Source organism: Quercus robur, chromosome 1 (genome assembly GCF_932294415.1).
Source record: "Quercus robur chromosome 1, dhQueRobu3.1, whole genome shotgun sequence".
Classification (NCBI taxonomy): domain Eukaryota; kingdom Viridiplantae; phylum Streptophyta; class Magnoliopsida; order Fagales; family Fagaceae; genus Quercus; species Quercus robur.
The window spans coordinates 19,354,040-19,414,987 of record NC_065534.1 but is presented as its reverse complement, the minus strand read 5'-3'; the positions used below and the strand labels follow the sequence as shown (position 1 = coordinate 19,414,987).

Here is a 60,948-nt window from a genome sequence, read left to right as displayed (position 1 = left end):
TCGAGTTATAGATTCTCAATAGTAAATACTCTTACTATTTCAACACTATGAAAATTTTACATCATGTTTAGGACTGTTGTTTGACATAGAATATGTGCTACGTACTGAGGAGGTGGTATACATGCATTGGGTGCATTTATCCTCCCTTTCACACGGAAGGGATACATGCACCTGACGCGTGGTAGATTTTCTCGCAACATAGACCTCAATTTGAAATGTCATTTTGTAAAAATGAGAATAATAATTTTGTCTATTTTTATTACAATTTTGATCACTTTATCAGTGCTTGTGTTTTTCTTTTTAAAAAAAGTGCTTGTGATTTCAAACATTGTGGATCCATGTTGTAATCAAGATTTAGTCATGAACTAAATGCTTTGCCTTTGTTATCACACCATGAGTCCATGACACAAAAAAAACAATCATAAGAAACCATTTTATTTGATAGTAATTATCTTTGTGGTGTTACAGTGAGGGAAACCAAACAAACTTTATTCAAACAATTTAGTGGTTCACCATCCCAATTTACACATATTTTTCCTATTAGTGGTTTGACTAGAATTGTTTATGAAGATATTCAACTACATTCTTGTCTAACTGGAAGGCCTTGGTGAGAACATCAGGATTAATTGGAGGATTAGATCCAAAGACAGCATTTGCTATGGTGATCACTCCAGGATTTTGGCTACTGAGACCAGCAAAGGCAACAGCATTAGTCTGCCCTATGTTGAATTGGAAGTGAATGAGACCAATTGGGAATACAAAGACATCGCCCACATTAAGAACTTTGGTGAAGAGTTTGTTTGGGTTGGAGGTGACAAATCCAACTAAGAGAGTACCCTCTATGACAACCAAAAGCTCAGTGCCGCGAGGGTGAGTGTGAGGAGGATTCAAGCCATATGGAGCAAAGTCAAGGCGAGCCAAAGATATGCCTAGAGTGTTGAGACCTGGTAATTTATCGACGTTCACAAGAGTGACATTTGATCCGACTTTATTTGCAGCTGTGTTTCCAGGAATATTGAGTCCAGAGAAGAAAAAATCATTGGCTGTGACAAGCGTTGGGTCCTTGCAAAATTTTCCATTCACAAAAACTGCACAAAGAAAAGTTTGTTATTGACAGAAATAAGACACTTCTGTAACAATGGACAAGAACATGTCTTGCAGAAGAAATAAAATAAATCTAAGGTAGGTGGTATAAGTGTTGGGCATAATTCAAAGGAATGTGTCAAACTTATAATGATTTCAAAAGAACGTTATGATAATTTTACTAATAAGAATGAGAGTATGTACATACCAGCAGAATCGGTGTTGTTAGTTGCTACACAAAAGTCTTGCAAAGGACTAGGGTCATAAGCTGAAACAAGGGTCGTTGCCAAAGCCAAAATGGCCACAATTACAACTTTCATCATATTTGAGGTTCTTTCTCTTGCTGTGTAGTATTTTGCGTATTCTTGCTTTGGGTGAGGGATGGGAAACAATGCATATGGGAATGTCTATTTATTGAGAGGAGTCACAGAAGCGGTCTATGTTTTTGCACAAACAGAGAGCATATAAGACTTGGTAATTCTTTAACGGTTATCGCATTTTTTTATTTAATGAATGAACCATTCTTTAACTACTATTTGTTGCACATTGTTAAAAACCAATCAAATGGGACCTCTTCAATGCCATTGTACATTTTTAATGTTGCTTTGGTCCAATCCTATCTTATCAAAAATAATGTTTCTTTGTCCTATACCCACAAATAAACCTTATGTAGATTCATTGTGTATTAAAAATTGAAATAAGCTTCCATGAATGTTGACTCTGTCCGAATCATTAATTAGTGAAAGTTTTTCCGTTGTAGGCTGCGTGCAATATAACAATACTTGGCTTAAATTCTCCAAGTCCAGTGGTTTAAAATTATCACGTTGACCTTATCTTAATTGGTGGGTACTAAATACTTTTTAATAGTTTTCCAGAACCAACAACTAGTAGTTGTCATTGTCATTTGTCAACCACCATGGCATCTGGGATATTCTTGCCGCTTCCCCTGTTTTGATTTCTCATCATGTTATGCTGTATTTGGTTTAGAGTTGAAAGATTTTTTTACTGTTTAGACATGAAGTCATACTGTTTACACCTAACCAAATATTTCTTAGAAAACAAAATTATCAGACAACTACGTGTGTGAATTCCAATAGACAATATATATATATATATATATATTCCATTCCTAAAAACAATATATATATATATATATATATATATATATATTCTATTTCCTTTTACGACAAAATTAAATTTATCAAGGACTAGTGAGTTGCAGTTGCAAGCGGAGGAGAACTCACTAGTTTTGCCTTAACCCATTTTACATCGATCTAACACATTCTCAACATAACTTTCCTCATAGAGTATCTGTTTTGCAAGTTCTAAGCCCGTTACACTCAATAATTTAATCTACTCCTTCATCAACTTGTCAATTTTACGAGTGTGTCAAGACCAACAACCATCACTTTTTTTTTTTTTTTGGGAGTAAAATGTAGAAACCGACATCCATCATGTGTTCAACAAATAGAATAATAAAATCACCATCAGAAATTTCTTAACAAACACACAATAATCATACGTAGTCTTGTTATACCCATGCTCAACCATACATGAATAAAATTTCTTTGCATTACCTTGGTGCTGGCTAGAGATACAAATTCTTTATCAACCATCAAAGCAAATCCGCTTTAAATTTAACCCTGAAGGGCCTGAAACCTTTTGATTAATCTATATAAACTTCTTCATTTATGTCGCCAAAGATTAAATTACTCTTCACATCAAGCTGTTCGATCTCCAAATTTGTGTTTGCAACCAAACCGAAAATAACTCTAATAGAGGACCTTTTTTTTATTTGTATGTGAGGAGAATTCTTTAAAATCAATCACAGTATCGCACCTTGTTCCTTGGCCATGAGCTATTTGGTTTAAAGTTCAATATGAAAAACTACTTATTCTTGAATGCTTTCATGCACTAGGCAATTTCACTAACTCATAGGAGTGGTTCTTATACAAAGATTTCATTTCTTTCAATAAAGCTTTCAACCTTTTTCTTTTCTTTGGCTCATGCAACATCATTTCATGGTAAATATATTATGCTCCCTTGTAAAGTTGAATTTATTCAACTAAGTGTTGGCTTTATTCCGGGACAAATTTACTTGTAATTCAGCATTTAGAAACCCTGTATTTTGGTGGGAATAATGTAAGGGTCATGTGTGAGAGAGTGTGAGGATTTGATCAAGAGTGTGCAACAAGAAGGTGACTCGAGATTGGACTCGCGACTAATTCGCGAGTGGTGACTCGCCAAAATGAAGCACAAGTGTGAAGCATGTAGGAAGATGAAGAGTTAGGCCAGCTGGATCACTACAGGACAAAAAGTACAGTTTAGCCTAGTCTGGTAACTCATGACTCATCCCAGTCGCAAGTGACTCACCAGTGCACCTTGTTTTGCTGAAAGTGTCTTTTCACATTCCATCTCATACCCTACTATAAATACCTTCATACCCACGAAATGTAGAGTGCTTCCAGAGAGAATTTGAGAACCCTAGAGAAAAACAAGATTGATTCATCCACAATCTTATACACTTGATTCTCCAAATTCCTCTACTCTCACCCTCTCCATCATCATACCCATGAGAGGATCATAAATCAAATCCTTATCTCACCAAATTCAGAGTAGTGTGAAGGTTCTTAGTGTTTGGGAAGTAGTTCAAGAGAGAATCAATTCATATTAGTTGGAATTTTCGCGACTGTTTCATAGGTAAGGCCAACCTATGAAGGACCCACAAAAGTCTCTGTTTGGCAAAAAGTTATATTTTGCTTTACCACGTCTTTACCCACACTATATATACCCTCATTACCCACAAAGTGTAAGGAGTTATTTTTAGAGAGAAAACCCTAGAAAATGCACTTGAGAGTTAGAGATTGTTATACCCACAATTATCTACACATTTCCTTGTGATTTTCCTCAACTCCTACCTCTCAATCTCTAGATCTTTGAGAGGTCGATAGCTCAAACACTTACCACACCCATACTGAGTGTAAAGTGAGATTTTGGTGAGAGTTAGAGATTGTTATACCCATAATCATCTACACATTTCCTTGTGATTTTCCTCAACTCCTACCTCTCAATCTCTAGATCTTTGAGAGGTTGATAGCTCAAACACTTACCACACCCATACTGAATGTAAAGTGAGATTTTGGTGCTGCTGAGAAGCATTGGAATAAGCCATTCATTAGCGGATGCAATTGGGATGAATTGTGGGATCTGGAAAGCTGGAGAAGACAAGGCTCTGAGAAGTTAGTTGGTAGCTGGAGCTTGGAGGGCTCAAGTACATGGGGTAGACTAGGCTTAGAGGGTCTTTTTTTATTCATGTACTCCAACTTTATTCTCTAGTGGATCGATTTTGACTTGGAGGGTCGCGGAGAGGTTTTTCGCCGAGTTTTTCGGTTTCCTTTTTGATACTACATCTCGGTGTTATCTTGTGTTTGCATTTCTCTTCCCTACTCTCAAAGCTTTCATTTAATTGTTGATGATGGATGAATATGGCTTAGGGTAGTGTTATCGGTTCAATGCACTTATTTACTCTTGTTCCGCACTTAGTCTAAGTTAGAGTAAAAGCAATCTAGCCATAATTTTTTATTGGGGGTTTGAACAATTTCTTGTGTTTTAGCACAAATCCGAGCTTTCAAACAAGATATTCATTGATAGATTCTAGCTTTTTATTTGTAACTATTTCCAAATCTTCAATGGTTAGATCTTCAAAGATAATAGTTTTTCTAATTTTGACAATTTTCTTTAATTGTTGGATCCCATTATAGGTGTCAAGTCTCTTCATGTTCATAACTTTGATAGATACACTATTTACACTTCCTATCAAGCTTATACCTTTCATCTTTTGGAAAATTACCATTCAAAGGAATTGACAGAGAAAGATTGATCAAACTAAAAACTATTATCAATGCCTCAACCCAAAACAATTAGGCAATTTTGCATAAGATCAAAGATATCTAATTGCTTCACAAATTGTACTGCTTATCCTCTCTGCAACAGCATTCCGATATAGGGTCTTCAAAATACAATTCTCATGCCTAATACAAAAAGTTCTACAACCATCAATTGATACGAAAACTTCAACGGAGCTTGAATTGAGTAGCAACTAGTTTAGTTGCGTGGATAGCATGCCGCAATGTGAAAAGCTTTATCTTTTACTATCATCGTACTCATGCTGAGGTACAAAGAGTTTTGTATATTTTTCCCATCAAATAACTAATATTTTACAATATAAAAATAATTATATTTAACTAGTTGAGTATGAAGTTTCACTACTTTTTATAATCCATTTTTCTTGGTATAAATACACTTGGTTGTAGAATTTCCATTCTCATGCTATTTCAACACTTAAGAATGTTCCTCCAATGTTACCTAACTTACCTTTAGGAATGTATATAGAATAGGTTCTGTTGGCCCCACAATTTAGGCTGCCATTCGTAAAAATCAAAATCAAAATCCTGTCTATTCTGGATTCGTATTGATCGGTTTATATTTAATAGTTAGGTACTTGTGATTTCAAACGTCCTAGATCCAAGGTGTAATCAAGATTTAGAGGTGCACTATTGCATTGACTTTGCTATGACACCATAACACATAAAAAAAACCATCATAAGAAACCATTTTATTTGAAACCAAGCAAACTTTATTCAAACTATTTAGTGCTTCATCATTCTTGTTACATTTTTTTTTTTTTTTTTTTTTTCTGAATTGTAGAATGACTAGAATTGTTTCTGAAGATAATCAACTACATTCTTGTCCAACTGGAAGGCCTTAGCAAGAATATCAACAGTGATAGGAGGATTAGATCCAAAGACAGCGTTTGCTATGGTGATCAACCCAGGATTTTGATTGCTAAAACTAGCAAAGGCAACAGCCTTGGTCTGCCCAATGTTGAATTAGAAGTGAATGAGACCAATTGGGAAGACAAAGACATCTCCCTTATTTAGAACTTTGGTGAAGAGTTTGTTTGGGTTGGATGTGACAAATCCAACTAAGAGAGTGCCCTCTATAACTACCAAAAGCTCAGTGCCGCGAGGGTGAGTGTGATGAGGATTCAGGCCATATGGCGCAAAGTCAAGGCGAGCCAAAGATATGCCTAGACTGTTGAGACCTGGTAATTTGTCAACGTTCACAAGATTGACACTTGATCCAAGTTTATTTGCAATTGTGTTTCCAGGAATATTGAGTCCAGAGAAGAAAAAATCATTGGCCGTGACAGTTGCTGGGTCCTTGCAAAATTTTCCATTCACAAATACTACACAAAGAAAAGTTTGTTATTGTGACAAATAAGACAGTTCTATAACAATAGACAATAGCATGTCATGTCATGTAGGGGGAAAAAAAATCTAATGCAGATGAAATTCCGGCATAATTTCTTTAATGTGTAGAACTTCATTATAATGATCTCGTATTCGAAAGAACGTAGATGATGATAATACTACTACTACATATCGCTAATAATAAGGAGAGTGCATGCATATCTACAAAAAAGATTGCTATTTGCGACGAAACTTTTTCGATGACTACAAAAAGTTGTTGGAAAAACTAGCTTTTACGACGGCAAGTCTATTTCGTTGACAATTACTCATCGAACATTAAAATATTTGTGACGGCAAAATGAGTTCGTCGAAAATGCCTATTATTTTTGTCGAAAATATGATTTATTTTGGAGGGAAATGTTCCCACCTTACTTTTTACGACGGCATAAAAATGTTCATCGCTAATAAAGTATTATTTACGATGACTAAATAAAAACCGTCAGAATTACTAACACTTGTGACGGCTTTTGTGCATCAAAAATACAAAAAATATTTTTTTTTTATGGTGTTATTATTAGCGACAAACATTCTTCCATCGTAAATATGAAAGAGGGTATTATTTACAACAACTGAAGAAAAACCGTCAGAACTATTAACACTTATGACGGCTTTTATGCTTCAAAAATACAAAAAAAAAAAATTTTATGGTGTTATCATTTGTGACAAACATTCTTCCATCGTAAATATAAAAGAGGGTATTAGCGATAGCCATGAAGCCATCAAAAATGGTAAAATATTTTGGAGGGAGAATTCCCTCCTTACTTTTCACATTTGTGACGACATTTATCCATCGCAATTATTTTTTTTTATTTTTCTAATTGGGTTTGTATTTACGACGAACATGCTGACCATCATAAATAGTTAATTTGCTTGAAAAGAAAGAATGTATTAGTGATGAAACTAGATCCCTCAGAATAAATAATATTTGCAATGGACCTAAGCCGTCGACAATGGGAATTTTTTTAAACGGGGGGAATTCATGCCCATATTTTTCATGTGTTTGACGGTTGTTTTCCATCACTATATATTGCATTCTTATTTACGACGGACATTTTGGTCGTTCTTAATAATTAAAATTTTCTTAAGAAAAGAAGGTATTAACGACAGTAAAGTAAATCTGTCACAATAAAGGTGATTTCAAACATACATATGGCCGTAAAAAAATATTATTTTCTTTGAATGGTAAATTTTCCTCAATTTTGTCTTAAAACTCTAGAATTTTTTATTTTTTAATTTTAAAAATTGCAAAAAAAAAAAAAACATGTTTCAAGACCATCCAAGTACTTAAGGGCCATTTTGGTCATTTTAGAAGTAAAAGGTATTTTGATCATTTTGAAGCTTTTAGGGACACTTTCGTCACTTTAGAAGTTTAAGGGTATTTTGGTCATTTCCTTGCTTTAATGGTGTATTTTAACCATTTTGGGTGGTCGGATTGTGTCAACAGGGTTAAACAAAGTTTCCTAGTGGGTGGGTACAACAACATACATCCATCATGCAACCAGATGGAGAACCAAAATCTGATCGTTGGATTGGTAGAATGTGATGAAATATTTGTCTGTAAATTATAGTAACAATCAGATGGTCAGATTGTGAGAACAGAGCAGTCAAATCCTGTGAAACTTCGTTAAAGTCTATTAAATTTGGTCAATCTTTGGTCAAATTCTTCAAAGTTGGTTCCAGGACCACTAGATTTTATCAATTAGGTTGATTAGAGAGGTTTTAAGTGGGTTTTGGGTATTGGTCAGTATTTTGAGGTTTTTTTTGGTTTTCATGCTTTTATCAGTTTCTAGTTTTAAAATGGCAAAGTCAAAGGTCATATGTAAATCCATTAGGGTCATTTTTTAGGCTTTTGGTTGTATTTTGTAAGTAATTTTCTCGATTCTTAGTAATATTTATATAGCGTATAACTCTCTTAGAAGAGTATTGGATATTTTTAGTGATTGAAGTTTCATGATAGTTAGATGCAATAACATGCATCCATTTTGTGCCAAAGTTAGATTTAAAGTTTGACCATAGGATTAAAATTGTGGGATAAAATATTGGTTTTGATGAATTTTGAACTCAATCAAACGGTTGGATTAGTAGAACATGACCCATCAAAATTTCTTGGTGTGGTGGTACAACACATATCCATAATGCTTTAGACTTAAATCCAAAATTCGACCGTTGTATTTGAAGAATGTGATGAGATATTGGTGTTGGCGAAGTATGACAATAATTAGACGGTCAGATTGTGAGAAATGAATAGTCAAAGTTTGCAAAACTTGGTTAATATTTGGTCAAACATGGTCAACCATTGAAGTTGGGTCTATGACCACTTGATAGGATCAAATTAGGTTGAATAGGGAGGTTTTGAGTGGGTTTTGGGTATTGGTTTGTATTTTAGGGTTTTCTCCACTTTTATGCTTTTCTATAAAATTTTCTTTGCTAAAGTTTAACAATGAATAGTACATACAATACTGAAAATTTTAGAATAATAATGCAAAGTTTATCAAGCACCAAAATACTTGCAACGACAATTCTCTCTGCAACTCGTTGAAAATTTTTTAAAAAAAAATGGAATACTGAATATTTTAAAATACTCTTTAATTAAAAATTGAAATCAATGAATTTTAATTATGAAATAAGATAATTTTGGAAATTTGTGAGTTGTTAAATACACAACATTTTTAATATTAATTTAACAAAATTTGATTAATGGGATGTCAAGTGGAAAATGTTTTTTCCCTTCAAATGGGGTGGTTTCGCCAAATAAAATAAACAAAGTTTTTTTTTTTTTTTTTTTTATAAAAATATTGAGGATTTCCATAAAAGAAATCCACCTACACAATATTGAGGTTATATTTCCCTGACTTTTTTAAAAGAACACTTGCTATACAAAAATTTCAAGAAGTGAGATTTCATAGTGTTTCTATCTTTTTTTTTTTTTTTTTTTTGAGAAAATAGTGTTTCTATCTTTTATTATTAATAATAATTAAAAAAAAAGTGATATTTCAAAGTGACCCCAAAAAAAGAAAAAGAGAGAACGTTGTTGTCATAAACAAAATACATAATTTTATAAGAAAAAAAATAAAAAATAAAAAAAGACATGTTGCTGTAAAGTCCTTGTTTAAAAACACACACACACACACAATATCATTTTAACACTAAAAAAAAGAAAAAAAAGAAAAAGAAAAGTCAAAACCCTACCTCCTAGACCCTAGTTCCCTCCCTCTCCCTCTCACTAAAAACAAACGCCCCCCCCCCCCCCCCCCTCCCCCCTTTTCTTATTTTGATCCCAGGCCTCCCTTTCCCTCTCACTAAAATACTAACATGCTATTTCACTAAAGAAAAGAAAGAAGAAAAAAAAAGCTCTCACCTCTATACTCTATAGCCCACGTATTTTTCAATATCCCTCCACCGTTCACTCTTTCTTTCTCTTTTTGCCAATCACAATCAAATCCAAAAGGTCAGTTTTCTTACATCTTTATATTTTGATTTATTTTGTTAATGTAGTGGATTAGTAAATGGATTTGTTGGTTTATTTCCTTCATCTAAATTTTGGGATTGGCTTAGATATATCTCTTTCATAATATATAATCTCATATTGTAGCCAAAGTTCTTGACAGTTTGGTACTAGTAAATAGTGTAATGTTTGCATGTATTGGTGGCCCCAACCAATCTATTGATTAGTCTTAATTATATTCAAGCACCTACTACACGTGTTTTTTTTTTTTTTTTTTTTTAGTATAATCAACATTAAAATTTTTTTTCCTATTTGATTGAGGTTTTTGAAATAAGTGAAAAATTTGCTCATTATAGTTTTCAATTAATTGCTATTCTTGGTGCACATATAATTTTATGTGACTTGTTGTGGTGATGGATATATTGTTAAGAGTGATGGGGATGTACTATTAATGTGGTTATTGGTGGTAGATGTATTCTTGGAAGTTCTTATTCACAAGAGAACTACAAGGTTCTTATTAGTAGTAAGGATTTATGATAAATGCAATGTTTATGTCGGTAGTAAGGATTTATTTTTGATGTTTTGTCATTTATCGTGGTGATTGTGTTAATGTTTTTAAGTGAATATATTTTAGTTAATTCTTTATTATTTACTATAAATATAAATTTTGCGTAGTTATAATTTTTGTATATTTATTCAGTTTAATTTGAAATATTGCAGAACAATGTTAGGGAGGAGATCATAGTGTGAATAATGACAAAAGATGACTTTAAGGAAGAAGGTGACTCTCAAATTGAGGAAACTGACTCAGACGATGACTAATCTTCCAATACTTATGCTTTCAAGTTTCGTGAAGGATATAATTAATATAGCTTTCATGTATTATTGAACACCACGCTATTTTGTAGACCTTCTGATATTTTCGTTTTTATTACATTATTCACTTATTAGTTTTGAACAATTATGGATTTGTACTTGTTAATTGAATGGAGAATTTTTTATGAGATGTATGTTTGTAATTTATATATTATTTATTTACTTTCATGTAATTCATGTGTTTCTAATGGTTTTTAGACCCCTTAAAAACAATTGATTTAACCTAGGTAATTAGCCAAGTTGTTACTTAGTCCAATTTAACAAGTCTAGGTTATCACAATAACAAAGATCAAATCATGCAAAGCAGCGGAAAATAAATAACACAAGATATGATCACCTAGGAAACCAAATCGGTAAAAACATGGGGAGGATTTGACCTAGCTATCCTCAAGGTAAACTTGAATCCACTATCTTGAAAGAATCGAAGTTCATACAATAAGACTTACAAGCCCCCACACTCGACTTCTTATTGCTACCAACCAGTAGAACTTACTGACACGACCACGTGCAAGCTCCGAATCCACGGACTCCTTCTTTCTTGGATTCACCATCAGATACAAGCATACCCGGTTGTGTTTTCTTTAAGCTTCAATGGCAGCAATTGAGTTGATCATCAAGGTGTAGATAAATCTTCTCCTTGAAAACCCTAAGTTTATGTAAAGGAAAGCTCCTCTAGATCTCACAAGAGATTTACACAAACCGCAATATAAGCAACATTAAAACGTGGCTAGGGTTTGCCTTTTATACTTAGGACAAATAAGAAACCCTAAAAACGTTTTAAAACAACTAGGGCTGAGTTGAAAAATTCTGCAGAAAAACATTCTACCCGAGCTTCGATCGATCGAGCCTAAGCTTCGATCGATCAACCAGGCCGAAATGCATTAATCTTTTCTGTATTAAGCTCGATTCCAACTTTACATAAATGCACAACTTTGAGCAAGACTAAAACACTTTTAAACACATTGTTTTGATCATAGTTTGCCAACAATACAAATTAGAGTTCTAAATACATAAAATCCTAAATCTTTAGAACCTAACAAACTCCCCCTTTGGCAATCTGTGACAAAACACAACTAGAAGCTCAAAGTTTACAAAATAAAAGCCCTTTACAAAAATAATGCTCATAAAACAAATTCAATCCTAACTACTATCCATCAGTTGCAAGTGTAGACAGTAGCTCAATTGAATCAACCTGTATATTTCTTGAAACACTAAACAAAATGCATAACCGCATGTGTGGAAACAATACAAGTAAACAAATTAAATTCTTGATTTCAAACAACACACAATAAAGACATATATCAATGAATAACTCATAAATATAAATCAATAAACAGTTTGAAACAAGAAACATATAAAGTACCAACAAAAAATACTCCCCCTAACATGAATATCCCATCAAAAACATGGCAAGAGCTAAAAAAGTAAAATACAATGTGAAGCACCTAAATACAATCTAAACTCCACAAGCTCCAACCAAAGAAATACTCTCCCCCTGAAAACAAAAACTCTACAAAATACTCCCCCTTTTTGCGACGGAATGCCAAAGGGTAAACAAACTCCATCATCAAAAGGGAGGTAGTCTAAACTGCGCCAACTCCGCATGCAAGGCACGGATCTCATCGAGCACGTCCACCAAAATCTGACCATGAGCCGCCTGAACGGTTAAGACATGATCCAACATACGTCGAATGTCTAAATCATCCGAAGTAGTCGGTGGTGGAACATCAGCATCAGCAGCAGCACCCGATGTCTCTGCAGCATTAGCACTTGTAGAAGAGGAAGGAGGGGGAACAGCACTAGATGACGCACCTTTAGGACGCGAAGGAGCAACTCTCAAGTGAGCAGCCCTCTGTCTAAGAAAGGTGGCACCTATGGGAGCAACGACATGCACAGGCTCACCAGACGGGAAACCATCTAGACCTAAAAAGAGCAAAATCCTATGAATGAAAATAGGATGAATAAGCGCATGACCTATGGCAGAACTCCTATGAACCTCGTTCAAAGAACGAAGGAATAGATGTGGAAAACTGATAGACGCTCCAGAAACAAAGGCATATAAAAACACACATCGCCCTAGAGGGATGGTGTGGAAGTGAGAAATAGGCTGTAAGGTTGAATTTAATCAACCATTTTATTGGCTTTATTCCGTGCCAAATTTGCTTGTATTTTAGCATTTAGTAACCCTGTATTTAGGTGGGATTGTTGTAAGGGTAGTGAGTGAGATAGAGTATTGATTGCTCAAGAGTGTGCAAGAAAACAGAGACTCGCGGCTTGTTCTCGCAGGTGGCTCGCGGCTTCAAGCCGCCAGACGCAGCACACGTGCCAAGCGTGCCAGAAGGTGAACAGTCATGCTAGCCAGAGCACTACAGGACAAAACAGGACAACTGGCCATACGGTTATCTCGCAACTGGATCTCGTGACTCAATCAAGTTGCGAGGTCAAGCCGCGAGCCACCCCTGTTTTGTAAAACCTGACGTTTCACATTCCTCATTCACTCCAATATAAATACCCCTTATACCCACAAATGAAAGAGAGTTTCCAGAGAGAATTTTGAGAGAGAAATCTTAAAGAAAAAAAAGATTGATTCACCTACAATCTATACATTAGAGCCTCTTCAAATTCCTCAACTCTCTCCCTCTCCATTGTCAAACCCTTGAGAGGCATTTTACCAAAACCTTGTTCTCACCATATTCATCACTGTGAGAGGGCTGTTTGGTTTTCTGGGAAGTAGTTAGGAAGGAACCAATCTACATTGGTTGATGCTACGGTCTAGTAGCAGAATCCGGGATGCTAGAAAAGAAAAAAGTTCGGTGCAACCTCGTTGGAGCAAGAAGCTTGGAGGGCTCAGGTGCACTGGGTAGATTAGGCTTGGAGGGTCTATTGCTGTCCATGTATCCCAACTACATTTTTTAGTGGATTGTTTACCGCTTGGAGGGCGGTTGTGAGGTTTTACATCGAGGGCTTCGGTTTCCTCTTCGATAACACATCGCGTGCTGTCTTTGTGTTTGCATCTTCCTTCCCTTTTATCTTTGCCTTTTTATTATCTGCTCTGGGTTGTGATTTTAATTTGGTTTAGATAGTTTTTCCAATTCTATATTATAGCTTATGTTCATTTTCCGCACACTAGTTGTTTGACATAATACTTGAATTGGTTAAGTTGTAAATTGGGGGTCTAAACGTTCAAGGGTGTTTATACACATATTTGAACTTTCAATTGGTATCAGAGCGGGTACACTTCTAGTGGTTTCATTACCATTGTGTGATCCTTGACTCCCTTTTGAGATGGATCGGTCTCAATCCCTAAATGCACCTCCATATTTTGATGGTAGTAATTATGCTTTTTGGAAGGTTCGCATAAGAGCTTTTCTATGTTCTATTGATGAATCTGTTTGGGATGCTGTTGAGATAGGTTGGACCAGACCTGAGGAAGCTAAATCTACATGGGATAAGGCAGTACTTGCTGCATCTAATGCTAACAGTAAAGCACTCAATGCTATTTTCTGTGGTGTGTCTCCAGATGAATTTCACAGGATCTCTCACATTACTATTGCTAAAGAAGCATGGGAGATATTGGAGACTACTTACGAAGACATGAAGAAGGTAAAAGACACCAAGTTGCAGATGCTAACCACTCGGTTTGAGGAATTAAAAATGAGTGAGGATGAGTCCTTTGACTCTTTCTATAGCAAGCTGAATGAGGTGATTGTCAGCAAGTCCAATTTGGGAGAGAAAACGGAGGACTCTAAAATTGTAAGGAAGATCCTTCAATCATTGCCGGAAAGTTTTCGTGCTAAAGTGACAGCGATTGAAGAGAGCAAGGACCTTGATGACATCAAAGTCCAGGAGCTGGTTGGTTCTCTTCAGACCTATGAGATGTCGCTGCCCAATCAATGGAAGAGTAAATCTCTTGCTCTTAAGACCATTAATGAGAAGGTGGAAGATCATGACTCATCGGGAGAAGATGTGGTTAACAAAGATGTTGCTTACCTTGTAAAAAATTTCAGAAAATTCTTGAAATTCAAAAATAATGGCAAATTTGGTGATAAGGGAAAATTCCAAAGTTCAGGAAGGGAGAAAAGGGAATTCAAAAAGAAAGATGGAAAAGAATCCTAACCTACACAAGGTGTCACTTGTTTCGAATGTAACGGACATGGACACTTTAAGAAAGAATGTCCGAATTATTTGAAATCGAAAGGCAAAGTGTATGCCACGACATTGAGTGACTCGGATTCATCCGACTCAGAATCTGAAGAAAGCTGTGATGGAGAGGGGAACTACTCAGCTTTTATGACTATTGCTCATGTTGAGTCTTCAGACAAGTTGAATCTGCTTGTGCGAGACCTTGGAGAACATAGTGATGAAGAATCACTGGGAATTGTTGAAGAATCAGATGCTGAAGAAGATGAAAGCACATCCAATCTTTAAGAGAATTATAACTCACTCCTAGAGAAGTCGGGTGAGTACACAAGGGTGGCCAAGGCAGCTGTAAGAAAAATGAAGAAGGCAAAGGAGGACTATAAAAGTCTTCTAATCCGATATAGGGAGGCCAAATGTGAGATAGAAACACTGAATGGTGAGCTGTCAGAAGCTTACACAAAAGTGAGATTTCTTGAGCAAGAGGTTGTGCAAGCAAATGCTAAAATTGAGAGGGTCACCACCAAGAAGCTAGATGATGTTATTTCATCGCAAAAGTGCTTTTCAGACAAATCCGGGTTGGGATATACCGGAGGAAGTAGCTCATCTGGAAATGTCACTAAAGAAGTGAAGTTTATAAAGGCCAAAAAATCAGCTGATGTTGGTCCCACTGCTGAGAAGCCCAAGATAGAGGAGAAGAGAAATGTGGGGAACGAACGGTTGTTGAATTCCCGTAATCAATCTATGGACAGGTCTGAATCTCGTGCCAAGTCTCGTCCACGACCACAAAGAGGTCCTAGATCAACTTATGTGTGTCATCACTGCGGACTTCAAGGGCATACTCGACCAAATTGCCAAAAGCTGAGAGCAAAGAATAGTGCAACTCCTCAAAGGTCACAAGGACCTAGAAATGATAGAAGAAATTGGGCAGGTGAACAATCGAGAGATCAAAATGGTGATCCTGGAATGATGAACGTGATGAAGATGATTGGTGCATTCACCAACTGCTTGGAAAGCTTCTCATGAAGGTTTGAAAGCCCTAACTCTTGTACCCAATCCTATATGGAAATCACCCCAAACGCAAGTGACGTATGGGTGAAAAAGGGTACTCATGCATAAACATTACAACATGTCCATGCATTAATACTTCCTATGCTTTGTGACAATGTTTGATTGATTGCTTGTTGTTTATGTTGATGGTTGTTTGTTTGTCTATTTGTGCATACTTTTGATTTTGTTGTTGTTTCTGATCAATCTTTTTCTTCTAGTGTCAAAAATCCAAAAATCACATAAAAATTAGAAAATCAAAAAGTTTGATTGACATTGTTGAGCTTTTGTCTCAAAATTTGTTTTGCCTTGTACCTTTGTGCTAATGGCTTTGTGCATTTTCGAGCATTGCTTGTTTCTTTGCACTCTTATCACTGTGGGAGAAATCTTGAAATCTTTGTGATTGTTGTAAATGGATCTTCAAACTTGTCATGAATGATTAGTGAATGGTTATGATGATCTTGAGACATGCATAGACTTGTGTCTATATATCTTCCCACTCTTTATTTTTGTTTTTGCTAAAAAGAGCTCACCAAATGTAAATCTCCAAATGAAAAGAGATATTGAGCTGTAAAAGCCTGTCGCACATACTAGTATTCGACTAGGAAAAAGGGAAAGCGACCAAAATTTAAAGTGAATGTTTATTCAAAAAGCCAAAGGCTAGTTCATTAAAGTGAAATATCAAATATCACTCACATTTAGAAGTGATTGTTTGAAAGGATCAAAAAGATCAAATGTTATGATTGAAAGTGGAGTCAAATGTAAAGCTCCAAGATATGTTATCAAGTTTTGTGGGAGGTCATATATACATATTTCTATAATTGAGATGGATCACATGATCTAGTGCTAATTGTGTATGCCTTGGTTGAATTGATCATTGAAGTTTCAAATTAAACTAAGGACTATCTCATTGTTGATATCCACACACAACACACAAGTCTATGTTCAATAAATGCCATATTCATTTGTGTGATTGTACTTGATGAAATATGTTTTCACATGCTCAACCTTTGTTGATTTAAGTACAAAAAGATTTTTGAGTGTTTTAGGTGTTTTTGGAAAGTATTTTGTTTTAAAAATCTGAAAATTTTAAAAATCCATTTTTGCCCTGTTTTGGCGACTCAGTCGCGGGTAAGTTAAGTCACGAGCCTCAGTTGCGTCTTTGCGAGTCATTTTTGGCGACTTGTTCGCGAGTGGAAGGTCTAGTCGCGAGGGTTACTCAGAGATTTTCGCGGCTCAGCTCGCGACTCCCTCGCGGGTAGACCTTCCAGTCGTGAAAAACACTTAGAAATTTTTTTTCAAAATTCTGTCTTCGAGTGTTTTGGCGGCTTGAACTGGCGACTTGGTGGCGACTCACTTCAGTTGCGAAAAACGCGTGTTTGGCAAAAATAGGGGCAGTTTTTAAATCTTTTTCAGTTTTTCCCTCGAACTTTTGTGATTGTTCATCTTCTTTCTCAACTGTCTCCTTCCCAAACACTCCGTCTACCCATTTTCAAACCTCATTGGTGCTTCATTTCAGCTCAAAATCTTCAAGTAACAGGTATGGGTTTTCTTTCTTGAACTCTATTTTACTTGATTTTGTGTTTTTTCCCTCTGGATTATTAGTATTTGTTTATGTTTTTGAGATGGGTTTTTGGTTCGGAAGTTACTCTTTATCCATGCTTAGCCTGTGGAAGCTATTGATTCAATTTTGAGCTTTATTAAGTTGTTGGTTTTGTTCTTCATCATGTGATTAGCTAGGGTTTGATATTTGTTGGTTTCTCATCTTGTCTGATCCGTTATTGATGTGTTGATTCAAAATGTTCATGTGTTGGCTGTGTGTTTTACTATGCTGATTGTGTGTGGTTTTAATCTGACCCACTCTACTGTGTAGCTACATTTGGGCCATTTTTGTCCCTCATTGCTATTTTCTGGTCATTTTCATCTAGCTATTAGGGTTTCTTCATTATCCCTAAATTACCACTAACCCACTGCTAATAATGTCTGTTGGATTATGTTCTGTCATTTCCTCTATTCATGATTCAGACTAGACATGTCACCATTCAAGAAAGCAGCTGTGAAAGGAGGCAGTTCCAAAGGGAAGGAACACGTCATTGATGTTGATGACTATCCACCTCAAACAAAAGAGACTCGTTCTTCAGCAAAGAGATTCGATCCCAACAAGTTCAGATCCTATGCAGCTTATCAGTCTCATGAGAATTATTTCCAAAATGCTACACCATTACTAGAAAGAACTGTGGATCAATCATCACTTCATGACATTGACATTCCGAAATGGTTTGCTCACAAGGATTGGAATTACCTTCTCTCTAATATGGATGACGCGTATGAAGATTTGGTAAAGGAATTTTATGCCAACGCGATTGTGGAAGAAGATGAACTTAAGTGCTGGGTTAGGAAAAAGAGCTTTTCAGTCTCTCCTGCATATTTGGCAGAGATCCTTCACATCAACAGACCAATATTTCAACACTCACCAATTTATGATGATCTTTGTCCTGATGAGGAGCTTCTCAAGGAAAGTCTTGGACAAGACTTGGAGTTCTCACCCAATGGAAAATCCATCAGTGTTTCCTCTCTTCCTCCAAAACTGAGAGTGCTTATGTAAGGTTGAATTTATTCAACCATCTAATTGGCTTTATTCCGTGCCAAATTTGCTTGTAATTCAGCATTTAGTAACCCTGTATGTAGGTGGGATTGTTGTAAGGGTAGTGAGTGAGATAGTGTGAAGATTGCTCAAGAGTGTGCAAGAAAACAGAGAGTCGCGGCTGGGACTCGCGACTGGACTCGCGGCTTCAACCCGCCAGAATCTGCACACGTGCCAAGCATGCTGGAAGATGAACAGTCATGCTAGCTGGAGCACTACAGGACAAAACAGGACAACTGGCCATACGGTTAACTCGCGACTGGAACTCGCGACTTAGTCAAGCCGCGAGGTCAAGCCGCGAGCCACCCCTGTTTTGGAAAAACCTGACGTTTCGCATTCCACTCCTCTTCAGTATAAATACCCTTTTAACCCACGATTGAAAGAGAGCTTCCAGAGAGAATTTTGAGAGAGAAACCCTAAAGAAAAACCAGATTGTTTTACCCACAATCTCTACCTTAGAGTCTCATCAAAATCTCTCACTCTCTTCCTCTCCATTGTCAAATCCTTGAGAGGCCTTTATACCAAACCTGGTTCTCACCATTATCATCTCTGTGAGACAGACGTTTGGAGTTCTGGGAAGCAGTTAGGAAGGAGCCAATATTCATTGGTTGATGCTACGGTGTAGTAGCGGAATCCGGAAAGCTAGAAAAGAAAAAGGTTCGGCGCAACCTCGTTGGAGCAAGAAGCTTGGAGGGCTTAGGTGCATTGGGTAGATTAGGCTTGGAGGGTCTATTGCTGTCCTTGTATCCCAACTGTATTTTCTAGTGGATTGATTACCGCTTGGAGGGCGGCGGAGAGGTTTTTCGCCGAGGTCTTCGGTTTCCTCTTCGATAACATATCTGGTGTTATCGCTGTGTTTGCATCTTCCTTCCTCTCTATCTCTGCCTTTACATTATCTGCTGTGGTTTATTTTGTTGTGGCTTAGATAGTTGTTTAATCAATACCATGTTATAGCATATGTTAAGTTTCCGCACACTATTGTTTAACATATTGCGTGTGTTGATTAAATTGGTTTTTGGGGGTCTAAACGTTCAAAAGTGTTTTTGTACACGTTTTTGAACTTTCAATTGGTATCAGAGCGGGTACACATCTGTTTGGTTTTATTACCATTGTGTGATCCTTGACTCCCTTTCTTTTGAGATGGATAGGTCTCAATCCCTTAATGCACCTCCATATTTTGATGGAAGTAACTATGCATTTTGGAAGGTTCGTATGAGAGCCTTTTTATGCTCTATTGATGAATCCGTGTGGGATGCTGTTGAGATGGGTTGGACCAAACCTGAAGCAGCCAAATCCACATGGGATAAGGCAGCACTTACTGCATCTAATGCTAACAGTAAAGCACTAAATGCTATTTTCTGTGGTGTGTCTCCAGATGAATTTCACAGGATTTCTCACATTATTATTGCCAAAGATGCATGGGAGATTCTGGAAACAACTTATGAAGGCACGAAGAAGGTGAAAGATACCAAGTTACAAATGCTGACCACTCGGTTTGAGGAGCTCAAGATGAGTGAGGATGAGTCTTTCGACTCGTTCTATGGGAAGTTAAATGAAGTGGTTGTCAGCAAGTTTAACTTGGGGGAGAAGATGGAGGATTCTAAGATTGTAAGGAAGATCCTTCGATCATTGCCGGAAAGCTTCCGTGCCAAAGTAACAGCCATTGAAGAGAGCAAGGATCTTGACGACATCAAGGTTCAGGAGCTGGTTGGTTCTCTACAAACCTATGAAATGTCACTGCCAAATCAACGGAAGGGTAAATCCATTGCTCTAAAGACTGTTAATGAGAAGGTGGAAGATCAAGGCTCTTCGGGAGAAGATATGGTGGACAAGGATGTAGCCTATCTTGTTAAAAATTTCAAGAAGTTTTTGAAATTCAAAAACAATGGAAAATTTGATGATAAGAGAAAATTCCAAAATTCTGGAAGAGAGAAGAGGGATTTCCAAAGGAAAGATGGAAAAGAATCTCAATCCACACAAGGTGTTACTTGTTTTGAATGCAACGGGCATGGACACTTCAAGAGGGAATGTCCTAACTATTTGAAATCAAAAGGCAAGGTGTATGCCACGACCTTGAGTGATTCAGACTCGTCCGACTCAGAATCTGAAGAGAGCTGTGATGGAGAAGGAAACTACTCAGCTTTCATGACTATTGCTCATGTTGAGTCTTCGGATGAATTGAATTTGCTTGTTCAAGACCTTGGAGAACATAGTGAGGATGACTCACTAGGAATTGTTGAAGAATCGGAAGCTGAAGAAGAAGAATGCACTGCAACTCTTCAAGAAAATTACAACTCACTTTTGGAGAAATCTGGTGAATACACAAGGGTAGCCAAGGCTGCTGTGAGAAAGATGAAGAAGGCTGAGGAGGACTACAAAAGTCTCCTAATCCGGTATAGGGAGGCCAAATGCGAGATTGAAACTCTTAATGGTGAGCTGTCCGAAGCCTACACTAAAGTGAGATTCCTTGAGAATGAGGTTGTTCAAGCAAATGCAAAAATAGAGAGGGTCACCACCAAGAAGCTTGATGATGTTATATCATCTCAAAAGAGCTTCTCAGAAAAATCCGGACTGGGATATACCGGAGGAAGTAGCTCAACTGGAAATGTCACTAAAGAAGTGAAGTTTGTGAAGTCCAAAGATCCAGTTGTAGCTGACTCTACTAGTGTGAACCTCGAGGTGGAGGAGAAGAAGAATGTGGTGGACCAACGGATGCTGAATCATCATAATCAGTATGTGGGCAGGTCTGAGTCTCGTGCCAAGTCACGTCCTCGACCACAAAGAGGTCCTAGAGGAATGTATGTGTGCCATTACTGTGGACTTCAAGGGCACACTCGACCAAATTGCCAAAAGCTGAGAGCAAAGAACAGTGCTACTCCTCAAAGGTCAGGAGGACCAAGAGTTGATAGGAGAACGTGGGCAGGGGATCAACCTAGAGAGCAAAACGGAGATCCCGGAATGATGAACGTGATGAAGATGATTGGTGCATTCACCAACTGCTTGGAAAGCTTCTCACGAAGGTTTGAAAGCCCTAACTCCCGTACCCAATCCTCTAAGGAAATCACCCCAAACGCAAGTGTCGTGTGGGTGAAAAGGGGTACTCATGCATAAGCATTACAACATGTCCATGCATTAATACTTCCTATGCTTTGTGACTATGTTTGTTTGGTATGCTTGTTGTTTTTGATTTTGGTTGTTTGTTTGTGAATATCTCTTAATTGTGTTTTATCATTCTTTTTGTTTCTTGAGTCAAAAATCCAAAAATCACATAAAGAATTTGAAAATCAAAACACTTGATTGACTTTGTTGAGTTTTTGTCTTAAAACTCGTTTTGCCTTGTACCTTTGTGCTAATGGCTTTGTGCATTGTCGAGCATTGCTTGTTTTCATGCACTCATATCACTTTGGGAAAAATCTTGAAATCTATGTGATTGTTGTAAATAGATCTTCAAACTTGTCATGAATGATTAGTGAATGGTTATGTTGATCTTGAAACATGCATAGACTTGTGTCTATATCTCTTCCCACTTTTTATTTTTTTTGCTAAAAAGAGCTCACTAAATGTAAATCTCCAAATGAAAAGAGATATTGAGCTGCAAAAGCCTGTCGCACATTCTAGTATTTGACTAGGAAAAAGGGTAAGCGACTTTATATTAAAAGTGAAACTTCTTTCAAAAAGGCCAAAGGCCTATTCTTCAAAGAAAAATGTTATATATCCCTCTCACAATGAGAGATGATTGCCTCAAAAGATCAAATGTTATGGCTGAAAGTGGAGTCAAATGAAAGACTCCTAGTTATGTTATCAAGTTGTGTGGGAAGTCATATATTCATATTTCTATAATTGAGATTGGTCACATGATCTAGTGCTAACTGTGTATGCCTTGGTTGAATTGATCATTGAAGCTTCACATTAGACAAAGGACTATTTCATTGTTGATATCCACACACAACACACAAGTTTATGTTTGATAAATGCCATATTCATTTGTGTGATTGTACTTGATGAAATGTGTTTTCACATGCTCAATCTTTGTAAATTCAAGCACAAAACGATTTTTGAGTGTTTTAGGTGGTTTTGGAAAGTATTTTGTTGAAAAATCTGAAAATTTCAAAAATCCAGTTTTTGCCCTGTTTTGGCGGCTCAGTCGCGGGTATGTCAAGTCGCGAGCCTCAGTCGCATCTTCGCTGGTCAGTTTTGGCGACTTGTTCGCGAGTGGAAGGTCCAGTCGCGAGTTTCACTCAGAGATTTTCGCGGCTCAGCTCGCGACTCACTCGCGGGTAGACCTTCCAGTCGCGAAAAACACTTAGGAAAAATTTTTCAAAATTTTCTTCTTGAGTGCTTTGGCGGCTTGAGCTGGCGACTGTGTGGCGACTTGAACCAGTCGCGAAAATCGCGTGTTTTGCAGAAACAGGAGCAGTTTTTAAACCTCTTTCAGTTTTCCCTCGAACTTTTGTAACTGTTCATCCTTTCTTAAAACTGCTGTTTTCTCCCAAAACTCTTCGTGAATCCATTTTTCAAAACCTTTTGGTGCTTCATCTCTTCTCCAAATCATCAAGAAAAGGTATGGGTTTTTGCTTTCTCAATCTCAGTTTCTTTTTTCCTGCATATTTCTGTTACTGTTTGGACTGGTATTGTATTCTTTATTCTTTTCTCTATGTGTAATGGGTATGGAGTATCCTGTTTTTGATATTGTTCTCACCCGTTTTCATGCTGAGCAGTCAATGTGTTTTTCATTGTTCTGAAATTTTGCTGATTATTGAATCTGAGAATCTTTTCTGAAATGGGTTTGGTGTCCATGTGACTTACTCATTACTCTTACATGAATATTGATGTGTGAATGATTGGTTTCTTCATGATTGCAATATTTTCCCCATGTTCATGTCTCTGATGGAGTGATTCATGTTATCTGTTCTAAATGTTCATATGCTGTTTCTTATTGCATATCCTGGTCATGTTAACGTGTCTCATTGTCAGTTGTGATGCCTTTCTTTGTCTTGGTGCACTTTCACCAAGTTTGATACACGTATTAGTTTGTGCGTCTTTTGTTGGAAGGATTGTTTGGGTCTGCACTATATTCAGTTTTTTTTTATATTGACATATTGTTTATACTGACTCTTGTTGACAATCTTTTGTGGGGTATTGTTGCTTGGTTCTTTTCTGTTGGCCTGTTTTCTTGCAGATGTCTCGTCGATCTTCCAGGGGTAAAGACATTGTTTCTGACGAACCAGCAACCCCAGTTGCTAAAAGGACTCGTCTTTCATCTCAAGCATCTCAAGATCCCAATGAGGATAGATTCAGAGTTCCCCTGAACTCACACGCCTACTCAAATGTGTTTGACAAGTCAACAACTATAGTGGAGCGGGTAGTAGAGTTCAACACCTTAGGGACTACTTTCATCCCTCGAATCTTTGAGAAACGAGACTGGGCAAACTTGTTCGGAAACTTTGATGATCCAATGGATGAGCTGGTCAAGGAATGCTTCTCCAATGCATCTGATCTTGGACCTATCCTCATTTTCTGGGTCAGAGGAACAGAGTTTAGTGTTACCCCAGACTCCATCGCAGATCTTCTCGGCATCACCAGACCTCAGAATGTGAACTTAACTCCCTATGATGAACGAAATCCAGAGGTTGGGGAAATTCTACAAATCCTAGGACACGATCATGAGGTGTCTAGTGCAGGAACTTCCATCAGCACCGCAAAGTTTGCACCTGAGTTGACCACACTGAAGTTGATCATGTTCACTAATCTCTACCCACTGTCCAACACTACATTCATCAATCTTGGGAGAGCTATATTTCTGTGTGATCTCATTACCGGAGCCCCCATTGATATATGTGCTCACATCTACTACAACTTGAGGAAGACCGCTTGTCGATCTACAGCTCGAGGAATCATTCCATTTTGCAGTCTAGTCATGAAACTCATCCTTAGTGCTGGCATTACTCCTCCTGCAGATGGTAAAATGTTGACTCGTCAACGTCCCATTTCTTTGTTAACTCTTCAAGCGAGCAGAAGTCACTCCTCCAAATCACTAAGACATGCTCACATCTCTCCGGGTCCTTCATTTGCTCCTGACTCAGAGACACCTGCACATACCACATCTGCATCTCGTGATGTTCCTGAAGCTTCACCGGCTGGTATTCCGCAAGCACAAACTGCTTCTCCTACTGACAGAGTTGGCAGTGTTCTTGAGCATATTCAGAAACGGGTTGATGAGCTTGTGGCACTTCTCTACTCCACAAACAACCATGTCCAAATGCGACTCGAGACTATGGAGAATCAGCTAGATGAGATTCAACGAAAGTTGGACGAGAGTCTTTAGCTATTCGTGACAAAAAGGGGGAGAGCATAGTAAGGGGGAGAAAAGTTCAAAGGGAAGTGTGCATAGTGATAGGGGGAGTACACACACACACATATTTTTGTTTTTCGTCTTATCTTCAAAACTTATGGTTATTTTGGTTTTGATACACTGTGTTTTGGTGTATAACTGTTTCTAACTTTCCTCATATACTCTTGGATAAACTTTTATATATGTTTGATGATGTTATTCAGGTATTTGTTAGTTTGTACCCATATGCTTTTGTAAGCTTTGAGGGTTTAGGGTTTTATGCATAGTTTGTAGGCCTTGTGGTATGTACCATGCTTAAGTGCAGCCTTTATGCTATGTGAAATCAGTATTTTAAATCTAAATGTTCTGCATTGTGGTTTATGTACTGTCACTCTTGTGCCCTTGTAGGATTGTTCCTAGATGCATATGTCTTGTGTGCTATGCATTGGTTGAGTGTTGTACATACAAGTGTCTTGCCTTGTGCTTGTTAACTTGTATGTCCTTGTGTTCATTCCAAGTGTGAATGAACACTGTGATCACTACCTTGTGGTGTTCACTTGGTTGATCAAGCCATGGTTTGTTCATTAACTCCATCTTATGCTTGATCTCTTTTTACCTGTTTCATATGCATTAATAATTTTCTGCTTACAATGATCATGGTGTATTGTTGTGTTTCAGGAGTTTATGTTCATATGATTCAAGTGCTTCACAGCTTCTAGAATTAGGTGTGAGTGAGTTTTGATCAACTGTTCCCAACTCACATGTTAAGTCTAGAGTCTGTTTTAGGGTTTTGTCACGGAATAGCCAAAGGGGGAGATTGTAAGGTTGAATTTATTCAACCATCTAATTGGCTTTATTCCGTGCCAAATTTGCTTGTAATTCAGCATTTAGTAACCCTGTATGTAGGTGGGATTGTTGTAAGGGTAGTGAGTGAGATAGTGTGAAGATTGCTCAAGAGTGTGCAAGAAAACAGAGAGTCGCGGCTGGGACTCGCGACTGGACTCGCGGCTTCAACCCGCCAGAATCTGCACACGTGCCAAGCATGCTGGAAGATGAACAGTCATGCTAGCTGGAGCACTACAGGACAAAACAGGACAACTGGCCATACGGTTAACTCGCGACTGGAACTCGCGACTTAGTCAAGCCGCGAGGTCAAGCCGCGAGCCACCCCTGTTTTGGAAAAACCTGACGTTTCGCATTCCACTCCTCTTCAGTATAAATACCCTTTTAACCCACGATTGAAAGAGAGCTTCCAGAGAGAATTTTGAGAGAGAAACCCTAAAGAAAAACCAGATTGTTTTACCCACAATCTCTACCTTAGAGTCTCATCAAAATCTCTCACTCTCTTCCTCTCCATTGTCAAATCCTTGAGAGGCCTTTATACCAAACCTGGTTCTCACCATTATCATCTCTGTGAGACAGACGTTTGGAGTTCTGGGAAGCAGTTAGGAAGGAGCCAATATTCATTGGTTGATGCTACGGTGTAGTAGCGGAATCCGGAAAGCTAGAAAAGAAAAAGGTTCGGCGCAACCTCGTTGGAGCAAGAAGCTTGGAGGGCTTAGGTGCATTGGGTAGATTAGGCTTGGAGGGTCTATTGCTGTCCTTGTATCCCAACTGTATTTTCTAGTGGATTGATTACCGCTTGGAGGGCGGCGGAGAGGTTTTTCGCCGAGGTCTTCGGTTTCCTCTTCGATAACATATCTGGTGTTATCGCTGTGTTTGCATCTTCCTTCCTCTCTATCTCTGCCTTTACATTATCTGCTGTGGTTTATTTTGTTGTGGCTTAGATAGTTGTTTAATCAATACCATGTTATAGCATATGTTAAGTTTCCGCACACTATTGTTTAACATATTGCGTGTGTTGATTAAATTGGTTTTTGGGGGTCTAAACGTTCAAAAGTGTTTTTGTACACGTTTTTGAACTTTCAGCTTACAATTGTGATGTTTCACAATTTGTACCCTTTATCAAGCACTGGGTATATGAACCTCAGACGTGCTTTGTTTCTTCATGATCTAATCCCTGATGTAGAAATTGACATCTGTGCTCATATCTTTCATGTTCTGTGCAAAACGGTTCTACGAACTGAGTCCCGAACGTGCATTCCTTTCTGCTGTCTCATTTCAAGGATCTTGAAGCTCAAGGGAATTTATCCAATGGCAGATGAATCTCCTCTCTCGAAACTGAGTCTAATCAGCATGCGTACATTCAACGCAAGCATTGGACATAGTCGGAAGAGAGCCAAACCATCTCACAGGGGCTCTCATTTCAGCACTCTCTCCCTTGATGAAAAACTTGATCACATTGTATCCTCTGTACACGAGTTGAATACAAAGATGTCTGGACTCACATCTACTCTACACCATCACAGCACTCGATGGGATATGAAGTTTACCTCACTTCAAACTTAATTGGATCAAATTCAGTGAAGGCTAGAAGAGGATGTATAGCCTATTCCATGACAAAAAGAGGGAGTGATAGGCCTGATCAAAGGGGGAGGATATTACCTAAGGGGGAGTGTTTTTGCATTCTTCTTCAGTTTAATTTGTTATATTTTCTTCAGTTTAAGTTGATATATTGTGTTTTTGTACCCATGTTACTTATGTAAGCTTTAGGGTTATGTTTTTATGCATATTCTGTAGGCTTCATGGTTTGTACCTTACTTAATGCAGCCTTTTATGCTTTGTTTTAAATCAGTACTTCTAAAATATCTTGCATTTTGTTTCAAGTACTGTCACTCTTGTGCCCTTGTAGGATTGTTCCTAGATGCATATACTTAGTGTATTATGCATTGGTTGAGTGTTGGGCATACAAGTATCTTGCTTTGTTCTTGTTAACTTGTATGTTCAAGTGTTCATTCCAAGTGTGAATGAGCACTGTGATCACTACCTTGTGGTGATTACTTGGTTGATCAAGCCATGATTTGAATCTTCACTTCATCTTTGCTTGATCACCTTAAGCTTGTTTCATATGCATTTCATGCTTTTCTGCATACAATGATCATGGTGTATTGTTGTGTTTCAGGAGTTTCATGTTCTTATGATTCAAGTGCTTCACAGCTTCTAGAGTTAGGTGTGAGTGAGTTTTGTTCAACTGTTTCCAACTCACATGTTAAGTCTAGAGTCTGTTTTAAGGTTTTGTCACGGAATAGCCAAAGGGGGAGATTGTAAGGTTGAATTTAATCAACCATTTTATTGGCTTTATTCCGTGCAAAATTTGCTTGTATTTCAGCATTTAGTAACCCTGTATTTAGGTGGGATTGTTGTAAGGGTAGTGAGTGAGATAGAGTGTTGATTGCTCAAGAGTGTGCAAGAAAACAGAGACTTGCGGCTTGTTCTCGTGGGTGGCTCGCGGCTTCAAGCCACCAGACGCAGCACACGTGCCAAGCATGCTAGAAGGTGAACAGTCATGCTAGCTGGAGCACTACAGGACAAAACAGGACAACCGGCCATACGGTTATCTCGCGACTGGATCTCGTGACTCAGTCATGTCGTGAGGTCAAGCCGTGGGCCACCCCTGTTTTGTAAAACCTGACATTTCACATTCCTCATTCACTCCAGTATAAATACCCCTTATACCAACAAATGAAAGAGAGTTTCCAGAGAGAATTTTGAGAGAGAAACCCTAAAGAAAAAACAAGATTGATTCACCTACAATCTATACATTAGAGTCTCTTCAAATTCCTCAACTCTCTTCCTCTCCATTGTCAAATCCTTGAGAGGCATTTTACCAAAACCTTGTTCTCACCATATTCATCACTGTGAGAGGGCTGTTTGATTTTCTGGGAAGCAGTTAGGAAGGAACCAATCTACATTGGTTGATGCTATGGTCTAGTAGCGGAATCCGGGAAGCTAGAAAAGAAAAAGGTTCGGCGCAACCTCGTTGGAGCAAGAAGCTTGGAGGGTTTAGGTGCACTGGGTAGATTAGGCTTGGAGGGACTATTGCTGTCCATGTATCCCAACTACATTTTCTAGTGGATTGTTTACCGCTTGGAGGGCGGTGGAGAGGTTTTACGCCGAGGGCTTCGGTTTCCTCTTCGATAACACATCGCGTGTTGTCTTTGTGTTTGCATCTTCCTTCCCTTTTGTCTTTGCCTTTTTATTATCTGCTGTGGGTTGTGATTTTAATTTGGCTTAGATAGTTTTTCCAATTCTATATTATAGCTTATATTCATTTTCCGCACACTAGTTGTTTGACATAATGCTTGAATTGGTTAAGTTGTAAATTGGGGGTCTAAACGTTCAAGGGTGTTTATATACATATTTGAACTTTCATAGGCCACAACGAATGACACGCTATCCTAAAGAAAAGATAGGTAGTCTCGGTAAGCTCAGCGGACGTGATCCAAGGATCAGAACCCCACTGGATAGATGACCCAGTGATGTATGACATGACAACATCTAATGAGGGTGACTCATCATAGGGATAGTCAGGCTCTCGAACAACCGGAATCCCAAGAGCCTCAGCCACTACCCGAACGGTAATGGTGAACTCAACACCTCGTATCCAACTCCTAACAAGGGTGTTGGAATCATAGACGTGGTAAGAGAGGTTCGAGAAGAACTCTCTAATCAGGGCGGTCGGGGGTGGATGATCTATCTCTAAGAGAGGCAACCAACCTCTAGACTCAAAATTAGCCCTAATGGCCAGATCAATCTCATCTAAAACTATAGCTCGCTCACCCCATATCTTACGCTTACTGTTCAAAGTATCAAAGGCCTCTCTGCACTTATCATTCTTAAACACGTTACTCCTAGAGGGAGACTTAGAGGAAGTGGAAGGGGTCCTATGGGCTCTAGTTTTCCTAGGTATGGTGCTAGGATAAGGACTAAAACACAGAGCAAAGGAACAAAAACACAAAAGACAAAACCAAGGGTAGACTGCAAGTTAGCACAAAAAAAAACTATATAGAACAAAAATATATATGATGCATGTCCTAATGTAGTGCAATTAAGTCCAAAAAGTTCAAATATACAAAATTGGCTTGAACATAGAGGTATTAACACAAAAACCCCAAAATTTGGAAAACCACTTGATCAATTTGAAAGATATTGACGAATTGATCATCATACATGATAGAGTTCAAAAAATAATGACCAATTACATCAATTGAACAAGCCAATTTCATCAATTTAACCCAATTTGGCAAAATCACCAATTCAGAGCAATTACAAACCCTAGAATTTTCAATTTTTCACAAACCACCAAATTGATCAAATTAAACTACAAGAATCATGATGATAACATCCTAGAACAAAAACCCAATGATCAATTTCACCAAAAATGGTTTGCATCATCAAGAACCCCAAAATATGAAAAGTGCCAAAAATACCCAATGAATATGCATGAAAAATACGTGAAAACATGAAATAAAATGCAAAAGGAAGGGCAAAAAGGACTTACCGGCCTTGGAAGACAAAAACCTTGCAAAAATTTCGGAAGAAAACGACAAAAAAAATCCTTGGTGGAGCCTAGCCAAGTCGGAGAGAGAGAGAAAAGTTTGAAAAGTGTTTGAAAAAGTGACTTTGAAAAAGTCCAATCTGACTTTAAAAAAAACATGATTCACGAGTTTCAATCGATCGAAAAACAGCCTCGATCGATCGAAACAGACAGAGACTTTAACAAAACAATTTTAAAAGAGTTCGATCGATCGAAACAGATAGAAGCTCTCTCTAACATGTTTAAAAATTTTAGATTGATCGAAAAATAGAATGGATCGATCGAAATGGGCAGAGACTCACTAAATTTGAGGAAAAACATAGTTTTTTGAAAAACATTTAGAATCAACTCAAAGCATTGAAATTTAAGAACAAAATGCATGAGTATGTGATGATTGTGATTTTCAAAAACAAGAATTTTAAGCCCAAATTTCCCAAAAATAAAATTTCTTGCATTCTTCATAAAGTTTCAAGCAACAAATTAATTTTGCACAAAAATCAAAGTATTTGCAAAACTTGGTTGGTTAGACCATAAACACATACAATAACATGTACAAAGTTTAGCAAAGAGTAACTCGTGTAGTGTGTGCAACTAGCAAAAACTTGAGATACATGTGAGGTGATATGTGAATAGCAATCAATCACAAAGTCTACAAAATTCACCACAAAGAATTGAAAAGAGACTATCACCTAAAGAGTTACATCATATAACTCCCACATCTCCTAGATCATAAGCTTGCAATCATGTAAGTTTCTTGAATTTATGCCTCATAATATACATACCAATTTTAAGTCATGTGAGTTTGGCATCAAGCCTAATAGTACACACCAATTTTAAGTATTAAGCAATTTAAACTGAGGCTTCACCTTATGTTCTTCTTGTGCATGTGCTACACTTTCTCGAGCACAAAATCTTATGATATGCATTAAGGTGTTCATGATTGGCTAGTGAACAGTGGTGAGATGATTATTTATGCCTTTCTCTAAAAGTTTAAGTCCAACATTCAATAACATGTGACTTCAAGATTAAGAAAAAGTAATTAAAAACCATAAACATCTTTCCCACACAACATGCACTACAAAACTTCAACTAGTAAAGTGCAATAAGTAAGCTCATCAAAGCTAAACAAGGTACAAACGACATGTTATGTGAAAATAAATTGACCAACCTTGTTCTTCAAAAACCAAAAAGAATAGTACAAAACACAATTTGCTTCCTTTTTCTTCTTCTTTTTTTTTTTTTTTTTTTTTTTTTTTAATATTAAAAAAAAAACACCTAGAATGAAATGCATGAATGTTATGCAATGTAGATCCTAAAAAAAAAAAAAAAAAAAAAAAAAAAAAAAAAAAAAAAAAAAAAAAAAAAACCAAAGAACAATGGTCACAAAGGGTAGAGCAATGAATCACAAGGACCATGTCAGAAAGACTCAGTTAGTTTGAGTCTTTTGCATCCAAAATATTTTAGATGCACCATGAGCATTGGGGTTCTTATTCACATGGGAATGATTACCATTTCCAGGATTGGAATAAAGGTTTAAAACCTTTACCAATTCACCAATGAGTACTATATGATCTTGTGCTTGAGGCACAGGTACTTTTGGTTTGTTTACTCTCTTTGCAGCTTGCAGCTTGTAGTAGTTAGGACGTATGTGTCCAGACTTTCCACAAAAATGACAAACCCATGCAGGCTTATCATGTGTCTTGTTCTTAGATAGGGTAGGCTTCTTAGACTTAGACTTTTTCAGATTAACCCTAATCTTCCTAGATGATGAAACTTCTATGGGTTTGACAACCTCACTCACAGGGGGTTTGATAGTTTCACTCACTATCTCACTCACAGAAGGTTCAGAAGAAGATGAAGGGACAAACTTTGTGTAATAGGGAGCAGACACAGAAATACTTTCAATATAACCTAATCCAGATTTGTCAGAAGAAGACTTTTGAACACTCAACATTTGATCAAGTTTAGAACTAGCAGATCTAGCAACAGATAAATCAAGTTCCAAAGATTTAACTTTATCAAGCAAAAGTATATTCTCAGTTTTCACATTGTTCAAAAGTTCAGTAGCATCAAACAGTTTAACAAGCAAATTCTTCTTATCAAGTTCAAGAGATTCAATTTTCTTCAGGCCAAGTTCAACATTCATAGCATCCTTTGCAACAACTTTGCAAAATTTATTATAGGCCTCTTGAAGATCTGCATCTTCAGAGAGTTCCCCATCAGAAGGGTTCTCTTTAACAGATATGCTATCATCGACTACAGTAGTAGCGGTGAAAGCAATGAAATTTCCATCCTCATCACAATCAGACTCATTATCAGAAACTTCACCATCACTAAGGGTTACAGCCATAGCCTTACCCTTAGACTTCAAATAGGTAGGACATTCAGATTTCATGTGACCATACCCTTGACATCCAAAACACTGAGAACCCAAGGAATTATTAGAAGATTGACCTACTTTTTCACTAGGTTTATCATTATTGTTCACCTTAGTGGGATCATGTTTCCTAAAGTTTCTAGGTTCAGCAGTATTTGTGCCTCTTACCTTTCTGTTACTATTCCTGAGAAAGTTTCTAAAATTCTTGGCAAAGTAAGCAATCTCTGTAGCAGAGAGTTCATCATCAAATCCACCACCTTCAGATTGAAGAGATCCTACAAGTTCATCAACAGGGATGGAGTCCACATCCTTGCTTTCAGTAATAGTAGTCACCTTGGGTCTAAAGTTTCAGTTAAAGATCTAAATATCTTCCTAACAATTTTAGGTTGATCATAGATTTCACCCAAGTTAAAAGTAGAATTAACAATATCATTCAATTTAGCATAGAATTCATCAAAAGATTCATCATCAGACATCCTAATGCTTTCAAATTTAGAAGTCAATTGCTGCAATTTATTGATTTTGACAGCCTTTGTACCTTCATGCACAGTCTGGAGGATATTCCAAGCAGTATGAGCAATCTCAACATTAGAGATTCTCTTAAATTCCTCCATAGAAACAACATTAAAGATAGCATTCATAGTCTTGCTATTAAACGCAACTGCTTCTTTTTGAGAAGTTTCCCACTCACTAACAAGAGTAGTGGGCTTCTTCCATCCGTATTCAATGGAGTTCCAGACTCTCTCATCAATAGATTTCAAGAATGCTTTCATCCTTACTTTCCAATAAGCATAATTATTCACATCAAAGTGAGGAATAATAACTAGAGAGTGTTTGTGTTCCATGACAACAGGGGTCAAGGATCAGCTTAGTGATCAAAAGATCAACGACAAAAGAGCAACCCGCTCTGATACCATTTGATGGTTTTTAAACCCCTTAAAAAAAATTGATTTAACCTAGGTAATTAGCCAAGTTGTTATTTAGTCCAATTTAACAAGTCTAGGTTATCACAATAACAAAGATCAAATAATGCAAAGCAGCGGAAAATAAATAACACAAGATATGATCACCCAGGAAACCAAACTGGTAAAAACCTGGGGAGGATTTGACCTAGCTATCCTTAAGGTAAACTTGAATCCACTATCTTGAAAGAATCAAAGTTCATACAATAAGACTTACAAGCCCCCACGCTTGACTTCTTATTGCTACCAACCAGTAGAACTTACTAACACGACCACGTGCAAGCTCTGAATTCACGGACTCTTTCTTTCTTGGATTCACCACCAGATACAAGCACACCCGCTTGTGTTTTCTTTAAGTTTCAATGGCAGCAACTGAGTTGATCATCAAGGTGTAGATAAATCTTCTCCTTGAAAACCCTAAGTTTGTGTAATGGAAAGCTCCTCTAGATCTCACAAGAGATTTACACAAACCGCAATATGAGCAACACTAAAACGTGGCTAGGGTTTGCCTTTTATACTTAGGACAAATAAGAAACCCTAAAAATGTTTTAAAACAACTAGGGCTGAGTTGGAAAATTCTGCAGAAAAACATTCTGCCTGAGCTTCGATAGATCGAGCCTAAGCTACGATCGATCGAGCCAGGCCGAAATGCATTACTCTTTTCTGCATTAAGCTCGATTCCAACTTTACATAAATGCACAACTTTAAGCAAGACTAAAACACTTCTAAACACATTGTTTTGATCATGGTTTGCCAACAATACAAATTAGAGTTCTAAATACATAAAATCCTAAATCTTTAGAACCTAACAGTTTCTTTTTCGACAGAATTGTTTTGTCGTAATTAATTTCTTTTTTTCTTTTTTTCGACAAAGCTATTTTGTTGCAAATAATGTATTAGTGACGTGGTAACTAATCTAATCTAATACTATATATAATAGCAGAAGCCTTTAAGGAGGTGCTGCCACGTTAGGAAAAAAGGCCACTTAAAATGCTGCCACGTTTACAATTAAGAAGCGAAAAACTATATTGCTTGACAACTTGACACCGTTTGATGTTCTATGAGTATATAAAAGAAAAACGGTTAAAAAAAATTAAAAAAAAAAGGCTTGCAACTAAAAAAACACGAGCGATACAGAGAAAGGGAAGGAGAGAAAAAAAAAAGCTTGCGATACAGGGGAGAGACAGAGTTCGTGCGGCCGGCCATCACCATCCCTTGCCAGACTTAGACCACCGGAACCGGCACCGGTAACCTAAAGGTGCATGCAGGAATTGAGATACGGAGATAGAGAGAACTACCACCGGTAATTTTTTTTTTCCCTTTCTTTCTTAGATCTAGGTATGAAATATGAATTAGTTTTGAGAATTTTGGTTGGATTGATTTTTATTTAGGTATTTGGGTTACGTTTGGTTTGGATTTTAAAAGAGAATTGAGGCTACGGTGATTTTCTCTTAATGGGATTTCGCCAGAATCATCTGACTGTTGGGAAGACAATACGGTGTGTTGGGTTTGGTTTTTGATTTTGCTATTGCTTGCTTTGCTTTGCTTTTATGTTTATTTCAATTAAATCTTCAAATTAGTTGATAAAGCATTGGAAGTGATGCATGTCCGATGTTGCTCATGCAAAGTATTTTATTTAATTTTATTTCTGATTGGTTACCAGGATAAATGAGTGGAAGAGATTAGAAATTTAGATCTTCATAATATGTTCTTTTAGGGGGTCTGTGGTCTCTCTTTAGTTCTTAAGATATCACTTGCCCAACTACCTTTGACTATGTTCATAAATTTATATATTTTGTTTGTGTTCATATTTTTGATTGAAAGGTGAATCTTGGGTTTGTGTTTTCCTATCAAATTGAGATAGATCTCTACTTCCTTAGTATTTTTGTACTCTTCTGACAATGGCTCTCCCTCCTCTCATACAAATGGATAGTGAGTAGGCAATTTTTACATTTGAGTATAATACTATTGGATACTTACACTTTGCACATTCTAAGTCTAATAGAAATTCTAACTCTCCCATATACCAATTTTATTGTTTATTTATTTTGTTATTAAACTATTCATCTTTCTTACAAATAAACAATATTGGATGTGATATTGATAGTTTGCTATTTTAGTAAAGCACTGATTCATGGCTTTCATATGTATGTTGCATTCTAATTATTGGATGAAATCTTAAATAATTGTTGATGCATTTGCATCACTTGGATTGAAGGTTTAGAAAAGGTACATTTTCAAGGTATGACTTCTTTAGGTATATATTTTAAATTTTTGAGAAGATAATCATATTGACCGATTAATAAGGATATATTAGTAAGTGCATCTTTCCATAGAGAATGTATATTGAAAGTTTCAACGAGGCTGAAAATAATGATATATGAATCATTACAATTCCATTAGTCAAATTGTGTTTACAAATCATTACATTTCCAGGTGTTTAAGAAAATTATGATCTATGTTCAATTGAGATGAAGATTACAAATAAATTGAGCAGCCCATTTTAAAAAGATGGCCAACACATATTTGCTTTTGATAATAATCTCTCCCCCTTTGCAGGTTTAATTTTTTTGTTTGTTGAGAAACCTCCCCCTTTGCAGTTGGTTGGCCAATCATTAATTCTATTAATGATTGGATTTAGAATGTCAGGTTAGTTGGGTGATAACATGGTTTTAAGTTGCAGAAGTATCTAACAATGATTTATCATATATATTTTGAATTTGAGGTAATGTACCTACTACAAATGCTTAGTCACATAAAAATATTAATAGAGAAAGACAAAAGGATATTTAATATGTTATTCAGCTGAAGATATGGCTGATAGGGCTGATAGCAAGGCAAGTTATTCTTTTTGGAAAATTTTTAAATGAGCCAAAAGCAACTTCTAAATTGAGTTCTATTTGTAATATTGCACTTTATGTATATACTAATGTTTCTCCTGTAATTATGTGACTCATATGGATTTGTTGTGCTAGGGAAATCATGGTCCAATCCCAATACTTTTTTGCAGTGCATTTGCATCAAGTAGAATTCATGTATGTAATTTCAGCCAATCTGATGTAGATATGGGAATAAGGAAAAAGTATACCACTAATGCTTGGGAAGCTTAAGTATACCGCTGATAATATAGCAGTCCTATAGGTAAGTGCTCTGCTTATAATCCTTTTGGAGATTACTTTATGGGGATATTTAGATTTTCTTAAGAATTTTGATTCATGGGAACTGTTTTTGTTAAGGTGGTGATGTCATTGTTACAAAAAGAGGAAAATGAAGTTTATAAGAGGCCTAAATCTGGGATAAAGAAAGGGTATTTCTTTCCCCATTGTTAGGAAGTTTGAATATGCAAAATATTGATAACCTAATAAATTTTTGTTAGTTATGTTGTCACTTTTGTTCGTGTCATCAACCTAAAAGGTATAAGGTACCGTGATTGATAAATTAAAGTGCTTCTTAAGAACTTTTTATACATTTATTTTTATCCTACTTAGTTTTTGAAAATATTTTTTTCATCTATTCTTTGTTTGCCAATATCTGTTTCTTTCTAATGGTCAAGGTTTCAGTGAGTTATTTGTTAAAGTTATATATTGTGTTGAATTCTTTTTTATTTTATTTATCATTTGCATCTCTTTTTAAAAAGAAAAGTTTTGCACATCACTTTTTAAAAAAGATAGCATCCTAAAGCCGTGGAAGGTAATTAGAAGAAGCCAATATATATATATATATATATATATTTTTTTTTTTTTTGGCAGTGTATGCCTAAGTTTTTGTTGTCTTGGTTCCTTATTTCTTTGCCATAGTCAAACATTCTATATATTTGTTTTTTGCTTTTTATATTTTTTGTTGGCTTGATGAGCGCAGGGGAAAGTTTCCAAATTCTTATTAAACTTGCAAGATTATGAATACCCACACACCATTTTGATATACAATTCTTTCTCTCTCTCTCTGAATTCAGTTATGCCAGATTATTTTTGTCCAAGATCAGTATTATGCGGAAGCAGCATGTTGATTCGTGTAAGTATCAAATAATTTTAGTCACTGATTGCTATGTAAGTTTTGTAGTTTTGGGTTGCAGAATTCGTAATTTTGAAAATTGAATACAATTGCAATTCACCCTATTTGTTTTGGTTATTTGTTGTATTATAAGATCATAATACGTTCACTATGGTGATTTGAAAGCTTTGCCTTGCTTTCAAGAGGTGCTAAATCAAATAAATATAAGACACATTGGTGAGAATCTATGATTCCATTTAGTTTTGGTGAGAATCTGTATCTTCCTAAGAAACAGTGTAACATTTGCACAATACCTCTCTTTGTATCTTCCTAAGAAACAGCGTCCATTCGATTTACGCCATCTTTGTTTGTTTGTTTCTCTACTTTGTTTTTTGAAGAGATTTTTCTTCTCTTTGTTTGTTTATCTTAATGATACATTTTTCTGTGATTATTGTTTCTCCATAAGATTTTTTAATGTTCCAAACCATAAACTCAGATTGAATGTAGGTCTGCCAATAATGTAGTTATGTTTCCCAATTCGCCTTGAACTAATGTAAATGACTCTGCCGTTTTTGTTATCTTTGGTCCCAAAGTGGTCGATTTGAAAGTGTATAAGCTGGATGAAGAGTGGGGTCGATGGGAGTCGGAAAAAAAACTTGGGTGATTGAACTTTTGTTTTGGTTAATGATTTTTGTTTACTGATTTCGGCTGAAGAGTTTACTGGGTATAAAAGGAATTGCATTTTCTTCAATGATCAAAATGGAACTCATGTTTTCTTTCTAGTGAGCGTTTGGGCTCCGCGTTCGCTGCGTCTGCGTTTTCCCAGTTCGCGTTTTCTCTTTTTTTTTTTTTTTTTTTTTTTTTTTTGGCCCGCTTTTGTTGACTTTGGGAGACAAATTTCACTATTATGAACAGTAAATGTACTGTTCACGTACTGTGCTTTTACTGTTCACATATAAAAAAATATTAAAAATGGGTCCCACGGTACTATTTACACATTTAAAAATTATTTTGCTACAGTGTTTTCAGCAACAATTTTCAGTTTCAGCAACAATAAGCTGTATCCAAACGGACCCCTAATATCCATCCATCCATCCTGGCTTCTCTCAAATTTGCTTTAGACCTATGTAAGATAGTACACTTACAAAGTTTCTTATTGAGTTAAAATAAAGGAAGACATTATGAAATTGAGAAGTTGATTTTTAACAGCATAATGTGCTTGCGATTTACTTTTTTTGTTATACAGATAAAAAAGAGTGGTGGATTGGGTTCCAATAACTTTCTTTTTGGGGACCTGAATTTGAAGCAAAGAAATAGAAAGAGAATGTGTAATACAGAATTCAATTTAATTTTCAGTTTCTGTTTTCCATCCTACCTGTTCTGTTTTTGAAGAGTGATTGAAATTGTAGAACTTTGAAATCTGAAAGTGTAATGTTTTTTATACAAAGTTGATTATCTCTTAGATTTTAGTTAATATTCCACTCTATCTGCATAATTACTAGGGTTAGATACTTTAAACTTTTATATTAATGGTAGATAATTGTAGATAGTGTATGCAGCAGCCAATGTGGCCGATTGCAGATACTTATTTTTATTGAGAAAGTGATTTATATATAGATACTTTATTAGTCATTATGAAAATGAAATAATGACTAAAAATTTGCTAAAAATACTGCTACACCAATAAAATATGGACATCTAATCATGGTTAAAGGCCATTTTAAAATCTGTCTGTCAATGATCAAATGGAATTTTCAGCTTAGTGCTATTTTCCCCATGTTTTTAACATGTGAAAGCAATTAGTTGGATGGTGTGGAATAGTAAATGTGGGTATTGTTAGAGAGAATATGATATTTTGTGTGTTGAATGAATGGTCCAAACTCCATATTTTGGGCAAAATTTCAGGTTGAAGAAGGGACATAAACGTGGTATTAATTAGTAGTGCTTCATAAGTAATAGTTATCTTTAAAGTTTGCAAAATGAACCAATTTGATTGCTATGCCAATCTAGACACTAATGTGTCATGAATTTGGCATATTAGCAACAAAATTCTGGAATTTATGATTAATTCTCTTAGCAACCAAACATTGCAACCTTTTTCTTTTTTTATATTTATATTTTTAAATTATTGAAGGAATATCTTTTAAGGACCTTTCCCAACAAAAAGATTGAGCATATCTTCCATAAAACCAATTGCTCTATGGACATTTGCAAGATTTCGATAGTTTAAGACTTATTAATTTATTAATCCTTGATAAGGAGGGTATAAAAAAACCTTGAACCAATTAGTTAGAACTTATGAGATTCCAATTAACATTTTCTCTAGATCATGTGTTGATGCTAAGTTATGTTTGTCTTTTAGAAGAACACCTACACATTAACATCATTATCTGAACAACTAACCATCCACCCCCTTCCCTATTTTAAGCTGATTGTTTTCTAATTCATAAAATGATCCCGCGCATTGCGCGGGTTAAACACTAGTTTTTAATAATGGTCAAAGTTCGTTGAGAAAAAGTAAATGGTCACTAAGATTTTGTATTTTTGACAAAAAGCTAAGTATTTACAATGGCTTTTAGTTGTTGAAAAAATACATTAACGATGGCTATATATAGTTCATCGCAAAATGTATTTGGTCATTCAACTTCATCGTTTGAAATTGTATTTTTGACAGCAAATCAAGTCTTTATGATGACTTTTAGACATTGAAAAAATACATTAACGATGGCCTTAGTTCGTCGCAAAATATATTTGGTCATCCAACTTCGTATGAAGTTGTATTTTCGACGACAAATCAAGTATTTATGATGACTTTTAGTCATCGAAGAAAAACATTAACAATGACCTTAGTTCATCACAAAATGTATTTGGTCATCCAACTTCCTCATATGTAGAAGTATTTTCGACGGAAAATATCAAGTGCTTACGACGGCTTTTTACAGTCGAAAATGAGTGTTAGCGATGGCCTTGTCGGCAATATAGTATTACCGACAAGGCTTTTACCGACGGAAGTCAACGGCCGTTTGCCGTCGGCACTACTAATCTGTGACAGCTTTTTGTGTTGTTGTGACGAACTCTAGCCGTCGCTAATAGCAATCTTTTTTGTAGAGCTGCATGTACATTCCAGCAGAATCGGTGTTGTTAATTGCGACACAAAAGTCTTGCAAAGGACTAGGGTCATAAGCTGAAACAAGGGAGGTTGCCAAAGCCAAAATGGCCACAATTACAACTTTCATCATATTGAGCTTCTTTCTCTTATTGTGTAGTATTTTGCTTATTCTATCTTGTGTGAGGGATGAAAAACAATGCATATGGGAATTTTTATTTATAGAGAGGAGTCGGTGAACTGGACTATTGTTTTTGCACAAACGGAGCAATAAATAAGAGACTTTGTAACCATTAATTACTTCAAATTGGACCTCTTCAACGTCATTGTTAAGTTTTCACGTTGCTTTGGCAAACCCATAAACAAACCTATAATATGTTTAAAATTGAAATGACTGAAGCTCCCATATGTTGACTCTATCCTAATTAGTGAAATATTCCACCATATAAGGCAGCCGATGGGGATGTGAAATCTAACTTTGCTTCCCGCAATTTCACTAACTAGCTAGAAATGTTTGAATTTAGCTTTTTTTTAAAGAAGATATTGACCTTATCTTTATTCGTGGGTATTAATTTCTTTTGAATTGTAGAGTCCATATGTTTATGTTGGCATACCGTGATCAAATGTAATTCATTTATATTGTTCTTTGGTGAGTCTTGAGTGTGTTAAAGGTGTATTTTATTGTCCAAGACAAAGACCCAAGTTTAGATCAAGAAAGAATCAAGTTTAGAGCAAGAAAACAAGTTTCTGTCAATTCGACATCTGGCACAATCGATTGAGATTTTTGATTGCAAGCTCGACACTTGGCTCGACCGAACGAGATTGCGATATCAATAAAAATCTGAAATGCGAAAAAAGCCCATAACTTACTCAATTAAAGCCCGATTCATGATCCTTTTGTTGTGCTATTTAAAGGACATCATAAGCTATCCTTAGAAAGGCTTTTCAGAGAGACAAATCACGTATGTGCCCCTAGGGTTTGTATAACCAAGTTTCTCTCAGTCTCACTATACTTGAGACTTTCAAAGTAGATCTAAGCCTCCATCTATTCAACCCTTAAGAGTTCTAGAGCACATAGAGAAGATCAACATGATGCTGATGCTGCCATAGTGCAGATATTGTATGAAGCCATAATGAAATTAGTTAACCACAGTTGCTGATCTAAAACCTTTGAGTGGAGATCTCAAAGTCACCAATAGGTGTGTTTGTTTGCAACTGTTTCATAGTAGAAGAGTCCATGGATTCAGAACCACATGAGGTAGTAGTAGATTTGGGTTAAGTCTATTGTATAAATTAACTTTGTTTCTATTAGTGAAATGTTGCCTTGATGATTGTTTAGGTTAAATCATCCCCATGTTTTTTACTTTGAAACCATATTTTCAAAAGTTTTCCTGGATCGTCATTCTTGGTGTTCATGTGATTTGTGAATGTTTGATGTTTGTTTAAATTAGATCTATTATATAATCAATCTAATTAATTATTTGGTTAATATTTGATAAAATCTGAGGCAACTGGGGTCTAGAACTTTAACAGAATGGTTAGTTTTTAGATTTAATGGTTTAATTTCTAGAACCAACATCTACCAAGGCATTTGGAGATGTCTTTTTATTAATGGTTAGTAACTTTTACCTTGGAATCAATTGAGCCAAATTAATATATAGTTAAATATATGAAAATAGTCTAATTAATGTATTAAATTATATGAAAATGTTGGCTTCTTTATAAATTGTATGAAAATGTTGGATTCTTTTTTCAAATTTATATATCACTTAAAAATATTAAGTAATAATACATTTTATACATTTGCCTTTGGATCAAAATGGGTTGAGTCGGCTCTAATTTAGGCCTATTTTTGTGAACCATGAGTTTGAGCGAGGTTTTGAAAAGAATCTTTTTTGAATTGAATTGAGACAATATGAAAAATCTTAATAGAAATGTGGCCATATTTTACATTAAGACATTTAACATGTCAATAACATGGTTAATATTTCTTGATTTTGGTATGATCATAGTTGTACTAGTACAAAGAAACCAATTCAATTGAAGTTAAAGTTGTAAAAACAACAGTTTGTTTTTTTTATTTATTTATTTATTTATTTATTTATTTATTTATTTATTTATTTTGCACAAAACGTTTTTAGTGAGTACCATCATTGGGATATTGGAAGATGAAAGTTCAAAAAACGTGTACCAATACACTTTTGAACGTTTAGACCCCCAAAAATTAACTTAACCAACACAAGCAATATGTCAAACAACAAGTGTGCGGAAACTTAACATATGCTATAATGTGAAATAGGTTAAACAACTATCTAAGCCATAACAAAATAAAACCACAGCAGATAAAATAAAGGCAAAGATAGAGAGGAAGGAAGATGCAAACACAAAGATAACACCCGATATGTTATCGAAGAGGAAACCGAAGACCTCGGCGAAAAACCTCTCCGCCGCCCTCCAAGCGGTAATCAATCCACTATAAAATACAGTTGGGATACAAGGACAGCAATAGACCCTCTAAGTCTAATCTACCCAATGCACCTAAGCCCTCCAAGCTTCTTGCTCCAACGAGGTTGCGCCGAACCTTTTTCTTTTCTAGCTTCCCGGATTCCGCTACTAGACCATAGCATCAACCAATGAAGATTGGCTCCTTCCTAACTGCTTCCCAGAACTCCAAACGACTGTCTCACAGAGATGATAATGGTGAGAACCAGGTTTGGTATAATGCCTCTCAAGGATTTGACAATGGAGAGGAAGAGAGTAAGGGAATTTGAAGAGACTCTAAGGTATAGATTGTGGATGAAGCAATCTGGTTTTTCTTTAGGGTTTCTCTCTAAAAATTTTCTCTGGAAGCTCTCTTTCAATCGTGGGTTAAAGGGGTATTTATACTGGAGTGGAGAGGAATGTGAAACGTCAGGTTTTGGCAAAACAGGGGTGGCTCGCGGCTTGACCTCGCGGCTTGACCAAGTCGCGAGATCCAGTCGCGAGATAACCGTATGGCCAGTTGTCCTGTTTTGTCCTGTAGTGCTCCAGCTAGCATGACTGTTCATCTTCCAGCATGCTTGGCACGTGTGCAGCTTCTGGCGGCTTGCAGCCGCGAGTCCACCCGCGAGTCCCAGCCGCGACACTCTGTTTTCTTGCACACTCTTGAGCAATCTTCACTCTATCTCACTCACTACCCTTACAACAAACCCACCTAAATACAGGGTTACTAAATGCTGAATTACAAGCAAATTTGGCACGGAATAAAGCCAATTAGATGGTTGAATAAATTAAACCTTACAATCTCCCCCTTTGGCTATTCCGTGACAAAACCCTAAAATAGACTCTAGACTTAACATGTGAGTTGGGAACAGTTGAACAAAACTCACTCACACCTAACTCTAGAAGCTGTGAAGCACTTGAATCATATGAACATAAACTCCTGAAACACAACAATACACCATGATCATTGTAAGTAGAAAATTATAAATGCATATGAAACAGGCAATATGTGATCAAGCAAAGATGGAGTTAATAAACAAACCATGGCTTGATCAACCAAGTGAACACCACAAGGTAGTGATCACAGTGCTCATTCACACTTGGAATGAACACAAGGACATACAAGTTAACAAGCACAAGGCACGACACTTGTATGCTCAACACTCAACCAATGCATAGCACACAAGGCATATGCATCTAGGAACAATCCTACAAGGGCACAAGAGTGACAGTACATAAACCAAAATGCAGAACATTTAGATTAAAGTACTGATTTCAACATAGCATAAAGGCTGCACTTAAGCAAGGTACATACCATAAAGCCTACAAACTATGCATAAAACAATAACCCTAAAAGCTTACAAAAGCACATGGGTACAAACCAATAACTTCCTGAAAAACATCATCAACATATATTAAAGTTTAAACCAAGAGTATAAGTTTAGAGTTAGAAACAGCTATACACCAAAACACAGTGTATCAAAAACCATAAAAACACTAAAAATACCCAACAAACATAAACCTAAAACCATAAGTTTAAAAGATAAGACTAAAACCAAAAGTATGACAAAAGTATGTGTGTACTCCCCCTATCACTATGCACACTTCCATTTGAACTTTTCTCCCCCTTACTGAATGCTCTCCCCCTTTTTGTCACAAATAGCTAAAGACTCTCGTCCAACTTCTGTTGAATCTCATCTAGCTGATTCTCCATAGTCTCGAGGCGCATCTGGACATGGTTGTTTGTGGAGTAGAGAAGTGCCACAAGCTCATCAACGCGTTTCTGAATATGCTCAAGTACACTGCCGACTCTGTCAGTATGAGGAGCAGTTTGTGCTTCCGGAATACCAGCCGGTGAAGCTTCAGGAACAGCACGTGATGCAGATGTGGTATGTGCAGGTGTCTCTGAGTTAGGGGCAGATGGAGTAACCGGAGAGATGTGAGCACTTCTTGGTGATTTAGAGGAGTGACTTCTGCTCGCTTGAAGAGTGAACAAGGAAATGGGACGTTGACGAGTCAACATTTTACCATCTGCAGGAGGAATAATGCCTGCACTAAGAATGAGTTTCATGACGAGACTGCAAAATGGAATGATTCCTCGAGCTGCAGATCGACACGCGGTCTTCCTCAAGTTGTAGTAGATGTGAGCACATATATCAATGGGGGCTCCTGTAATGAGGTCACACAGAAATATAGCTCTCCCAAGATTGATGAATGTAGTGTTGGACAGTGGGTAGAGATTGGTGAACATGATCAACTTCAGTGTGGTCAGCTCAGGTGCAAACTTTGCGGTGCTGATGGAAGTTCCTGCACTGGATACCTCATGATCGTGTCCTAGGATTTGTAAAATTTCTCCAACCTCTGGATTTCGTTCATCATAGGGAGTTAAATTCACATTCTGAGGTCTGGTGATGCTGAGAAGATCTGCGATGGAGTCTGGGGCAGCACAAAACTCTGTTCCTCTGACCCAGAAAATGAGGTGAGGTCCAAGATCAGTTGCATTGGAGAAGCATTCTTTGACCAGCTCATCCATTGGATCATCAAAGTTTCCGAACAAGTTTGCCCAGTCTCGTTTCTCAAAGATTCGAGGGATGAAAGTAGTCCCTAAGGTGTTGAACTCTACTACCCGTTCCACTATAGTGGTTGACTTGTCAAACACATTTGAGTAGGCGTGTGAGTTAAGGGGAACTCTGAATCTATCCTCATTGGGATCTTGAGATGCCTGAGATGATAGACGAGTCCTTTTAGCAACTGGTGTTGCTGGTTCGTCAGCAACAGTATCTTTACCCCTGGAAGATCGACGAGACATCTGCAAGAGAGCAGGCCAACAGCAAAGAACCAAACATCCACACTGGAGCACGTGGTTGAGAGACATACATTATGTTATCACAACAACTCAGTGGCCAAAACCAAACACCAACATCAATATTCAGGCAAGTGTAATGAGTAAGTCAAATAGACACCAAACCCATTTCAGAAAAGATTCTCAGATTCAATAATAGGCAAAAATCAGAACAATGAAAAACACATTGTGACTGCTCAGCATGAAAACAGGTGAGAACAATATCAAACACGACACTCCATACCCATTACACAAAGAGATAAGTATAACAAATACAATACCAGTCCAAACAGTAACAGAAATATGCAGGAAAAAGAAAATGAGATTGAGAAAGCAAAACCCATACCTTTTCTTGATGATTTGGATAAGAAACGAAGCACCAAAGGGGTTTGAAAAATGGATTCACGAAGTGTTTGGAAGGAAAAAAATTTTAAAGAGAAGATGAACAGTTACAAAAGTTACAAGAGAAGATGCAAACACAAAGATAACACCCGATATGTTATCGAAGAGGAAACCGAAGACCTCAGCGAAAAACCTCTCCGCCGCCCTCCAAGTGGTAATCAATCCACTAGAAAATACAGTTGGGATACAAGGACAGCAATAGACCCTCCAAGCCTAATCTACCCAGTGCACCTAAGCCCTCCAAGCTTCTTGCTCCAACGAGGTTGCGCTGAACCTTTTTCTTTTCTAGCTTCCCGGATTCCGCTACTAGACCATAGCATCAACCAATGAAGATTGGCTCCTTCCTAACTGCTTCCCAGAACTCCAAACGACTGTCTCACAGAGATGATAATGGTGAGAACCAGGTTTGGTATAATGCCTCTCAAGGATTTGACAATGGAGAGGAAGAGAGTAAGGGAATTTGAAGAGACTCTAAGGTATAGATTGTGGATGAAGCAATCTGGTTTTTCTTTAGGGTTTCTCTCTCAAAATTCTCTCTGGAAGCTCTCTTTCAATCGTGGGTTAAAGGGGTATTTATACTGGAGTGGAGAGGAATGTGAAACGTCAGGTTTTGGCAAAACAGGGGTGGCTCGCGGCTTGACCTCGCGGCTTGACCAAGTCGCGAGATCCAGTCGCGAGATAACCGTATGGCCAGTTGTCCTGTTTTGTCCTGTAGTGCTCCAGCTAGCATGACTGTTCATCTTCCAGCATGCTTGGCACATGTGCAGCTTCTGGCGGCTTGCAGCCGCGAGTCCACCTGCGAGTCCCAGCCGCGACACTCTGTTTTCTTGCACACTCTTGAGCAATCTTCACTCTATCTCACTCACTACCCTTACAACAAACCCACCTAAATACAGGGTTACTAAATGCTGAATTACAAGCAAATTTGGCACGGAATAAAGCCAATTAGATGGTTGAATAAATTCAACCTTACAGAAGAAACTAATAACTCTTCATAAAATGTCTCACTTAAAATTTTCATCGTTAATCATAAAATGTATTGAGTTGGCCCTGATTTATATATTAAGTCAAATAGCTTCCATCTTACCAAATATTTTTTAGAAAATAATTATGCTGGTAAAAAACAATATTTCAAGATTAACCTATCTGTCAACCAAACAAGAATGAGACAACCACGTTTGTGAATTCCAAAAGATAATATATTCCATTTCCTCTTACGACACCGTATGGCTGGTGAGGAAAAAATAATAATAAAAAATGTTGGAAATAGAGTTAGCTTGGGCAGTGTGCTTACCCGAAATTATTATGAAACCACTGTCCAACCTTATTTCAATTTTGCCTCCTTGTTTGCATTAAAAAAATTAATATAGTTTAAGCGAATTTATTAGATTAATTTTAAATGTATGAAAATATAGCTTTTATATATATAATTTTTTAGTAACCTCGAAACACTCTGAAATTGTATGTCGGAATAGGCTAGTATTGAAATATTTTGTTTTAATAGACAAACCAAAATGATAATATGTTATTTTCGTTCTCAAAAGACAAAATAAAAAATTGTTAATAGTGTAACAGTAAGTGGAAAGTTAGATAGTTTCCTTCCCTTAATTACTTTTCAACCATTTGCACCAAAAAAAAAAAAAAAATTACTTTTCAACCTTTTTTTTATAGTATTTCTACTCTTGTTAGCATATAAATATTTGAATTTATTGCAACAACTCAAACATTGAGACTGTGAAAAAGTAAGAGATGGAGAAGACCAAAAATTAATAATAATAGTGGACGATTTAGTGTTTTAATACAAGACATTAATTATTTTTTATGGATAGTGCTACAGGTATTATAAGTTTTACTATATTAAACTTACAATATGTAACCAATTATATAATGGCAATTCAACCACAATTACATTCATTGTCACATAAATTTATAAGTTTTATTTAGTATAGCTTGAAGTACCTTCAACATTTTTCTAAATAATAATAAATAAATAAAATGTGCAAATAGTGGTTAAAAAACTTAAAATTGTGATAGGCTTTAGCTAAAAAGTAAAAACAAAGTATAAGTCACAATATTTTACAATATCTTACAATATTTTCACAATAAATTGAAGTGTCAGACATACTATAAGTCAAAATAAATTATTCGGGGAGTATCCCAGTTAAAAATAAAAATATTATGAAAATATTATAAGATTTTGTTGTGTCTTTAGAATTCTTAAGTGGGAAATTTTATTTATTTATATTATTATATTTCAGTTTGTTTATAGTAAAAATGAAAAATTGTTGTGAAGAGGGGCAAAGAACTTAATATATACCAGTACAATTCATAGGATTTTTAGGACAAGTTAGGGGGACCAACACTTAATATATATTACTCAAGAAAAACACTTTTTTTTTTTTTTTTGAGAAACAAACAAACACATATAAGGTATAGAGTTTGAAGTACTTCTAACACAAAGACACACATATGAAATGAACTTATTGTTAGGTTCTACATGTGTATATGATAATTGGTAAACATGTGACCACAAACTTTTCTATGTATAGATCATAATGTCTATAAGATGGATTAGACAATGCTCAAGAAATTGCCAAGATAGTGTACAAGAACATGAAACTGTAGATTCAAGGAATCAAAATATGGTAGTTTCGATCAATTGGAGCTATTATTCAACCAATCAAAATTCAATTCTACAAATTTTGTTTTTCAGCCCATTAAGCCAAGCAAGTGATTAGGTTTTTAGTCCAGTTTCAATCAATACTTAAGGGAAACCCTAATACATGTTTTCAGGACTTGGAAAGCTACTCTTTGAGATTTGAAGGGTTCTGTGCCTTCTACTATTTTGAGCTTCTACTAGAGATCACACTCACACACTTAGTACTAGTGGAATCAAGTAGCAGCCCAAGCTTCAGCAATCAAGTCTACATGAGATCTAAAGTGTGAATTGGACGTTCAAGTTGGAATAGATCTATATCAGAGAAGTCTGTGGGATTCAAAGCTAATTTTGTTAACTTTATTTAGGTTTACTTTGAATTGATTTTTTGACTGTAAATCTCTATCTAATAGTGGATTGTTCTTCTTGGGATTAGTCCCCCCAGGTTTTTCCTTTGGAAAAGGTTATTTTATAAGGTTTCCTGGGTCATCATATCTTTTGTTATTTATTTTTTTCACTATGCATGATATATTTGATTATTTCTTTAACCTAAGGCTCGCATAATTAATCTAATTAACAATTTGGACTTAAAATTGGTTAAACACTTTTTGTTCAAAGGTCTAAATCTAACAATTACCTGTTAAGATAATGGAAAATTTGATATCAATTTGTTGTGTGGACAATGGAGTTATTTATAGTGGACTTGTGCAAAATAGATATAGAATATATAACCATCTAGAGAAAACAAAGATATGGAACATTAACTGCATTGACAACTTTTTTTTCTATTGAAAACTTTTTTCTTTAAAAAAAAAAAAAAGAAGATCAATAGCTCCAATAGGGGAGTGGGAATTTGAACTCTAAACATCTCCGTTGGAAACACTAAGAAATGTGAGTTGATCTTCAAAACTCCAAGATACAATATGGACAGCTTAAATGGCACATTATATATGTATATATATATATATATATATATATATATAAATTGTTAGCATTTATTCTACATAAACTTGTCTTTTTTATTGTTGAGTTGACTAATATAAAAAATTCATGTTTTCCTAAGAGCTCCTAATAAATAAGAAAATAATTATCTTTATTTGAAATGGACCTGTTAGGTTATAAATTGACTTCGGTTAATTATTTCAATTATCCAAGTTGATTAATTATTTAGATTTCATGCAAATAATGTGGAGGCACAATCAAATCAACCAAACTAAATTAGATGCAATAGAAAATAGATTTGATCATGATGAGGAAAATCTTTACAGAAAAAAACCTCACCAAGTGAATTTTAAGTCACCACTCTCAAAAAATCCACTAATAAAAAAACGAGCAGTTACAACTTATGTTGAGGACAAATTTTTCACACCACATGGCTTCATTTCATTGGTGACCCGCACCACGTCAACATTATCATGGATTTTGGAAGAATATATTTTAAAGCCCAAAAGAGTCCTTATTCACAAAAATGATGCCAAAGCCAATGGTCCAAAACTCATGGCGATATAATCTCATCAAGGCCCATAGTTCGAGCTCATGGCACAACATCTCATTTATGGCTCATGATCCAAGCTTATGAGTCTCATCGGGGGAATTTTGGGAGTCGTGGTTTGGAGGGCCAAGAAGTATGTTCAGTAAAGCTCTAGTGGTTCAAAGTTGATAAAGGAAAGCATGTTGCTTAGCATGTCTTTCCCAATTCCCTGAACTCTGACGGGTTAGTGTGCAATAAGTAACATTTGGGTAAGCCTCTCATATCACATAACACTTAAAATGATAAAACTCCCCATGCTCTTTACATAAAAATTAATGTTCATCATATAATATAAGTTTAAAAATGTAATTATAGTATTTCATATCAATTATATTATTATCATCTACATCAATTCCAAGCACATGGCTAAATATATATTAATATCTCATATCTAGCATTAAAATGCTCTCCTTACTCTCCAGGATTTGGTTAAGATACGAAAAGACTATGATTACATCTCTAAAACTTCATCAAATATCAACCAACTAGTCTATTACTTACCAAAATTATATATGGACTAAAGCATACATTTTTTACAATAGAGGAAACTTAGCCAAAAAATACCAAAAACAACTCTAGTGGAAGCTGCAAATAGCCCCAGCAGAAGCTGTTTTGCAGAACTAGCTCCAACGGAAGCTGCAGACAACTCTAGCAAAAGCAGAAACAACTTCTGCGGAAGCTGAAACAATTCTAGCACATGTTGCAGTAGCTCCAACTGTGGTACCAGAAAAATCTCATAAAGCTTATCTCACCATCTTTAGTCAAATCATGAATTTAATGCCAAATACTTTCCTCCAAGCAAATGATGTCATTCGGATGACAACATCAAGCTGTAATATCTATGATTGACAGCTGTTACAGCTATAACTTCAGCCTTAAAGTCTCAAACTTTCTTCTTTTGACCAAAGAACAAAAGACCACTTACTTTGTCAAAGATTTTTTCCTGATTTGCTAAGTTTCCCTTCAACTAATTCTGATCTAGTTACATAGCTTGGCTCTATATAAAGAGGACCAAGCTACACACTAAAGGACCCCTGCTCTTGGATCTCCTCTTTGATCTACCTCTCTGATCCTCTCTCTCAGATTCATCCCTCTCTCACCCTCTTATGCAGAAACTTCACTCATTTGGCTGCAAAATACACATTTTCACACTTCCCCATCTCTCTTACAAAGTCCCTCTTCATAGATAACAACACAACACACATGTTACTCCATTATTTCTCATACAAAATCTTCTTTCTTAGAAAGCAAAATAACCAATGTCATAATACAAAAAACCATCCCAACAGTAGCCTTTACTACATTTAACCTTTATTTATCTATCTCATACTTCCATTTATTTTACAAGACACATTCTTCACAAAATACTCATACATATTTCTCATATATCTCTAAGCTCCATGTCTCACAAAATATACATATACAAGATCCATGTCCAACAAAGTATCTACATATAATTCTCATACATATTATAAATACCATATCTCACAATATATACATATTCCTTACCATCTCCACATATCTTAAAATATATCAAACACTCTTCCAAGAACTATTTACTAAAAGCCCATTCTTATGAAAGGCAAAAACTTATAAAATCAAAAGCCCTTCTTATGGAAGGCAATATCACTCATATTTGACTAAAAACTAAAAGAGTATTACATGGGGAAAGTCATTTAAGTGTATGATGAAAGGGAATAAACTTAACCAACCTATGCACACGACTAGACATACTCTCTCTCCCTCCAGTTGCACCCATTTTTCCCCTTCAATCATGAAGTCGCCATAGAAGGACTCATAATATCATATTGTACCACTGGACTCATTCAATCACGCTGCTAAAATGTCTAAGTCCATTGCTGTCCTACGGCTGGAGCCCCAAACTGTGAAGATAAGTCATTATATTTTACCTTCAAACTTATATTATCAAGTATATTTTGTTCATTATTATTATACCACTCAACTAATGTTATTATATTGCTGGAATCTTATTAGATCATTAACACTATAAGGCTAGAGCCACAAATTATGAAGCTCACCAACATTATACGACTGGAGCCACAGATCACATGAAGAACAAAGTGATGCTACATGGCTGGAGTCAGAAACATAAAAGATAAGTCAATGTTTTCTCCATCTTTGAAATTACATTATTGAGTATATGTTAACTCATTATCATTTTACCATTATCTCACCATTTAATAAACATGGTCTCACTAATAATAAACATACATATTAATAAATTGATATATCACCAATGGACATATATTGCTTGGACATAAACCATTGTTGGACTTATATCATTTGGACATATACCACCAATGGACATATATTACTTGGACATAAATCATTGCTGAACATATATTATTTGGACATGAACCATTGCTAGACATACCTTATTATGATGAACATGAACCATGAACCGCAATTAAACATGGACTATTGGACTCATCTCATTGTTGGACATTTGACACCTAATTAATTATTTTCTAATATTGGATATCACTCAATATATATAATAATAACGTATCAACTCACCATTTAATCAAAGCTATTATGCTAAGCATATTATTTATTTATTTCAATCATTATCATGATTCTAAGACTTTGGGTTTTATCTATTTTTTAGGCTTAAAAATACACCGGTAGCCATTGGTCTATGCGGCTCAATGTCGAGTTCCGAGTTGACCTCCCCAAAACAAATCTGGGCCTAGTAAAGTTACACCTCCAAAGGCACGTGGCTACGCGCAAAAAACCGCCTTCAACAACTTACAAGTAAAATGAATCTTACCCCACTAGTCTATCCAAAATACCAACCTATAGTTGAACCTATTGACCTATACCAGTATTAGCTCCAAACCCAACTGGACTTGTTCTTGTAGAGACTTTCCTTTGCATGGATCCTAGTACATGACTAACAAAACAACAACTTAATTGTTGTTGTTTTATGCAAAGTTCTTCAATATCCAAACTTATTGATCTGGAAGCAGCTTGGTACATAAACCTAACGTGCACAAAAAGTCGCAGCAATTCTTGTAAAGCGTGTATCTCAATATGAGTCTCTATGTCTCTGAAAAAGGCTATAAAATATTGCTTTTATATCCCCTAGAAAACTAGAGCCGAAAACCCAAGAAAAGCCTAGTCATCATGGGATCGAAAACAGATACAGAATTTTAAAATTCAAGAATCTCCATAGATCGAGATGCATCGAGGTTCATTTAATCTTAATAGATTGAAGGTATCGAGCCAGGTATTGAGATCTTCAATTCCATCTTTTCTTGTATTGTTTCTTGAGTATTTTTTATGTCTTCAATAATATCACTTGTTACCACTTGTAAAAGTACATCATCATGTTTATGATATTCTTGAACACGCTAGAACAAATATCCAAATAGAAGTAAATTGCGTTTTGTCAAAAAACATGCCAATTACATAAAATGTGACCCTAACTAGACCAATTTCATGGTTCAATTAAAGGGATACATAATATGACGTCATTTAAAATGGATCCATTTCAAGTTTTCGCTTGAATATTATAAATCTAAACTAGTCGCGGTTCCGTGTTATGCAGGACAAAATGGGCTTTTGCCCTTTTCCACAAAACTAATTAGCCTTTTGCCCTTCTTCCCAAACTAAATAGGGAAATGCCCTTCTTTTGAAACTCGACTTTCTCAAAATCGAGTTAAAAAAAAAAATTCTAAAGCCCTATAGTGACGTTTTTAAGGACCTATAGTGACGTTTGAAGAACCTATAGTGACGTTTTATAACTTGATATTCACAAAATCGAGTTATGGGCAATAAAATTGCCTATAACTCGATTTTATGGATATCAAGTTACGAAACGCCACTATAGGTCCTTAAAAACGTCACTATAGGTCCTTAAAAACGTCACTATAGGGTTTAACTCGATTTTGAAAAAGTCGAGTTTCAAAAGATGGGCATTTCCCTATTTAGTTTGGGAAGAAGGGAAAAAGGCTAATTAGTTTTGTGGAAAAGGGCAGAAGCCCATTTTGTCCGTGTTATGCATGGAATAATTTCATATAATTATGTTTTTGAATTCATTGTGGTTTATGTCAAACTCTTTTTTTTTTTTTTTTTTTAATTAACAATGTTTTTTTTACTTTACTTCTCATGCAATAACTTCAATAAGCGTTTTGATGGATGAGATCAGGCCATGAATTGTAACAAATATGATTTAACTATGGTGTTGACCCAACATTCATAAGAATTACATCATAGAACACCATAGCATGAAATGAGAACAACAAAAAGGGACCGACAAGAGTATATATATCTCATACCTCGGTAGACAAATGCCATGGTAGTTATTGGTTCTAGAAAACCATTAAATCTAAAAAACAACTAAAACATATTTAGTAATTAGTACCCGCCAGATAAGATGTGGTCAATAAGATTAGTTCAACAAAAGCATACTTAATTATATGGGTCACACCGTTGACAATTAAACATTCCCTAATGAGCACAGAGTCAAGATATATGCATGGGTTCTTCGATTATTTCAATGTTAAATATACTAACGTAAGGTTAATTTGTGGTTTGGCCAAAGCAACACGAAAACTGCACAACGGCATTGAAGTGGTCCAATTTGATTGCTTTTCAAATGTGTAAAGAGTAGTAGTGGTTAAAGAATGGTTCAGCCATTATTAAATAAAATTTTTTTTTGATAGGCATTAAAATAAGAACTTGAGAACGGTTGAAGTATTACCAAGTCTTATATGCACCGTTTGTGAAAAAATATGACATGTTCACTGACTCCTCTCTATAAGTAGACATATCCCCATATGCTTTGTTCCCATCCCTCACCCAAGCAAGAATACCTAGAGTACTAGTTATACCATAAGATAGAGATAGCATAACCTCAAATATGATGAAAGGTGTTCCTTACCTTTTTACTGTGGCCATTTTGGCTTTGGCAACCACCCTTGTTTCAGCTTATGACCCTAGTCCTTTGCAAGACTTTTGTGTCGCAATTAACAACACCGATTCTGCTGGTATGTACATGCTCCCTCCTTTTATTTATTTATTTATTTTTTTTTTTTGACGAACTGCAAATCTACACGCCCGCTCATTATTAACAGAATGTAGTAGTGTCATAATCACCTACATTCTTTCGAGATCCTTAATTTTCGTGAAGTTCAACACATTAATGAAATTATTATCATCACCTACGTTATATCATCTACATTAGATTTTTTTTTTTTTTTTTTCCTACAAGATATGCTATTGTCCATTGTTACAGAACTTTCTTATTTGTGACAATAACAAACTTTTCTTTGTGTAGTATTTGTGAATGGAAAATTTTGTAAGGACCCAGCAACTGTCACAGCCAACGATTTTTTCTTTCCCGGACTCAATATTCCTGGAAACACAGCTGCAAGTAAACTTGGATCAAGTGTCAATCTTGTGAATGTCGATAAATTACCTGGTCTTAACACTTTAGGCATATCTTTGGCTCGTCTCGACTTTGCCCCATATGGCCTGAATCCTCCTCACACTCACCCTCGCGGCACTGAGCTTTTGGTAGTCATGGAGGGTACTCTCTTGGTTGGATTTGTCACATCCAACCCAAACAAACTCTTCACCAAAGTTCTAAACAAGGGAGATGTCTTTGTCTTCCCAATTGGTCTCATTCACTTCCAATTCAACATAGGGCAGACCAATGCTGTTGCCTTTGCTGGTCTTAGCAGTCAAAATCCTGGGTTGATCACCATAGCAAATGCGGTCTTTGGATCTAATCCTCCAATCAATCCTGATGTTCTCGCCAAGGCCTTCCAATTGGACAAGAATGTAGTTGATTATCTTCAAAAACAATTTTAAGTCAACTACAATTTGGAAAAATATTTGTAATAGGAATGATGAACCACCATATAGTTTGAATAAAGTTTACATTGTTTCCCTTGATGTAATTCCATTGAAATAATTATTATCAAATTAAATGATTTGTTATTATTTATTTTTTTCAGTGCAAGTCATTGTGTAGTAGGAAATGCAAAGCAAGTCATTTCATAATAGGAATGGCAAAGCAATCAGTTCATGAATAAATCTTGATTACACCTTGGATCCACAATGTTTGAAATTACTAGCACCTAACTACTAAATATAAAATGATCTAAATTTTATTTAAAATAAACAGAGAATTTGTTTTCGTTTATGCAAATGGGAGGTCAAATTTAATTAGGGCTTAGTAGCATCTACTCTATGTCAAACATTTCTGCATGTAAGATTGAAGCAACATTTTTTGGGTGTTGAAATAGCAAATGTATTGAGCTTCTACAACACTATGTATTGATACCGTTGTAACATGGAAAAATTATAAGAGGAAGAAAAACATAATACTTAAGGGTTTAAATATTGTTAAAGATATATGGTCTATGTGCTTGTAGAACAAACAAACAAATTATGAGTTAGTTTAGGGCTAATTTAGAGTAGTTCTCTAGTATATAAGCCATACTTTCGTTCATTGCAGACACAAGAGTCCAATAGTAAGGATGTAAAGTCCATATTTTTAGGTTGGCAACCATGAATAAATTGTAATCTTTAGAACTTAGTTTTTGTCTAAGTGTTTACTCTGGAAATATTTAGAAACAAGACAAATGAAGTTCTGCACAATTGAAGACTCAAGAAAGTAGGAAATGATAAGTGCAGAAATAGTCTCACTTATCTCGACCGATTGAGATGCACATCTCGACCTATTGTGATTTGTGTAGATTTGAATTCTCACTTTCTTTTTCAGCCATTGGATCTAGGGTTTTGATGGATCTTAAGGATATTTAAATACAAATCATAGAGCACATTTTTACGTATTCAAGAGAAGGGAAGTGCACAAAATTGGAGTTCTTCCAAACCCTTTTGAAGCTACGACCAAAAACCTTGTGCAAATAATAGATCTGGCTATAGAGTAAAGTTGTTGCAATCAAATCAACCACAGTTGATGATCTTAACCTTTGAGTGGAGTCTCAAAGTCACAAACAAGAGTGCTTATATGCAACAGTTTCACAATAGAAGAGTCCGTGGATTTGGAGCTGTGTGTGGTCATATGAGTAAGTACTACGTGACGTAGCAGTAGATTTAGGGTTAAGTCTATTGTATAAACCTCCATTCTATTAGTAAAATGTTGCCTTGAGGATTGTTTAGGTTAAATTCTCCCTAAACAAGACTGTTTATGTGCAATAGTTTCGTAATAGAAGAGTCCATGGATTCGGAGCTGTGTGTGGTCATGTGAGTAAGTACTATGTGACGTAGCAGTAGATTTAAGGTTAAGTCTATTGTATAAACCTCCATTCTATGCCTTGAGGATTGTTTAGGTTAAATTCTCCCTAGGTTTTTTACTTTGAAACCACAGTTTTAAAAGTTTCCCTAGGTCATCATTCTTGGTATTCTTATGATTTGTGATTGTGTGATATTTATTTTAAGTCAAATCTAATTGCATGTTTAATCACTTTAATTAATTGATTAGAAATCTGATTGAGTCTAACTCAATTAGGGTTTAAAACCTAAAAAAAGAGTTTAGGCTGTGGACATATGAATCAAGTTAAAATCCTGCTTTTGCGCTTTCTTTTCTCTTTTCTCTTTCCTTTCCTTCAAGCACTCAAAAACTTTTAACTAATATTAGCGATATTTTTTTTCTTCAAAATAATACTGATTTTCAAACAATTTTATTAGTTAGCATGTTTTCAAAACTATTTAGGAAACTAACATCTCGAGTGCAATAAACTCAATTTCGGTGTTCTAAATTGAGCATGATAAAGTTGATTTCAACATAGAGCTCGAGCCTATTGGACTCGATTTTGTTGTTCAAGCAAAACTTAACTCCAACAAAACCCAAGTTTGATCTAATCTGAGCAAAACCTAGGTGAGCTTTGGTGGGGAACGAGAGATATGGAACAAGATAAAGTGAGAGAAAACCACCGATCCGATCCAATCAACTCCAGCAACTCTGATCCGTTCAGATTCGATCCCACCAACTCTAGCAAAACCTGTGCGATCTGATCCAAGTAAAACCTTAGGTGGGTCTTGGGTTTGTTAATTTCGTTGTTTCTCTTTGGTTGTTGTGTTTGATTGTTGGAGAAGAAGAGTTTTTGGAAATGGGTTGTGTTTGATTGTTTCACTTTTCTCTTTGGTTGTTGTGTTTCTCTTTTGTTGTTTCTCTTTGTTGTTTTCGTTTTTGTTGTGAATATCGAAATTGAGTCTGAACGGCTCAATTTCAATTTGATGGAAAACGAGTTTGATGGACTCGAGTTTGGCATTCCAAAATTGAGTTTATCACACTTGAGATGTTAGTTTCCCAAATAGTTTTGAAAACGTGCTAACTAATGAAATTGTTAGAAAATCAATGTTATTTTTCATGGTTTTTAGACCCCTTAAAAACACAATTGGATTAACCTAGGTAATTAGCCAAGTGATTACTTAGTCTAAATTACAAATCTAGGTTATCACAATTAAACAATCATATCATGCATAGCAGCGGAAAGATAAATAACACAACGATATGATAACCCAGGAAAACCAAACTAGTAAAAAACCTGGGGAGAATTTAACCTAGCTATCCTCAAGGTAAAAAGCAAATCCACTAGAAAGAATCGAAGTTCATACAATAAGACTTACAAGTCCCCACGCTCGACTTCTTATTGCTACCCACCAGTAGAACTTACTGACACGACCACGTGCAAGCTCCGAATCCACGGACTCCTTCTTTCTTTGGCCTTTGCAAAACACAAACACCCCCGTTTGTGACTTTGAGATCCCACTCAAAGGTTTAGCAACACAAACACTCCTGTTTGTGACTCCAAGACCACCCTTGAAGGTTTAGATCATCAGCACCTTTGATGACTAGAGAAGGCAGCAACTTCTACAAATACCTGATCTTGAGATTCTGCAAGGAATAGCACCGGTAGAAGACATAAAAGAGTTTTTTAGGAACAAAACCCTAAATACAAAAGAGGCACACTCTTTTCTCTCTGAAAAGCCACATAAAAACGTGCTTAGGGTTTCCTTTATATACTGGGAGAAGTAGATTAGAAACCCTAATCCTTAATGGGCTTGAACTGCTGTTTGGGTTTAATTAAAATTCTGCAAATACGACTTTCGATCGATCGAGCCTGTCTTTCGATTGATCGAACCAAACAGATTATGAAATCTTCTTCCTCCAGTTTGTATGTTCTTGAATCTTGACTTGAATCACCTTGAGCATTGTCTAATAATACCTATAGACTCTAAGATCTATATCTAGACAAGTTCGTGTTCATGATTTGCCAATTTTTCTAAACATTTAGAACCTAACAATTTTGAAAAAAAAAAAAAAACACCCTGATATTAAAGCCAACGAGCCAACGAGTTCATCACTACAGGCACCGCCAAGAACTTCGGCATCGGCTGACATGTTCACCTCAGCAAGCGATAATGTGCCATACACCTACACCGCACAACTATTCTTCTTCATTGGCTGTACGTGCTAGCAAAACAAAGCAAGATGAGAACACTAGAGCTTGTGCTGCATTTGAAGTAGAACCTGAATATTTGAATACCCAAATACGTGTCACTCATGACATTCTCCTTGCAGGAATTGAACCCTGTGCCTTTGTATATATAGTTATTGATCAGCTTGTCAAGTAAACAAGTTGATGTGAATCATAGGGGTTGCAAAACACACGGGTTGTTAAACAAAGTGCCACACACATTACACATAAGTGAACGAAGACTCCATCGATAGGTCAAGTCTCATACAAGCAAATTGTTTAGAAACAAAAGAAAAAAACGAAAAACCATATGGCATCACATGTTGATAGTTGACACCGGATCCTATATTAGGCCCGTGCAAAAAATACCCATGACCCGCCTACCTGCCCCCATATATTGATATACTTTGTCATGTTTCTTTTTATTTTAAGTCAATCTTATAAAATAACAATGTAGTATTTGTTATTATTTTTAATAAAATAATTTTCAGTGTTTCCTTTCTTTCTTTCTTTCTTTTTTTTTTTTTCTTTTTTTTTATTTTTTATTTTTTAAAGAATTTTATTTGAATGAGCAAACAATTTTCCAATTTTATTGAAATAATTTCATTTAGTCAACTGAATTTGCCAACCCATCCAACCCACTCAACTTGTTGAGTTGAAACCATTAAGATTTTTAACCGACTAGTCGAATTTATAGATTGATGGGTTGGTAGAGAATTAGAATTTTCCCAATAGGCTATTGGCAGGTTGGTTAAAAATATTGTCCTCCACCTGTGTGCCCAACCCAACCTGTGGACACTCCTATCCCATATT

General features: G+C 36.1%; 2 protein-coding genes, 1 long non-coding RNA gene and 1 pseudogene across 5 annotated transcripts; 2 read left to right on the top strand and 2 right to left on the bottom strand.

Annotated features, from left to right (window-relative positions):
- Nucleotides 1-409: 409 nt before the first annotated feature.
- Nucleotides 410-1,479, bottom strand: LOC126724290 (germin-like protein subfamily 1 member 7). The gene is made up of 2 exons (XM_050428871.1): nucleotides 1,292-1,479; nucleotides 410-1,088 (listed from the first exon to the last, which is right to left on the bottom strand). The coding sequence occupies exons 1-2, from the start codon at nucleotides 1,404-1,406 to the stop codon at nucleotides 553-555; spliced, it is 651 nt and encodes a 216-aa protein (XP_050284828.1). The 5' UTR covers nucleotides 1,407-1,479; the 3' UTR covers nucleotides 410-552.
- A 4,316-nt stretch (nucleotides 1,480-5,795) lies between these two features.
- On the bottom strand, nucleotides 5,796-40,880 carry LOC126728711 (germin-like protein subfamily 1 member 7; annotated as a pseudogene).
- On the top strand, nucleotides 34,729-39,115 carry LOC126724301 (uncharacterized). Of its 3 annotated transcripts, none has more exons than XR_007654900.1 (5): nucleotides 34,729-34,954; nucleotides 35,043-35,149; nucleotides 36,211-36,792; nucleotides 36,888-37,662; nucleotides 38,888-39,115. It is a non-coding gene; the product is annotated as an uncharacterized LOC126724301 (long non-coding RNA). The 3 variants fall into 3 exon arrangements; XR_007654906.1 differs by having other exon boundaries at nucleotides 36,211-36,958; nucleotides 37,604-37,662; XR_007654891.1 differs by having other exon boundaries at nucleotides 36,211-37,662.
- Nucleotides 40,881-55,458: 14,578 nt separating the features above from the next.
- On the top strand, nucleotides 55,459-56,633 carry LOC126724233 (germin-like protein subfamily 1 member 7). Its single transcript, XM_050428735.1, has 2 exons — nucleotides 55,459-55,671; nucleotides 55,962-56,633. The coding sequence occupies exons 1-2, from the start codon at nucleotides 55,545-55,547 to the stop codon at nucleotides 56,495-56,497; spliced, it is 663 nt and encodes a 220-aa protein (XP_050284692.1). The 5' UTR covers nucleotides 55,459-55,544; the 3' UTR covers nucleotides 56,498-56,633.
- Nucleotides 56,634-60,948: the final 4,315 nt, after the last annotated feature.

Coding starts and splice junctions, on each gene's coding strand:
- LOC126724233 (XM_050428735.1), top strand. CDS start 55,545: ATGATGAAAGGTGTTCCTTACCTTTTTACTGTGGCCATTTTGGCTTTG. Junction 55,672..55,961: donor TAACAACACCGATTCTGCTG/GTATGTACATGC, acceptor TTCTTTGTGTAG/TATTTGTGAATGGAAAATTT.
- LOC126724290 (XM_050428871.1), bottom strand. CDS start 1,406: ATGATGAAAGTTGTAATTGTGGCCATTTTGGCTTTGGCAACGACCCTT. Junction 1,089..1,291: donor TAACAACACCGATTCTGCTG/GTATGTACATAC, acceptor TTCTTTGTGCAG/TTTTTGTGAATGGAAAATTT.